The 72,089-nt window shown below is 46.0% G+C and overlaps 1 protein-coding gene across 1 annotated transcript; it reads left to right on the top strand.

The window, feature by feature from the left end:
- Positions 1 to 32,994: 32,994 nt before the first annotated feature.
- CRYBA2 (crystallin beta A2) lies at positions 32,995 to 68,126 on the top strand. Its single transcript, XM_069227125.1, has 5 exons — positions 32,995 to 33,158; positions 42,644 to 42,821; positions 56,219 to 56,360; positions 66,942 to 67,084; positions 67,876 to 68,126. The coding sequence occupies exons 2-5, from the start codon at positions 42,664 to 42,666 to the stop codon at positions 68,021 to 68,023; spliced, it is 591 nt and encodes a 196-aa protein (XP_069083226.1). The 5' UTR covers positions 32,995 to 33,158; positions 42,644 to 42,663; the 3' UTR covers positions 68,024 to 68,126.
- The last annotated feature ends 3,963 nt before the right edge of the window (positions 68,127 to 72,089 follow it).

Genomic DNA, 72,089 nt, shown 5'->3' with positions numbered 1-72,089 from the left:
CTTTCGCAGAATCTTTTCTCTCAATTTAAACTTCACCACATTTGAAAATTAGCAAAAAGTTTTTAAAACAGCTATTGGAGGAAAAATAATGTATCTTTGTTTATGCCTCGTAAAAAGCATTAGTATTATACAAACATTCAAATTATATAAACAACTTCAATAAATACAATGTAATTTGAATAGTATTTTATGGTGGTGAATAATTACTTATGTGTAACTAGTTACTCTGCAGTGAGAAAGGTGATACCTTAAAAACTACTAAGCTCAGTCACTGAGGTCTCTTTTTATAAGGTGTGATCTGATACATGTGCGTGACGCCTCATGTTAAGGGAGATGTCAACTGTGTTTAAAGATATAGACCTGTTTCTTTAAAGCCTCGGTGGTATACAGGAGCAGAGACGGATTAAGGAAAGGGCTTCTGTGGCATGCTAGGCAGAAAGGTAATCAGGGTGGGGGCAGTTTAACAAATTCCACCCCAAGAAGAAATTTGAGGTGCTCCAGCTAAATAAGTTTCTTAATGCCGGTATTTTTCCATGAACCTCAGTTGTCGGTGTAATACTGTAATGATTCAACCGCCAGAGGATGGAGGGTTTGTCTGCTTTTACATGACCTGTACAACTATGATAGCGGATGCTGCTTACCATACTGAAGCCCTGGGATAGTTGGAGATGACACTCAGGGATGTGCTCCGCCATGACACACGCATACACACACACACACACACACACGGACGTGCATGCAGATACACACACACACATTGATGTATGTGAACCAGCAGTGAGTGAAGGTATGTCCTGACAAAAGCAGCGATATTTCCATAGCTCGGGGTAAGCAATGAGTTTGCCTTAAGCCAGGACACCTGCTGAGCCCAGCCTTCCAGGCACTGTTTCCTCCTTCCACTGAATGACCCTTCAGATGGTCAGTCAAGGGACGAAGTAGCGGGGATTGGCCATGGATTGGATTGCATTCTGCTCACCTTTACTAGTAGTTGGGTTAAAGGAAACACACACTGATTTTGTCTGAAGCTAGACAGACACCCCAAGTTTTGATTGACTTGGTGAAACTTCATCATGTGGTCCACTATCAAGAGCTGCTCTGCACCACTGCCCCAACGACTGCATGTGGTACTCTTGAAATCATATGTCTGCATAGGTAGTACAGGGACCCTGCAAATGACTATGCCCCTGCAGCCTTACGAGGAATGAAAGCTCCTCCTGGCCGTGTCCATCTTTGTCACGACCAGCAAGAACATCTGCACCAGCGATAGACTGGACGATGAATCGTGGTGTACAAATCTCTTTCTCCTGAAATGGGGAGAATGAAGAGTCCACCAGCCAAGCCACTGTAGCCTTCTGATGATCCTGACATAACAGACTGGTTCCTTTCAGGTACCCATTCAGCAGGTGCACCTGACCACAGGGGACTTATGTCTAGAAGGTGCTCTGAGTGGTAGCCTCCATCTTTTGGTTTGCAATCATTGTGTATCTCATAAACATTAACTGCTTCATCTGAAGGAACCTGAACCACTTCACCTCTTTTGTATTCATCTCATTCTTTGAAAGATGTAAGTCCTTGTAGGAGGTTGGCTCTCTATGTAGTGTGCAAAGCTAGGCACACTGTGCATAGAGTCCAGGCAACCACATGTTGGTTTCCAGAGATAGGAACTAGGCCACCTAATGCATTAATTTTATGGTAGCTTTGTCGAGCAGTTAGGCTAATATTGGGGAAGTGCAAAGCATTTGTTGTACTCACAGTACCAATATATGAGACCACACACTCAAATGAATAACTTAGGATCAATATACAAAAATACTTCAGATTTTAATAAAATTTTAAGACCAAGATCATCAAAATCAGGTAAGTACTTTTTAAGTTATGAGTGTTTTAAGTTTAAAAAATAGTATTTTTGTGCGTAATTACACACCAGATTCATCAATGGAGAAAATACTTTAAAAATGCACATAAAATCAGGCACTGCATTTACCAATGTCTTCTTTCGCAGGTATGTCGAGGTCTTTGGTGGGCACTTTGGACCAACTGGGGAAGTTTGGGCAGCTCCCGGTTTCGGCAGGAGCAGCTGCAGAAGGTCGTTGGAGCTGGTGCAAGGCCACTGGGCGGCTGGGTGCAGAGCGAATCAGTGAGCCAGGAGCCCTTTGAGGCAGGAGGTAGGTCACTTTAAGGGTTGTTTGCAGGTCAGCAGGGGCACTCTAGTGGGAGGTCCTGGTGGTTTCTGAAGTCCCTTGACTGGGGCTCCTCCTGGTCCCTTTTCACTCCAGAGTGGACTGTCCTTCTTGGTGTCTGTTGTGAGGTGACCAATACATATCACTATTGCACGGTTTGGCCACTGGAGGGTACAGTGCCACCAAACTTAGCAACCTTGCAGGGTTTGTCCTCACGGTCCATTGGATGGAGTTTGGTCTGGCTGCAATGTCTGGTTCCTTGGTCAGCAGCAACTGTGGCTCTGCTGTCAATGGCTGCAACAACATTAGGACACACACATACACACACAGGCAGCCTATTTGGAGTTCTTTTTCTATTCGTGCCTGATGCCATCATACTTCAGACGACTGCTGTAATGGCAATCTCTAGCCCCATTTTCACCTTTGTGCTGAGACTAACCCGCACATCTCAGCTTCTATTGCACACCTACAGTGTCACTGACTTGTGTTTTTCACCTTCCACTGCAGTGTCTTTTTCCTACGAATGAGGGGTTGGCTTGGCTCCATCGCCTCCATTATTGATACTCCCTTCAATATCTGTGCACTCAGCTGGCCCTCTGAGCAGTATGTTTCTTTGTGAGATGGGCTTTACACTGCCTCTCTGCCAAGTGTCATCAGACCAATGGGTGCTTTAACTGCTAAGCTGCGGCCTACCTCTCCTCTCACTCCCTCCTCCTCTGCCGCCTACTTCCCAGAAACTGTCGGAGGTACATAGATGTGCTACTTAATTGTTAACATCTTTTTTCACTCCTGGCTCCATAATCATTAATTAAGCTTTAGGGTAATCATTGTTCCTTCAGATTGTTTGAATTGCATTTTGAATGAGTCCTACGTGAACCATCGTCTTTTTGCATTTACGTAGCAGGTTACCCTGTTTATAAAAAACAGAAGTGGTGTCTATGGTTTGAGGATGAGAGGCTGGTATGCCCTGTTTGTTGCCTTACTCAATAAATTCCAGGAAAAGTAGCATTAGTGGTCTTTCATAAGCCAGCCGTCTTCCTAGCACTGCTATCGATGCCTGTAACTGTGAGATTTGTGTGAGCTCCTGAGTTTCCACCCTGCCTCTTCATGTAGAGTCTGTCGTAAGGTATAACTGAGACTCCACCTATGAGAATTGGGATTGAAAAATTAAGTGAAGCAATGCTGTGTGCATTTAGAAAACGACGTGACACTGCATAACTAGATATGGAAAAAATGTCTAGTATACTTGGAGCCCTTCAGTTAATCCTTAGAAAATATACTGGAAAGGTTACTGGTTGCCATCATTGTTTTCACAGATATTTCGGGAGGAGGGTGAGTCTGAACACCTTTGTGGAGAGTATGGTTTGCCTGGCACAGCACAAAAGTATTGGAATCTTACATTAGTGTCCTATCAGAACCCTGGAGTTTAGTCAATTAATGTGGCCAAAGTATGCAAAGGTACAATTTTACCCTTTCTTCGAAATGTATTCGGAGGGGGATCTATGTCGAATTTACCTAATATTGCAAGGTCGTTAGCTTGAGTGATCTAGGGAAAGGATGTCTGCACATCTGCACCATCAGACTCCGCCGTAACCCGAGCTCTCAGGTGTCCCAGGACCACGCGCGAGCACATCATCGAGCCTAGGATTTTGCTTTGCATGCCGGGACTTGCAGTCTTGTTTACTCCGTCACAAATCGGAACTACCATTCTCCTGGTAAGCAAACAGCTGGATCAGATGAGGTGCTGACTCGGGAAGCTATGAAACTTCCGAGCTCTAGTATCAGCCCATATGAAATGGACAAAAGAGCAAGGCTGCGAGCCCTCCCTTCCTTATCCTATGTAAGGGATGTGGCCCATCATCGCGCAATAGGTGTTGTAAGTAATGTCTTTCTTGGCGAGAGAGATTCTGAGATTACAAGATAACATGCAATGTGAGTGACATCAGCTGGGGTAAGAGACACTATCTCAGTTTGTTTATACGTAAACAGGAATCTGAGTTCGGTGCCCAGAGGTCTTTTAGAAATAGCAGCATTTCTATACTAGAAACAAAACAGAAACTCAGAGTCCAAAAAGTAAAAAAATAAAATAACCCACGCATTAACCACATTAAAAGAGAAAGAAATGCACAAGCGTAAAGGCAGGCTTTACACAACGAAGGAGCACTGATTGGCCCTCTGTGCTGCCCCTTCATCTCCTCTGCTGATTCTGCTGGCGCTCCAGCTTTCTCCCTGAGCTCCTCGCGCCTGTCTTTTTATGACCTTTGTTACCTTTCTTGCCCTTCTCTCCCTCTGGTGGTGAATGTGTGTTACTGCAGGTCTTGCTAGCTTTGGTAGCGAAGGAACGTCTTGACGTCATTAAAGAGACAGTGCATTCTCGGATCTTGCTTGTTCGTTCACAGCATCCTCTTGAAAAGCTTCATTCAGTGATCCCTGTGGTTGTCCACGAATCAGGGCGAACCAATCATATCCGCCCATAACTCATAGTAGTTTCTATAAAATCATCCACATCCTCTTTTCTTGATGCAGAATACAAATTAAAATCCATGCAGAAAATGGAATAGAATTACTAATAATAACAGAAAACCCGACAGGCTGGAAAGAACCACATCACCGTCATCTTCCCTAGCTCATTACCAAAAGTGAATCACTTAATGAATCATCTGGGAAGGCTGCGGTTCATCCCCTGTGATATCCTGAGGTGGCACTTGGAGTCACAGAAACAAGCACTAGAAGAAACAAAATAAAAGATTCACTAATGTACTCAATTATAGGCGGGGAAAGCAAGGTAACTTATAAAGTCAGATAGAGCAGGGTTAATATTTACCTTTGTGTTTTTTAAAAAAAGCAGGACTTTTCTACATTACCTTATCTAGGAAAATCTGCATTTCATGGCAAGACCAGAGGCACGATTATGCTTGTTTTAACGCCCATCAATAACTACTAATGAAGTTTGAGTTAAAGGTTTGCAATAAAACATTCTGAATTTTGAATCCTTGGGTCAGTCAACCCATCTAAAAAAATTATTTAAACCGTGACCAGCCGTAAAGGCTTTAGACATCATCGTAGCCCTGATGGGACAAGCCTCAGAGTCATTAGCATCAATCTCAGTTTCCTACCCCGCATCCCCTGCCTGGACACCCTCCCTCTCCACATCAGACAAACCACCTCCCTCCTCAGCTTCCCGAAGGAACTGAAGACATGGCTTTTTTAAGAACCACCTCACTGGTAAACGCTACACCTCCCCCCCACCCAGCACCTTGAGACCTAAATGGGTGAGTAGTAGTGCAATGCAAGCACTGATTGATTGATTGAGAACACCGCCCACTTAAATTACACAGCTAATACCAGGGAGGTGACCAGAGCGAATATGAGTTGGAACCACGAAAGCTGGAACCACGCATGTCTAAACAACGCGGTCGTTGTTACCACGAATGCCTTTACCATGAATGCCTTAACAACGATTTTTTGTTGTAAAGGCATTCCTGGTAAAGGCATGCATGGAACGGCATGCGTTGTTTCAGCATGTGACCCCCGCCCACCCTGACCCCTAAAACGATCGTACCCCAACCCCCACCCCTAAAAACAATTCTACCCGTACCCCACTACCCCCACCCCACCCCTAAATTTAAACTACCCCACCTGTAAAAATACTGTGACCCTCCACCCCTAAAAACTAAAAATACCCCAACACCCCCACCTATGCCCCTAAAACTACCCCGAACCTCACCCCGCCCCTAAAAAATAAACACACTCCTACCCCCCTACCCTGCCCCTAAAATTACCGCGACCCTCACCCCTCCCCTAAAAACAAAAAATATGCCGCCCCCCACCCCTACCCCTAAAACTACCGCAACCCTCCACTCCCCTAAAGCCTAAACTACCCGACCCCCCACCCCTGCCCCTAAAAACTAAAAATACCACCACCCCAAAACTACTGCAGCCCCCCTGCCCCCCTAAAACCTAAACTACCCGACCCCCTACCCCGCCCCTAAAAACTAAAAATACCCCAACCCTCCCACCCGCCCCTAAAACTACTGCAAGCCCCCCACCCCCTAAAACTTAAACTACCTGACTGCCCCACCCCGCCCCTAAAAACCAAAAATACCTCGACCCCCCCACCCCTGCCCCTAAATCTACAGCAACCCTCCACCCCACCTCTAAAACTACTGTGACCACTAAACTACCCCGACCCCACCACTCCCACCCCTAAAAACGAAAAATGCCCAGACTCCCCGCCCCTAAAACGACCGCGACTTCCCACCCCCTATAAAACCTAAACTTCCCCTACCCCCCACCCCTGCCCCTACAACGGCTCTAGCCCTACTTACCTGACAGTGTCCTCCACAGAAGCCGACTCCCTTCTGTGCCTTAACCACTCATGTGCGTTCTTCAGCACAAGCGTGGTTAAGGCACAGGAGAACGAAGTTGTGGTTAACAAAAGCGTTCCGCTTTCATTGTTCACGACTTCGTTGTTCCGGAGTAGTGGTTGGGGATGTTTCCCGACCAGAGCAAAAGGCTTCCTAAAAGATAGCAAAAGTTGGGGGAAGTTTAGATTTGCTGTTTTAATTTCATATGTTTCAAGACAACGGATGGCCCATAGTTTCAGATTGCACACAAACTATGTCTCCTCAATCCTGGTGCCGTAAATCTTTGTACGCCTTGCAACAGGGAAGAGAGCATATCTCCAGAGAAAAGGAACTTATTATCTGGTCATGTTTAGAATAAATGGAGTACCAAGTAGGGGTGAGGTAAAAATTCCACTCCACCAGAGGTGTTTTCGGAGTTTTGCCGGAGTTCCGGCAAAACTCCATCAACCACCATGTGGCGGATCTTATTGTCGTGCGTGGCTTGCCAAAATTAAGTTTGTGAGCACGAGCAAGAATTTGTGCCCCCTTGTGTGATTTTTAGGAAGTAGAATGCCTCCCAGTGAGAATTTTCAACATGGGTGGTTGCGGCAGGTCACGACCGTTCATGTTGAGAAAATTGACGCTCAAGTAGAAAATCTACTCGAGTGGCAAAAAGAAGTAGCACCCCCTGGCGCAACGCATGGTGCCCTTCACACTGATTTTACCGTGCGGAGCAAGCTCCCGATGTTAAAAATCAGCGAGAGCAGTGGGACATGCCTGAATTCTGCCCGCTCGCAGAACTCTGTGGAATCTCAGAGTTCTTATATAGCTCTGCCAAATTTTGCAGAGTGAAACTCCGTGAGTTCCACCCCCCTTAGTACCAAGTTAATGTCCCAAAATGAGCAATATGTTGGTTTGGGGCGATTAGAATATATAATATGCTTTAACACCTTGCACTAAATGCTGTTCTCCAGTAAGTTTGCTGTCAGTGAGTGCAGACCCTGTCGCAATTGTGGGCCCAAAACCGTTAAAGGTTCAAATGGCTTCATTCTGAGAAGCCAGAGAAGCTAGGATGAAAGAATTGCACTGACATCAGTTGAAGCACAATGAAGATGTCTCCCCATGCACTAGATTAACTCCCCAAGCTGACTTGTAAACTTTGGAAGTTCCTTTAGCTCATGATGACTGAATGAGCTCCGCACTATGAACCCCGACTACCAAATCCCCAGGAGTAACCATCCTGTCCTGCAAGGCTCTAAGACAACAGGTCAATATTTCCAGCCAGAATCAGCTCGTGGCTGCCTCTCCCCTAAAAGATTGATCAATAATCTCCAGTGAACAGGAAGCAGCAGGACAGGGATGTCCAAGATAGTTCCAAAAGAGACAATTCCTTAAAATGGAAGCCTTGGTCTTCCGGCCTAAGTTCAGAGCTCACGAGATCACCCAGCTGCAGCTCATTTTTCTAATTTATAAATAAGGCTCCCTGTTTTCCGTTTTTACTGATTTTTGCAGATTAATACAGACAGAAAGCAAAGTGTTTCCAGTCTGTATTTATTTTTTTAATGGAAAAATACCGAAAATGTTGTCTTCTTTTGAGTGACTTTCCATACTGTTTTCATCAGTTCCAAGCCAACCGCTGGGCAGATAGATGGCATGGAGAGTTAAAAACAAGATGGGATTTCCTTACATAACAACATTTGTCAACATGCATTTGTAGTATAATGCTAATATTTGCCTGCGAGTGTATTGTTATGTTTAAATTTGGTTGCTTAATTTGCTAAAACACAACAGGCGTCAAAGTTAACGGTATAAGCGCACATTTATTACTTTAATAAATGTGGAAATATATCATTTTACCCCTTCATTTATTCACAGAACACAAAATAAATATGGATAAATACTGATAAGATGGCCAAAAAATAAATATGGACAAATACAGAAAGAAAGAAATACCATAAAACCGGGAGCCCTATTTATAAACTACTTTTCTCTCTAAAGGAATGGCAGTTCTGGCATTTATAAGAAAGCAAAACTCCATTTGCACCCCACTGGTAAGTGTGTCTGAGACATTTTCTGTGTAAACCAGTTTCGTATCTCACAAGACTTTTTTTAAGCAAGATGCATTTGCTTAAAAACGTTTTTGCGGATTTTAAAAGCTTTACAAAAATGTTACCCGTGTCCTAAAGCAGCCGTGTTGTCAATAGGGACAGGCTCAGGGACCGATCCTCGCAGGTCTCGCGCTCTTCCTCTCATTGGCTGAGACTTAGCCAATGGCAGGAGAAGCATCTCATGGCAAAGCTCTTGCTGTCTGTGCTGCACTAAACACCCTGGCACACAGCATGTGCGTGTGTACCCTGGTGAGGTGCATGTCTAGTGCCATAACAGCCAGTGGCATTGCAGCGTGGCAGCCTGATGGCTTCTTTCGCTGATGTGACCCAGAAGCCCCACGAGTATTTTACTATTAGAGCTTAATACTGCATAATTTTCAATTGTAGTTGCAAAATTTCTCCCATTTCGCATAATGTGATTATTTTTTTCTCCGAGGGAGATGGATGTCTCAAAGCGAGGGAATTTCTTCTTGAGTAGGTCCTCGACTAACATTACTATACGAGGTATCCCTCGGTCTACAAAATCACGTTACATATTAGCCCCAACTTTTTATGCACCTCACATAAATATGTACAGTATTCCTCAAGTTTCAGAGAAGAAATAAACCGATTACCTACAGACGCAGACACCACCCCATATCCCGAGCTGGTGAAACCTCATGGTGCACGTGCAGAGCTCTTTCACCGAGACAGCAGCTGAATAAAGAAGCAGCTGACGCCATTCCAAAGATGTGCATTAAAAGGAATCATTTCCATTCTGTTGACCCGATGCTGACTGTAGAGCACAACCAGCATCTCGAGTTAGATCAGCAATATCCAAGCTACCGCCAGAGGGCGCTCCTGCAGCAGTTATTCACAGAGTGTTTCCCACCTGGCGAAAACCGACCAATTTCTTTAATTCTAATAAGAAGACGTCTCAGCGGAAACTATAACATTACAATGGTCCTGTAGCTCTTTACACACACCAGAACTATTGGTTTGAAGAGAAATTAACTAAAATAAACAGGCCAGTGTGGTGCTGGTTCGACAAATGTAATGCAACAAACATTGACAACGCAAATAGCTCTGCGTTATTTATAGTGAAAAGTTGTTATATTTAGTTCATAAAATCATATAGTATTATTGTTCACAGTTGTATAGAGTTTATACTCTATCAGTATTATAATCTATCCATTGTAAGGCAATAACCTTGTATATCTGTAAGTACACTATTTTTCATGTAAGAGTGGTAGGTTCCAAAGCTCTCCTTCAGAATGTTAGAGAATGGAACAACCGGGAGTGCACCTTGGAATTTTGATGAAGAGAGCTAAGCAGAGAAGAGTTGAGATGTGAGCAGTTGAGGTGTTATGCAAGAGTCTGTACAATAAACCAGTATCTACCATATGAGAGTTGTGCGTTATTACAAGAATGTTCAGCTTCACTATCTGAAGCAGAACAGGTACCGCATGGGCAGGCGCTGTGCAGGCTTCCGTAGCACACAACATAGACCGAGTAAAGGCAAAATTACTCAAAATAAGTAAAATAGAGGCTGCAACTGCAACCTTCTGTCTCTTGAAACCAGTGCTTAATTTGTGCTTGTTGTTTCAGGTGCTGAGCACCTGCACTTATTTTTGAGGGCCGGGGCTTATTCTTCTGCCTCAAGCATTTGCTGCGAGCAAAAGACATATATGGGAAAAACGGAGGAAGGGAAAAACAAAAAAGCGTCACACAGGGAGAAATTAGAAAGCTGCAAGAGTGATCTGAAGGGGCAGGGAGTGGCTGTAAATGGATTGAAGGGGCCCGAGATGGCTTCAGGATTCCCCTGCCTTAGTATTCCGTATTCCTACATTTAATTGCAGCAGCCGCGGGTTTGAGAGGAGGGCTTTGGGAGTCCGCTTTCTGCCCTTCCACTCCAACACTACCAAGATCACCTGCGGAGTCCCCCAAGGGTCCTCCCTCAGCCCCACACTCTTCAACATCTACATGATCCCCCTAGCCAACATCCTCCGAGCACACGGAATCACTATCCTCTCCTATGCAGATGACACCCAACTCATCCTCTCCCTCACCCGCAACCCCACCAACGCCAAAACCAACCTACATGCCGCTCTCCTCGACACCGCCAACTGGATGACCACTAACCACCTCAAGCTCAACTCAAACAAAACCGAGATCATCATCTTCGGCCCCAACAAAACCACATGGGACGACTCCTGGTGGCCCACCGCCCTAGGCCCTGTGCCCACCCCTGCAAACCATGCACGCAACCTCAGCATTATCCTCGACCCCTCCCTCTCCATGGCACAGCAAATCAATGCTCTAACCTCCTCCTGCTTCCACATACTCCGCACTCTAAAAAAATCCTTCAAATGGTTTCCCCCAGAAACCAGAAAGACAGTCACCCACGCACTCATCAGCAGCAGACTGGACTATGGTAACGCCCTCTACGCCGGCACCACACTCAAACTCAAACGCAAACTCCAGAGAATCCAGAACACAGCCGCACGCCTCGTCCTTGGCCACCCCCGCCACGAACGAATCTCACCACACCCCAAATCCCTTCACTGTCTCCCCATAGACAAGAGAATCACATTCAAGATCCTCATCCACGCACACAAATCCCTCCACAACACCGGCCCAACCTACCTCAATGAAAGAGTTAACTTCCACACTCCCACACGCAACCTCCGATCAGCCGACCCCGCCCTAGCCACAGTCCCCCGTATCCAACGCACCACCACAGGAGGCAGGTCTTTCTCTTACCTCGCCCCCAAAAGCTGGAACTCCCTCCCTACTAACCTTCGCAAAACCAAAGACCTACTGGTCTTCAGAAAGAACCTCATGACATGGTTGTTCGATCAGTGACCCACCCTGCCCCCGTCTCCCCTCCCCCAGCGCCTTGAGACCCTCACTGGTGAGTAGCGCGCTCTACAAATTCTTTTTGATTGAATGATTGATTTGGGCACCGGCACCTTTTTATTTACAAATTAAGCACTGCTTGAAACACAACGGCAGCAGGAGTTCAAGCTTCCCTCATACACATGTACAGCTGGGACAGCAAGAGTTCAAGCTTCCCTCACACACGTGCACAGCTAGGGCAGCAGAAGTTCAAGCTTTTCTCACATATCAAACAAGTACAGCAAGGGCAATAGATGTTCATGCTTCCCTCACACACAGAACAGGTATAGCAAGTGCAGTAGAAGTTTAAGCTTCCCTCACACACAGAAAATGTACAGCAAGGGCAGCAGGAGTTCAAGCTTCCCTCACAAACATATACAGCTAGGGCAGCAGGAGTTCAAGCTTCCCTCACACATGTGTACAGCTAGGGCTGCAGGAGTTCAAGCTTCCCTCACAAACATGTACAGCTAGGGCAGCAGGAGTTCAAGGTTCACACACACACATGTACAGCTAGGGCAGCAGGAGTTCAAGCTTCCCTCACACACAGAACAGGTACAGAAAGGGCCGTAGGAGTTCAAGCTTCCCTCACACACATGTACAGCTAGGGAACCAGGAGTTCAAGCCTTTCTCACACAAAGGTGCAGCAAGGGCAGAAGAAGTTCAAGCTTCCTGCACACACATGTACAGTTAGGGCAGAAAGAGTTAAAGCCTCCCTCACGCACAGGTACAGCAAGGGGAGCAGGAGTTCAAATTTTTCTCACATATCAAACTAGCACAGCAAGGGCAATAGATGTTCATGCTTCCCTCACACACAGAACAGGTACAGCAAGGGCAGTAGGAGTTCAAGCTTCCCTCACACACATGTACAGCTAGGAAACCAGGAGTTCAAGCCTCCCTCACACACAGGTGCAGCAAGGGCAGCAGAAGTTCAAGCTTCCCTCATACGCAGAAAAGGTACGGAAAGGGCAGCAGGGGCTCAAGCTTCTATGACATACTGAATAAGTACAGCAAGAGCAGAAGATGTTCACGCTTCCTTCACATGCAGAACAGGTACAGCTAGGGCAGCAGAAGTTCAAGCTTCTCTCACACTCCAAACAAGTTGGGCAAGGGCAGCAGGAATTCAAGCTTCCCTCACACACAGAACAGGTACAGCAAGGGCAGCAGGAGCTCGGGCTTCCCTCACACACAGGTACACAAGGGCAGCAGGAGTTCAAGCTCCCCTCACACACATGTACAGCTAGGGCAGCAGGAGTTCAAGCCTCCCTCACACACAGAACAGGTACAGTAAGAGCAGCAGGGGTTCAAGCTTCCCTCACACATGTATGGCAGGAGCAGCCAGCAGGAGTTCAAGATTCCCTCACACACACATGTACAGCTAGGAAAACAGTAGTTCAAGCTTCCCTCACACACATGTACAGCTAGGGCAGAAAGAGTTCAAGCTTCCCTCACACACATGTACAATTAGGGCAGCAGGAGTTCAAGCTTTTCTCACATACCAAACAGGTACAGCAAGGGCAATAGATGTTCATGCTTCCCTCACACACAGAACAGGTATAGCAAGTGCAGTAGAAGTTTAAGCTTCCCTCGTGCACAGAAAATGTACAGCAAGGGCAGCAGGAGTTCAAGCTTCCCTCACAAACATGTTCAGCTAGGGCAGCAGGAGTTCAAGGTTCCTGCACACACATGTACAGATAGGGCAGCAGTAGTTCAAGGTTCCTGCACACACATGTACAGCTAGGGCAGCAGGAGTTCAAGATTCCCTCACAAACATGTACAGCTAGGGCAGCAGGAGTTCAAGGATCCTGCACACACATGTACAGCTAGGGCAGCAGGAGTTCAAGGTTCCTGCACACACATGTACAGCTAGGGCAGCAGGAGTTTTAGCTTCCCTCACACACAGAACAGGAACAGCAAAGGCAGCAGGAGTTCAAGCTTCCCTTGCACAGAAAACAGGTACAGCAAGGGCAGCAGGAGTTCAAGCTTCTCTCACATATGGTACAAGTACAGTAAGAGCAGCAGAAGTTCAAGCTTCCCTCGCACACAGAACATGTACAGCAAGGGCAGCAGGAATTCATGCTTCCCTCTCACACCGAAATGGTACAGCAAGGGCAGGAGGAGTTCAAGCTTCTCTCAAACACAGAACACGTACAGCGAGGGCAGCAGGAGTTCAATCTTCCCTCACACACAGAAAAAGTACAACAAGGAAGCAGAAGTTCAAGCTTCCCTGACACACAGAACAGGTGCAGCAAGAGCTGCAGACTTTCAAGCTTCCCTCACATACCAAACAAGTACAGCAAGAGCAGCAGTTCAAGCTTCCCTCACATAACAAACAGGTACAGAAAAGGCAGCAGGAGTTCAAGCTTCCCTCACACACAGAAAAAGTACAACAAGGAAGCAGAAGTTCTAGCTTCCCTGACACACAGAACAGGTGCAGCAAGAGCTGCAGACTTTCAAGCTTCCCTCACATAACAAACAAGTACAGCAAGAGCAGCAGGAGTTCAAGCTTCCCTCACATACCGAACAGGTACTGCAAGGGTAGCAGGAGTTCACGCTTCCCTCACAAAATATACAGGTACAGTAAAGGCAGCAGGAGTTTAAGCTTCCCTCGCACACAGGAAAGGTACAGCAAGGGCAGCAGGAGTTCAAGTGTCCCTCACATACCAAACAGGTACAGCAAAAGATGATGAGTTCAAGCTCCTCTCGCACACAGACCAGGTACAGCAAGAGCTGCAGAAGTGTAAGCTTCCCTCTCATACTGAACAAGTACAGCAAGAGCAGCAGTTCAAGCTTCCCTCACATAACAAACAGGTACAGAAAAGGCAGCAGGAGTTCAAGCTTCCTTTGTACACAGAAGAGGTACAGCAAGGGCAGCAGGAGTTGAAGCGCCCGCCACACATAGAACAGGTACACGAAGGAAGCCGAAGTTCAAGCTTCTCTCACACACCGAAAAAGTACAGCAGAAGCAGCAGGAGTTTAAGCTTCCCTCACACACAGAACATGTACAGCAAGGGCAGCAGGACTTCAAGCTTCCCTTGCACAGAAAACAGGTACAGCAAGGGCAGCAGGAGGTCAAGCTTCTCTCACATACGGTACAAGTACAGTAAGAGCAGCAGAAGTTCAAGCTTCCCTCGCACACAGAAGAGGTACAGCAAGAAAGCAGAAGTTCAAGCTTCCCTAACTCGCAACACAGGTAGACCAAGGGCAGAACAGGTACAGCAGCAGCAGCGGCATGGGCAGCGCCAGCTTCATATCATGCAGAATAAGACTAATAGCCCACCAAGGTGACAGAAAGGCTGATGATGGTTTTGGAATGCCTTGAAATGAAGCTCTTTGATGGTGTCCCTGGTTGATGTGTTCAAAGGTGGTGACATAATAGGAGAGACTTTGGGTCTGATTTAGAACTTGGCAGACAGGTTACTCTATCACACTGGTGACGGAAATCCCGTCAGCCGACATCTAAATCCCACAGGACATAATGTGATTTTAATTTCAGCGGACCGAATATCTGTCACTGTTGTGACAGAGTAACCTGTGCGCCGAGTTCTACATCAGGCCCTTGGTCTTTCCACTGTGATGAATCAATTCCTGGCAGTACAGGATACCCAGACACCCACTTTCCCTGTATTCTGTTTCTCACTTTCATTTATTGTTTATTATATGTTATATTCTCACAGAAAATTTAGCTCATACAACACACTACAAATTCACCAAGGAGCTGGGTAAGTCGGCCATTTTGCGACAGAGACTGCCTAATGCGCATACCTCGATCGCAAAGGGTGCATAGGCTGGGTGTGGTTGAGAGTGAAGAATGACTAGGATAGTAACTGCAATTTATTAACTCTCATATTTGTGATTATGATGTTAATGATGAACGTGATGTAATTTACACCGCATGGCTGAAGCCTTGGTGTCCTCTTGCTACACTGTAGAATAAAATGCAGATAGATTTATTTTAATGAAATCCAGGTATTTTTTAGAATACTTTTTAAATGTGGGTCAGTAGAAGGCATAGAAACAAAACATGTCCATTTATTACACAGTTTAAAAAAGAATAAGGAAATGTTGTAGTCTATATGTTGACACATATGTTGATGTATGTGGTGTTATAGGCGTATGTTTACTATGTACAATTGTACTGTGTTCGGTATGTTCATGGCCACTGGAATTATCCAGCAGAAGAGCACCAAATTATGTGGCAGGGTTGACTCAATTAAGTGGCAAGAAAAGAGAAATTATGTGGCATAAGGTGACACAGGTTCTGATAGTATTACTTAATTATTTTATCATTTTTACACCTGGTAATACTGTGTGGGCAACAATTTCACCTTATTAATACTAGTGTAACAACCAAATTCATAAATATACAACTGAAAGATGACCTTCCACTGCATACGAACATAGCACAATGCTTTTAGTAACTTTTGATCCATTTGAGCTAGAAAGAAAATGTTGTGTTAGCTAAAACCTGCAGATTATGCAGAAGACAATGGATTATGTGGCAAATATGGCAAATCAATAACTATGCAAAAAAACACAGAATTACATAATTCCAGTGGCCCTGGGTATGCCTTGTAGATTGTATAAGGAGTAGAGTGTGTAAGGCTGTATGTGTTGTTGTGTGTGTATGGGTAGCTGATGCTGAGTGTAGGTAGTCAATAGGTGCAGTATGGCATGGGTAGTCTAAAGGTTAGGTTGTGGTGTACATATTGGACATATGTGGTGTACATATAGCCTATAGCTGGTGTAGACTGTAAGGGGTGCACTGTGTAGGGCATAGATGCTTGAGGTGTGGGTGGTAGGTGTTGCCTCATCTACTGCATTGATGGAATTCCATGTTGGTGTTGTAAGGAGTAGGCCATTGTTGGTGATATAGAGCCAAGTAGTGATGTAGGGTTTAGGATGCAGGTGGTTTAAATAAAGGGGTGAATGGTGGTGGTGTAGGATGAGGGTAAAGGGCGGTGGTATATATGTCTCATCTTCTGATAGAATTACTTCATTATTTAGTTTTTTAACACATGTTAACATTGGGCAAAAATGTTCAACTCATTTGCACCAGGTTGACACCCAAATACACTAATAAGAAACTGAACCTTGACAAGTCAACACAGGCCCGGTTCTAGCCCGTGGGCCAGGTGGGCAAATCCCTCCCAAGGTAGAGCTCCCAAAGCCCGTCACAAGTAGAAAACAATCTGTTGTTCTTTTCCTTAACCCTATCCATGCATGTGTCAGCCAATGGCCGACGCACGCACACCCTCCCCGGTGCGGGCCACAGCCACTGACCGACAACAAGGAGGGGTTTTAAAAATACCCTTGGGACATGCAGAAGAGCTTCTGTGTCTCCCCCCGCCCATCTGTGACGCAGTGCGCCGCAAGGCATGCTGACATCACAAACCCCCACCGGAGCACTGGGAGGAAGCAGGTAAGGTCTGCTTCTGCCTCCGGTGGGGTTTTGGGGGCATTTTAGATGCCCTGCATGTTTGTGGGAGGCATCGCTGGAAAGGGGAGAGCCTCCCCTTTCCAGCAATGCCTCCCACAATCAGATTCCTGATCATGGATCGCAGTGTGCTGCGATCCATGATTAGGAATCACAGTAGGCCCCACGAGGCCACCAGGGACATATAAGGGGGGGTTGGCCCACATGGTAGGGCCATTCCCCCGCACAGGGACATATTTTAAAAAAATATATATCTTTGTTAATAAATAGGAATGAAAAAATGAATAAATAAGCAAAAAAAAAATGCCTGTCACAGTAAAGTAGGGGGGTCAGCCCACGTGGTAATGGGCCGGCCCTCCACTCGGGGGTATATTATTGGACAATTAAATGTTTGTTTATCACTGGGGGGGTGCAATCGCCCTCTCAGGGGTTAAAAATAATAAAAAATGTAAAAAAATAAAGACATTTACAGGGGGCTCACCTGTGAGCAGTGTGGGCTAATTGTGTTTTTTTTCTAGATGTGTGGTTTCCCTGGGGGCCATTATCGCCCTACAGGAAAAAAAAAAAGAAATCTCTCTCTCTCTATATATATATAGAGAGAGAGAAAGAGAGAGAGAGAGAGAGAGATAGACTCTCTGTAGAGGGATAAATATCTCTCTCATATACATATTTAATCTGCAAATATATCTATATATATATATATATGAACAGCATTTAAACTAAATGATGGTACAATTATGAAAATCAAAGAGAGGATAAGCTGTGACACCTCATATGTGGTCTATATATTAGAATGTGCATGTAACCAAAAATATATAGGTAGCACTGTGAACAAACTGAAACTTCAGATATTACAGTGTCTTAGAGTAATCAGTAACAGTGACCTCACATATTCAATGGCAAAACACATCTGGGAACAACATCATGGTGATCAAACAGTATTAAAATATTATGGCATTCAACACATCAATCCTAGTCCCAGAGGTGGAGATTGAGAACTCAGGTTACGAAGAAAGGAATAAAAATGGATCATTTTAGTAGGACCTGAGACTCCATGGGGTTTAATGTGGATGCAGAATTATATATACACTTATGAAAAAACATGTATGAATAAAGCAACTCAGATCAAGTGACCGGAGTTAGAACCTTGAGAAATGCAATATAGAAGAATAGAATGAGATGATAATAATTCATTGAACAAGGAAATGAGCATGATGGATAGGAAATAATCGGAGAAGAAGTCCAATCAATATGTAGTTAAAAACTAAAAATTAAAAAGAAGGATTTCTTCATTTTTGTCAATTGGTGTTACCTTATGAACACATGATATATTGGCATTCAAGATGGATATTCAATGAACTAACATGATCTCATAGCAAAAAATCTCCTTTGAACAAAGCACTTGCACTATCTACAGTCTATGGGTAGCTTAAGAATATGTAATGCATTTGCACTTTATATGACTAGGAGAAATCCCATAAACCTGTTACTTTTTTCACAACATGTAATCAGTAATTTAAGATGGATATTCAATGAATCAATATGATCTTAGAGGAACAAATCTCCTTTGAACAATGCACTTGCACTTATTATAGCCTATGGGTATCTCAAAACCCTGTGATGCATTTGCACTTTATGGGCCTAGGAGGAACCCCATAAACATGATTTATTTAACAGAATCCAATTGAATTAGTGTAATAAGAACTTAGATCCCATGGGATCCGAAAACAAATGCTGAATACTTGTGATAATCTGTTGGCACTTTATGAACTTAGGACACATTGGCACTTAAGATAGACATTTAAAGAACTGATATGATCTAAGAAAAAGCTTTCCTTTTGAACAATGCACTTGCACTTTTTACATTCTCTGGGTGTCTCATAGATACATGATACATTTGCACTTTATGTAATCAATAGGGACTCCAAGAATCTATTATGTTTATCCATTTCCTGTAACTAGCTAGAACTCAATACATTTGTGATAGTTAAAAAAATAATAATTATTAAAAATATTTTTATAACTTAATAGGAATAAGAGGAAAAAGGAAACCTAATGAATTCAAATGATTAAGGTAAAATGTCTTCAGGAAATTGTGCATATGTACCTAAAAGGATTCTAGGAACCTATGGTGTCTATGTGTTTCCTATCAAGCTTACAGAAGGCAGCAGTGTAAGAATTGCTCAATGCAGGGGGAATTTGAAAGTAATTAGGTATTTCACCAGGATAGAGAATGAGAAGCAGGAAACTCTGATAGTCAAACTGCCAGTATAGTCACCCTTCAGACTCAAAACATGTGGAGTCAGTTGGAAGGTTCAGTGAATGGAGAGAGAGCAGTAAGCTGTAATGCATGCAATAATCTGTTATACACTCTGTTATACAGTGGATGTAAAGTACTTTACAGTTTAAGTTCTGATAGTTTATATTAAATATCATACACACATATTATAAATCAGAAAAGGAAGTTATGTGTTAACAAATTTTATATAAAGATAAGTCATGTTCGAAATATATGACAAGGGTCTAGACATGTATCAAAAATGAGACAAGAAAAACTGTCTCAGCGTCACTGAAGAGAGACTGTTGAGCACCCACACAGAAAAACAGTTAGCAGCCTAGTAGAAGTCACATTTTAATTGGTAGAGAGGGGTGTTACACGTGTTAAATACACTCAGTAGAAGGCTTAAGACAAATGCTCCGTCGCCATTTTCCCTGAATAGCACCTAGCACTTTGCAGTTTATGGAATGGAATAAATGAAATCTTCAAACCTCTGACCAGGTGGTACCGACATTGTTTTTGTGAGTTGACCCAGGGAAGACTGGGTGGCAGTCGTGGAATGACATTACAGAATATATATATATATATACATATATATATATATATATATACACACACACATCACTTTTGCCATTGCATGTGTGGTTTCCCTGTGGGCTGCGATCGGCCCCCAGAGAAACCCCACTCATATAATAATGATCTCTTTACATATACATATGGAGAGAGACACACTCTCTGCCTATATATATGTATATATAAATAGAGAGGTCTATATATTTGTATATATATAAATATATATTTATGTATATACATATAGCTTTTAGGCAGCAATACAAATGTCAAGATACCTCTGGTGATTATATTCCTGCTGGAGAAAGAGATCAGACTTTTGTCTGATGGCAGTTTTAATGCCATAAAGTAGCGCAGAAGGTTTATATGCCTGCTGCAGAGAACAGATCTGTATTTTATGTAAATAGCTGAGTGGATTAGTAAAGACAGTCATTACCTGTGCTTTCCAACGAATGAAATGTATGTGTGGGGAGCCTATGGAGAGATGAAGGGCAATTTTGCTGGGTGGTAGTGAGAGAATCCAAGGAGGAGGTCATAGGAAGGGGGGTGGCAATAAAGTTTGTCGCACTGGGCGCCACCAATGCTAAAGACTGTGATGATGGTTATGCGGCAAGGTGAAGTAATCTTGTGTCTTTTTTGTATTTTTCAGTGTCTTCAGAGAACCTGCTGACTGAGGGAAGAGGCAAAGGTGAGTAGCAGAGTTGGTGTCTCATTGGATGACTGCTATTGAAGCCGTAAGTCAGGTTATGGCAGACACCTCTGAGGCAGGATCAGAGACTGAGACAGAAGATACTGAGACAGCATCTGAGGGAAAGGACAATGGAGCAGAATCTGGGAGTGGTTTTTAAGTCGGCGGAGTCCCATCTGACGACACCTCTTCCAGTGATTCTGAGGGAGACGATGAGGACTGTCTTGAAATCCCATCGCAAGCACAGTCTGCGCAGCGGGACAACAGCGGGTTAGCCCAACCCAGAGAGCAGGTGTGTGTGGTGGCAAACACAGACAGAGTGCTCTTTTGAAAGCTCCCCAATTTAGGTTATCCCCAAATTCCACCTTTTACTGATGATGCTGGATGTAAAGTGGATACGGCCAACTTTTTGCCAGTCTACAACATCCATCTCTTTTTGGATGTTGATTTCCTTAAGCAAATTGTGCAGCAAATTTGCATGCAGAACAATCTATTTCTGAGAGAGCATGGAGGCACTATAGGGCCCGTTCTAGGGCACGCCAGTGGACTTCCACTTCGCTGGCGGAGCTGAAGATATCCTTACGCTCAAAATAGGGTTAGTGCAGAAACCCACCTTGCAGTCCTACTGGACAATTTGGGTAACCTCCAGCTTTGCACCATACATGAGCAGAGATCGTTTTTTGCTATTGCAGTACATGCTGCCTTTCAATGACAATTCTGCTGCATTGCCCAGGGACCATCCAGACCATGACAGGTTGTTCAAAATTCAGTCTGTTGTGGAAAATTTGTCTGCCAGGTTTCCAGAGAGCTATACTCCTGGAAAGAATATAGCAGTTGATGAGTCCTTGACCTTGTGCAAAGGGCTGCTGCTGTTCAGGCAGTACATTGCGAGCAAAAGAGCTCGCTATGGTATCAAGCTGTACATGCTGGGTTAGAGCTCTTCTGGCTATGTGCACAGCTTGAGAGAGTATACAGGAAAGGACTCCATGCTAAACCCTGTAGGTTGCCCTCCCACGTTAAGGGTCACTGGGAAGATTGTATGGGAGCTTGTCCAGCCACTACTTCACCAAGGTTATAAACTTCATGTGGACAATTTCTATACAGGAGTAGAGCTGTTCAGTGAGCTCTACAAAACTGGCACTGTGGCCTGCGGTACAGTTGATTGTAACCGCAAAGGATTCCCGTAGGAGCTTATTTGCAAGAAGCTCCAGAAATCCCAGAGTACTGCGTTGCATTCTCAGATAGACGTGATGTATATGTGCTCACTTCAATTCATGATGAGAGCACTTCCCCCACTACGGTTTGGGGCCAGATGGCCCAAGTCCACAAGACCACCTGTATGCTTGATTACAATATGTACTTTTCTGGCGTGGACAAGAACCAAGAATGGCCAGGTTTTTCAACCATACAATGCATGTCGTAAAACTCACACTTGGTACAAGAAACTGTTTACCACCTGATCCAGATGGCAACATACAATGCATATGTTGTTTATAGTCAGACAACCACAGGAAGACTAATGACTTTCCTTGACTTCCATTTGTCTGCAATTGAAAGCCTCACTGCTGCTACAGAAGCAGCAGCCTCCACTTTATATGTTCTGGAGGATGTGGCCAGGGTGCAGGAGCGACACTTTGCTGATCGCATTCCTAAAACACCCAAAAAGGATCACCCATGTCTTCCCTGTAAAGTGTGCTCGAAGAATGGAAAGCAGCAGGAGAGTCGGTATTACTGTCCCCAGTGCCCATCTCATACAGGCCTCTGTTTTCCTAGTTGTTTTGTGTTGTATCATACTAAAGAAAAGTTCTGGGAAATCAACTCAGGTGGAGCTGCCGTGGGGTAAACCTTTCAGTGGCTGTGCATGGATACCGAACGTCCATGGGGTACTGCTTCATTAGGCAAGAAGCCACAGAATTTTAGTTAATCTACTTCAGGAAATCATTGACTTCCTTATGGCCTGCTCGACACCTTTATCCACTATCAGAGCTTGGTAGGTGTTCTGTTTGATTAACGTGCATTATAGTCCCCACACTGCACATACAAGTGGACATATGCCACATTGTCATGGAGTACCCTGTGTGTCAAACTATTAAAGGCATGACTGAACTTTGAAGTGCTTGTTAGGGAACTTGTGTATGCTACAAAGGACCACAGTGATTGCCAACGAGAACCAGAGTAAGTGTAATAAGTCAAACAAATGTTCTGTGGGACATATTCACCAATATTTCTACTTATTTGAAAGAGTGCAAAATCAATTTGTAGCTTCACTTTCAAAGCAAAAGTAGAAGTGTTGGTGAATGAGTCCCACAGAATATTTGTTTGGCTTTTTACTTTAGAGACATTAGGTAATATTCACCATCTTGTCTGCTTTAGTTTCAACAGTAGATATGCTCACTCATTTCATGGGATAGGTCATCAAAGGCATACTTGGACACCCCCAACCTGCATCCACAAACTGGAAGGAGTTGGATTTAGTACAGTAAGTGCGCTGATGATGCATGAAAGACATGTTTTCTGAGCTTCAAGCAGCTAATGGTAGAAGGCATTAGTATAGGTTCATTTGGCAATAATACATGATTAGTCAGGACTCTGATGAGGCCAGAGACATGAACGGGTAAGAAAAGCTTACTGTAGGTGAGTTTTCCCAGGGATATTGCACAGGTAGAAGGCAGATAGTAAAGGTAGTACAGATGTACATCATCTACACCTATGGATTCAAACCCATTGGCGCCACTCTGGCACTGAAGGACAATGACAAGTAAGGGTCAATGTTTGACCTGCTAGCCATGTTGAGCCTTCGTTAAAACTTAGTAGATGTTTAATTTGCTTTATGATAAGTGCATTACAGTCACAGCACTGCACATATAGGTGGTTGGGACATATGCTACGTTCTCAGACTACCCTGTGTGCCAAACACTACCCTTCTTCATAGTTTATGACATACTTTTTAGGGAACTTTGCAAGAATTCCCCAGCATGGATGCCTTAGTTTCAAAGGTAGATATGCGTGCTCAGTTCAAAGGCATAGGACTCACAAGGCATACTCTGAAACCCCCAACTTGCATCCACAAACTGGAAAAAGTTGGATTTAGCAGAGTGAGTGTGCCAAAGGCACATGAAAAACATGTCTTCCTGAGCCTCATGTGGCTGTCATGGGAGCCATTAGTAAAGGTTCCTTATGGATGCCTTCAATAATGTTGAGGAAGGAGCCAGTTACCTAACAGGTGGTAAAATGTAGTCAAACATATTCCGTCCTGTGGTGTATGAATGTGATGGGCCCTTGTCTAGCGGCGGTAAGTTGATGTGAGTGCAGTGATTGAATGGATTGGGCCTGTGGCCGGCAGTATGAAAGTGTTGTGTGTTGTGCGTGAATGGATTGTGAATGGACCATAAAATGGTTAGTGCTGTGAAGTGGCTTTATGGCTCACCTTCAGAAGGCTTGGATCAATATTCAGATACTTTGCTAAGTATTTATACTTTGGAACCATAATTAACGGAGGTGCTAAAACAAACCAGCATGAGTTGTGGATTCACTTTAACATTCTAGCACCGGGGAGTCCAAGGGTGCAGGACTTTCCTGGGTCTCACCAGTTTTCCTTCACCCAGAAGAATCCCCTTGAAATCACAAACTTTGCGTAAAAAACACATTTCTGTGCATTTCTATGAGGGAAAAGTCCTGCAATCTGCAGGCAGCCACACATTTCCTACCACCCACTGTTCCCCTAAGTCTCCAGGGAAAAGGTTGCCTCACTTGTATTGGTGGGCAAGTGACCGCGACAGGGAAGGGCCCAAACCGTATTGTGGAAACATCAAATTACCTATCATAAAACAGCCTGGTTTTGTAAGACGGTCACCTGTGTCTTTGGTCCTGGTCTCAGCGGCCATATAGGGAAACCTACCAAACACAGACATTTATGAAAACTAAACACCCAGGGCAGTCTATGGAGACGTGCTGTGTGTGGATTGCACAAATGTTTCTTGCACAAAATACCCTGCAAAGATGAAACATTGAGTAAAAACACTATTTTTCCTTGCTTTTCTGTTACGTAAACTTCAGGAATGTGTAGTGATCCATAAATTTCCTTCCACCCAGTGTTTCCCTACTTTTCCTGATAAAAACACAACACCACCTGTTTTCCTGTGCCTAGTGCCCGCGTACGGAATGGATCACTCGAGGGTCAACAGTAGTCCTCACGCAAGGACTACCATTGAGCCTTGAGTGATCCATTTCTGTCACAGGCACTAGGCCCAAGCACACCAGTGGGGTAGTGTTTTTATCGGGACAAGTTGGGGAACGATAGGTGGCAAGATGTTTGAGGATCAATGCAGATTTGTGTAGATTGCTTCACAGAAATGCTAGGTAAAACAGTGTTTTGTTCAATGTTTTATTTTTCCGGGTATTCTGGGTAAAAAAAAACTTTGGGGAATCCACACAACCCACACCTCTGTGGACTCCCCTTGGTGTCTATTTTTTTAGAAATGTCTGGGTTTGGGTCTGGCTAAATGGTTCCATATCCCTTGACTAGTTAGTTCACACACCTCAGTTATCATTATCGTCACTTTGCGTTTTGGGCATTTCCTGTTGCGGGCACTAGGCCTACCCACAAAAGTGAGGTACATTTTTATTGGGAGACTTAGTGAAATGCAGGGTGGTATGAAGTTTGTGACTCCCCTCAAATTCCAGAACTTTGCATCGCTAAAATGTGAGCAAAATGTGTTTTTTTAAACATCTTGAGGTTTGCAAAGGATTCTGTGTGACAGACCCTGGTGAGCTCCCCACAAGTCACCCCATTCTGGATTCCCCTAGGTATCTAGTATTCATAAATGTATCGATTTGCTAGGTTCCTCTAGGTGCTGGCTGAGCTAGAGGCCAAAAGTCACAGCTAAGCACTTTGCAAAAAACTTGTCCGTTTTCATTGGAAAAATGTGATGTGTTCATGTTGTGTTTTGGGGCATTTCCTGTCACGGGCGCTAGGCCTACCCACACAAGTGAGGTACCATTTTTATTGGGAGACCTGGGGAAATGCTGGGTGGAAGAATATTTGTGGCTCCCCTCAGATTCCAGAACTTTGCACCGCTGAAATGTGAGGAAATTGTGTTTTGTTACACATATTTTGAGGTTTGCTAAGGATTCTGGGTGACTGAACCTGGTGAGAGCCCCACAAGTCACCCCATTTTAGATTTCTCTAGGTATCTAGTTTTAAAAAATGTATGGGTATGCTAGGTTTCCATAGGTGTCGGCTGAGCTAGAGGCCAAAATTCAAAGCTAGGCACTTTACAAAAAACTTGTCCATTTTCATTGGAAAAATGTGATGTGTCCCTGTTGTGTTTTGGGGCGTTTCCTTGCGCTAGAACTAGGCCTACCAACACAAGTGAGGTACCATTTTTATTAGGAAACTTGGGGAAATGCTGGGTGGAAGGAACTTTGTGGCTTCCTTCAGATTCAAGAACTTTGCTTTGCTGAAATGTGAGGAAAATGTGTTTTTGTAGACATATTTTGAGGTTTGCAAAGGATTCTGGGTGACAGAACCCGATGAGAGCCCCACAAGTCACCCTATTCTGGATTTCCCTTGGCGTCTAGTTTTTCAAAATGTATAGATTTGCTAGTTTTCTCTAAGCGCCAACTGAGCTAGAGGCCAAAATCCACAGCTAGGCTCTTTGTCAAAAACAAGTTAGTTTTCAGTGGAAAAATGTTATGTGTCCATGTTATGTTTTGGAGCATTTCCTGTCGCAGACACTAGGCCTACCTATACAAGTGAGGTACCATTTTTATCGGGAGACTTGGAGGAACACAGAATAGACAAACAAGTGTTATTGCCAATGGTCTTTCTCTACATTTGTGCCTTCCAAATGTAAGATAGTGTGTAAGAGAGAAGTCATTTTGGGAAATGCCCTGTAATTTACATGCTAGAGAGATGTGCAAATAACCTCTGCTTCTAAACTCCATATCTTGTGCTCATTTCAGAAATACATAGGTTTACTTGATACCTATTTTTCACTCTTTATATTTTACCAAATGAATTGGTGTATACCCGGTATACATTTAAAAATACATTGCAAGGTGCAGCTCATTTTTTGGCTCTGGCTCCTTGGGTTCTTAATGAACCTACAAGCCCTATGTATCCCCACACCCAAAAGGTTCCAGCAGACATAACTGTATGTTGCTTTTAACAATCTGCCATAGCTGGAAAAATTTACAGAAGAAAACGTAGAGAGAAATTGATGTTTTTTTTCCAACTCAATTTCAATAGTTTTTATTTTTAATTGGTATTTTATATAGAAAAACCTTGAGGGATCTACACAAATCACCCCTTGCTGAATTTAGAATTTTGTCTACTTTTTAGAAATGTTTAGCTGTCTGGGATCCACCATTGGTTCTATACCCATTTCTGTCACTAACTGGAAGGAGTCTGAAAGCACAATAGTAAAAATGGGGCATGTCCCAGTAAAATGCCAAAACTGTGTTGAAAATGTTGGTTTTCTTATTCAAAACCTTAGCTTGAAAGCTGGGAAGATGAGGATTTTAGCACCACAAATCCTTGTTTATCTATTTTGCAGGGGGAAAAAACAGATACTTTCTTCTGCAGCACTTTTTTCCCATTTTTCCAAACAAAAAACACATTTTAGCTGTATTTTGGCTAACCTCTCAGTCTCCTCCAGGGGAACCCACAAACTTTCCTTAAGAATCCCCTGGATGTTGGAAAAAAGGACGCAAATTTGTCATGGATAGCTTATGTGGACAAAAAGTTATGGGGGTCAGCGCAAAGTACCCCAACTAGCCAAAAAAGGACTCAGAACTGGGGGTGGGGATCAGCAGCTCAGGGGTTAATGATGCATGTGGGCCTGCAGTTTTGTTCCTCATCCTACTTGTTTAACTTTCACGAAAAACACTAATGCCTTGGGTACCTGGAGTACTTGTGGACAGGCGTGCAGCCAGTGGAGATGGCAGTTTTTAAACATGTGAAAATCTGCAGCCATGATTTATATCTTAGTAGTGGCTTGTTTTGTTTTCATCTTCTTTTGATGCTCTTCTTAACTTGGGGCACTATAGGAAAAAAAACACCCTGTGCCACGTTTTAACTTTTCAGAACTGAAAACTTTTGTCGAGTTTCAGTATCACAAATTAGACACAGCATAGGCAGGAGTAGTACGAGGTCTCAATCTACAAAGAACAACACTAGTGGCTCTCCTGTGGCAGAAACTGGCAACACCTGGTGTGGCTGCCTTCCCTAATCCCAGTCTTCTGAGGAACTTACTGAAGACTGAGTCTACTCATCTAAGGACTCAAGACACCACTGTCACTCTCTAGACTGCAGTGACTGTGTATTTATTGTGTCCCAAACAATGCTCTTTTTATGCCAGCTGAGTAGATAGAAATGAATCCCAGTGCTGCTGAAACCCTCCAGATCCTACACATATAGGACAATCTAAGGGGTTAATGTACTTGCTGACAAGATGTTCCTATCATATGTAGCTACATACATTCAAATCATGCTTCTCTGCCTTTCACTTCTGACACAAGGGTGTGACAACCAGCGCTGTAAGCAAACTTGTATATTCTTTCCCTCAATATAACAGGTCTGAGCTGATTGGTGGCCTCTTTCTGGATAATCAACGCTGTTGTTTATCATCAAATAGATGTGATATTGTTGGGCATTTTGAAAGGCAGAGAGCATAACTGAGTTAGACAACTAATGCTATTAGCTATCCATTAACTTACAGCCAGGGCGTAGCTTCAGGGGGTGTTGAGGGTGTTACACCCCACAGTAAATGTATTTTCTGATCAATAGTTGGGTACAGATGCTTTCAGTAGGTGTGGTCATGTTCCTGCCGGACTTCACCAGAAATGTTTGCATACCCACAGAAAAAACACACAATCTCATCTCTGTTTTGAAAGTCCTCAAAAATGTTGGGTAGTTTACAAATATTGTGTTTCTCTCACTTAGTACCCCTACCTATCTGCACCCCCCCTTTCCACTGACCCTCTCCTCTCGCGTCCTGCTTGTCGTACAGTGTATTGTAACCATATGTGCCAGCCTGATTGTTGGGAAATCTGAATTACCCCCCCCAATCTTACTGACCAAGCTACGCCCCTGCTTACCACTGGGGGTGTGGGGGTGCTTTCCTCAGACGTCCTGAAAATCCAGGAGTCACAGGATTCACAACTGAGCTTCATCAGGCAGCAAACACTATCAACAGCTCTTGAATCTCGGCAAGAGGAACTGGTGATGGGGTGCAGAAATGAGAAATGGAGGCTGATCGAGGAGAGAGTAAGGATGCAGAAGAGGATAAGGAAAAAAGAGAGCGAAGGGAAGGTAAAGAAAGAGGTGGATGAAATAAAAGTCACAGAGTAATCCGAAAGGACTACAAACAATACTGCGACAGGGATTGTTGAGAAGAGTAGGCGGGTGATGCCTATCATGAAGTAGAGGAGGCAATAAAGATGCTGTGAGAGGTTTGTGAAGGGCGACGGATGGCGAGTGTGAAGATGAAGGAGGAAGAGAATGATGAACAGCTGGTGATGGGGACATGGTGATGGGTGATGGGTGGGCATGTACTCAGAGGGGGAGATAAAAGGGGAGTAGACCGGTAGAGAATGGTGAGAGTGGAAGATGCGACTAACAAAGGATGTAGATGATGAGGAGGAAGGTGATCGGAAAGGAGGTTGAAGAGCAAATGATAAGTTGTAGGGGAGGGGAGGAGTGTAAGAGGAGAACTGTGGAATAAAAGGGAGAGGAGAAAGGTATAAATAGAGGATGGTGAGGTGGTGAAAGAGGAAGATGTGAATAGGAGATGCTAGAGAGAAAAGGGAAGAGATCGTCACAAATTAGAAGAAACAGCTTCGCTTGGAGGCGTTCAGTGAGCTGTACTAGCCATCAAATAAAAAATGCAAGCCCCCTGAGCTGCCCACTTTTTGTGACGCACTGCCAGCACTTAGTGCAGACCTATATCTACAAGGCCATGCAAAGCCAGTTGTGCGTTTTTTCACAGCCTTGTAGACAGGGTGTAAGGCAGTGCAGGTTGTTGTTTTGCCTTACACTACATCAAGGAGGCGTTCCACAGGCATTGCAGTGGGTTTTTCCATGCAACACCCATGGGTTTTGGTGCGTTCCCAGATTTATAAGGTATTGTTAACCCGGGAATGCGTCAAAATATTACACCTCCCTCCTTGTTTTTTCCTTTTCCAATGTGTGCTGCATTCTTCAGTACACATAGAAAGAGGAAAACACCTTGTTGGATTCTTTTTTGTGCAGGGAGGTGTCCCTTCCTGCACAGAAACAATCCTGTCTATGACACAGGCATTCTTGCACCGTGGTGCAAGGGAGCCTGCATCAGCCCTAAGGAGCAATTTGTGCACCAGCACAGGGGGAGAGGACAGACATTTGCACATTCTGTCCTTTCCATATGGCGCAGGGCAGTGCAGCCAGGTGACTTGCTGTGCTGCCCTGCGCCACGGGGCTTGTTAGTAAGCCCCACAGTTGTCCACTTTTGAAGCTGACACTGTTAGAATAGTCGGCAGGTTAGCTTCATATTTGATTTTTGGTCAGTATTGCTCAAGTTATCAAATTTGACTGCTCTTCTGGTTGTTATTGTGCTTATATGGGGTACACATATCATTACTATCTCTTTAAAATATGAACGTCTAGCGCCAAAGTTTTGAAGTTAAAGTCATTTTTTGCTAGCGGGAAACTACCTTGCGTCAATGAGATGCAAGGTAGGCGTTCCCGGGCAAAAAATGACTCAAAGCCCAGGCGCCTTATTTATCGCCCGTGCAAAAAACATGCACAGGAGGGAGACGGGCCTAAATAATGGTGGTAAGCCTGCTTAGCGCCATTATTTAATGCCTGAGTCAGCCCAGGCATTAGGGGAGCTGTGGCCCCATCTCCATGGTGAAACACCATGGAATAAGTCCACAGGTGCCCTCCCCAGGACCCAGGGACGCCCCTACACACACCAGAGTGACAGTGGAGGATGGGGGACCCCATCCCAGGTAAGTATAGGTAAGTAGAGCTAAGTATTTTATCTTTTTTTTTAAAGTGCCATTGGAGGCCCTGAAATGGGCCCCCTTACATGGCACTGGGTGCAATGGCCATGCCCAGGCGACCTGTGTCCCCTGTGCTGGCCATTGGGGTGATGGGCATGACTCCTGTCTTTTATAAGACAGGAGTCCTGTGGAATGGTAGGTTTAGCATCCAGAAATGACGCTAGGCTGATTAGAGTCATCTTTTTTTACTCTAACCAGCCTAACGTCATTTTTGGTGCAAAACCTGCTTCCCCGATACCGCCACCCTAACCCGGCTAACATCATTTTCCATGGCGATAGACCACCCTTTGCACCGGATTCCGCCATTCCATAAATAAGACACCCGGCCGGCATCTTGGTACGGCTGTAAACTTTTTTATGCAAAACTGCGTTAGTGCAGTTTTGCATCAAAAACATAAATTTGGGCCTAAGTGCTCTGCTGGACCTGGTGATTACGCTCCTGTGTATTTCATTTAAGTACGTGTCTCAAGAATTCCCCCCATGTTTCTTTCCTATTCTTTATTTTTTGGTTCTCTGTCTGTATTGTACTTCTTTATTAAAAATGCCAATAAAATATATTGAAGAAAAGGAACAAACAAATCTGCAGACGATGCAGGAGGTGAAGTGCCAAATCCATGACTATGTAGGAAACTCTGCGGCCGCAGGTCACATGCTTCCAGTAGCCCTAGTGCAGTTGTAAGTTGTTGACGTGGCTCTAGAGTGTAGGCGCAGGGTGTAGAGAGTGGCGTAGGCTGATGGTGTTAGCGATGGAGTAGGCAGTGGTAGTTCTTGAATTTTCAAATGGGTGGGGGTGGGGGGCACAGTGTAAACCATGCCACTGCCAGACAGTACAGAGTGAACTTGTGCAATAAGCAAGTCTGACTCCCTCTCTACTTCTCTCTCTCTCTCAAATTGATCCAGGAGTTTCTCCCATGTTACTTAGTTTAGATAAAGTGACGTCATGTTGAGTATTTTAAGCAAAAAAATGACACAAAGAAATCTGACAGATGTCTTTGCTTCATTTTTTGGGCCCCCCCTAACGGGGGGATGCCCTCTTTGCTTACATTATGCCTGGCGCAGGCATAATGTAGCACAAAGGGTTCCAAGTGGTACAATGCATGCATTGCACCACTTTGTAAATATGGCGTGGTGTTTTTGGCCTTGTAACGCCACATTAACGTAAAAAACAACCCACTAATGTGGAGTTAGAATGACACTAGGGGCTCTTAAATATGCCCCTATATTTTAAGTGCCTCCCTGAGTGGATTAGTAAAGCCAGCCTTTATAAGTACTTTAAAACACATGAATGTATGTGAAAGGGGGGCGATGGAGAGATGAGGGGCACATTTGCGGGTGGTAGTGAGTGAAACCGAGGAGGAGGTCATGGGGTGGGGGGGCCACAATAAACTGTCGCACAGGGCGCCACCAGTCCTAAAGCCGGCCCTGACTTTAAGGTACACTAGGGTGCACCGTCTTGCTTGGGGAAGAGCGCGAGTGTTTTCTCAGGGTAGTCGTGACTGGTCACGGAAAGTGCCTTGTGTCTACCGTGGACTGTGATACTCCCAATAGCAGAGAAGCCCTGCCACAGAGAGGACATGTTCCACCAGAGAGTGCTCAGTGACCCCCGGAGAGAAGAGACGTCCTGCCACAGAGAGGACATGTTCCACCAGAGAGTGCTCAGTGACCCCCGGAGAGAAGAGACGTCCTGCCACAGAGAGGACATGTTCCACCAGAGAGTGCTCAGTGACCCCCGGAGAGAAGAGACGTCCTGCCACAGAGAGGACATGTTCCACCAGAGAGTGCTCAGTGACCCCTGATTCACGGAGACAAGAGACCCCTGCCACACAGAGGGCATATTTCACCAGTGAGTGCCCCGTGGAGAAGAGACCCCTGCCACACAGAGGCCATATTTCACCAGGGAGTGCCCCGTGGAGACTCATACCCCAGAGGCAAGAGACCCCTGCCGCACAGAGGTCATATTTCACCTTGGAGTGCCCTGTGGAGAATCATGCCCGGGGAGAAGAGACCCCTGCCACACAGAGGGCTTATTTCACCAGGGAGTGCTCTGTGGAGACTCATGCCCCGGGGACTAGAGACCCCTGCCACACAGAGGGCATATTTCACCAGTGAGTGCCCCGTGGAGACTCATGCCACAGGGAGAAGAGACTACCTGCCACACAGAGGGCATATTTCACCAGTGAGTGCCCCGTGGAGACTCATTCCACAGGGAGACGAGAACCCTGTCGCACAGAGGGCATATTTCACCAGGAGGTGCCCCTGCTGGGTGAGATCCGTGCAGATGCTGGAGCCGGGCAGGTAGGCCTCCGCTGCTTGTTCGTGGGACGAGGGGGCCCGGGAGGGGCGGCGGTGGGAGGGGTGGCATGGTATGTGGCCTGCAGGCTGCCCGGACAGTGTCGTCAGAGCCAGCCTCACACGCAGAGCCCAGCACTTTCTTTGTGCCTCTGATCCCTCCACAAAGGCCGGTCCTAGGGCACGGGGAGCCCGGGGGGCGCTGGCTCTGTTCAGAGGCCCCTCTGCTGAGCCTGCAGGGTGAAGTGCACACTCGGCAGATCCGGAGGGAGGGCTGTATAAAAGAGGTCCCAGGGACAGCCCCCGCATCAGCGCTGCCTGCATCCTGTGTCCCGTCAGACCATGTGAGTATGGGCCGCTGCGTCCGGGGCGAGGGGCTTCTCTGGGCATAGCGGCTGGAGGGCGGGTCGGGGTGTACGAGTCTGTGAGTGCAGTGTCCATCACTGCCGGCCGTTCAAATCCACTGCATCACTGCACTTCACCACTGCTACCCCGCTGAGTAAACAGCTCTATGACAGCGTCTTTGGCCCTCTGATGCTGCTCATAGACAGATACAGAAGGTGGGAAGGTATTTGACTCTGATCATGCACAACAGTAGGAGGTGGGAGTGTCTTTGACTCTCTGGTGCTGATCATGCACAGCTGCAGAAGATGTGAGGGTCTTTGACTCGCTAATGCTCATCATAGACGAATACAGAATATGTGAGGGTCTTTGACTCACTGATGCTGATCATAGACAGATATAGAAGGTGTGAGGTATTTTGACTCTCAGATGCTACTCATAGGTAGCTGCAGAAGCTGTGAGGGTCTGTGACTCTCTGACCTAATCGTAGACAGCTACAGAAGGTGTGAGGGTCTTTGACTATCTGATGCTGATCATGCACAGCTGCAGAAGGTGTGAGGGTCTTTGACTCTCTAACGCTCATCATAGACAGATACAGAATATGTGGGGGTCCTTGACTCTAATGATGATCATAGACACATATAGAAGGTGTGAGGGTCTTTGACTGATCATAGACAGCTACAGAAGGTGTGAGGGTATTTGACTCTGATGCAGATCATCCATAGCTGAAGAAGGTATGTGTCTTTGAATCTTTGATGGTGATCAAAGACAGCTACAGAAAATGTGAGGGTCTTTGACTCTGTAATGCTGATCATAAACAGCTACAGAAGGTGTGAGGGTCTTTGACTCTCTGATGCTGGTCATAGGCAGATACAGAAGGTGTGAGGGTTTTGACTCTCTGATGCTGGTCATAGACAGATACAGAAGGCGTGAGGGTCTTTGATTCTCTCATGCTGACCATAGAGAGCTACAGAAGGTGTCAGGGTATTTGCCCCAGGTACAGAAGATGTAAAGGCCCCAACCCCTGTGAGGGAGTGATGCACAGGTACAGAAGATGTAAAGGCCCCAACCCCTGTGAGGGAGTGATGCACAGGTACAGAAGATGTAAAGGTCCCAGCCCCTGTGAGGCAGGTCATGCACAGGTACAAAAGATGTGAGGGTCTTTGCCCCTGTGAGGGAGTGATGCTCTGGTACAGAAGGTGTAAAGGTCCCAGCCCCTGTGAGGCAGGTCATGCACAGACATTTCAGCCCTGCCAAGTTTCCAAGGTCCATGTTTGATTCTTTGAATTCTGGGAATTGTAGGCTTGATTATTTTAATATAAAACAGAACTAAAAGTTCCAGAATTAGAAGAACAAAATACTGGACTAGAGCAGCACATCACACAATGACCTGGGACACTTGGCAGCTACGTAGAAGGTGGGCGGTGTTGTTCGCCCCCACCCCCACTTGGGCATAGGCTGCACAAATTACTACCTGTCCCTAGGGCAGGTCCAGCAGGTGTAATGCCGGTCATGGTATGGAAGCTTCCGATTGTCATTTATACATAGCTTGCAAGTTTCCAAGGTCCAGGCACGATGTGCTCTGCTGTTCCTGTCCTGTTTTTTTCCTTTGAATTCTGGGACTTGTAGTCCTCTTTTATACTGGCATAAATAAGACTACAAGTCCCAGAATTCAAAGAAAATCCTGTAGTGGAGCAGCACATCACGCATGGACCTGGGAAACCTGGTTAGACTGGTTATGAGTGAGCTTTGGTGGATGCTCTGTAGCTGTTTGTCATCGGTACTCAGCGTCCTTCATCGGCGCACGGTTAGTGACGTGCACAACGCGTCAGGGGAGGGGAGGCAGACCACCCCATTACCACACCCCTCACTCCTGGCACTTATTTTGACGTATTACTCCCACCACATTGCTAGCAGAGGCTGAAGAAAGCGACAGAGATGAAATGCAACCTTTGTAAGCTTGGTTTGGCAGCACGGAATAAACAGGGACCCCCATAAATAGGTCTTGTTCTTTTCATCGTTTAACAAATGATGACTCTTCCCCGGACATTAAAGTGTTGGTTGCATGATGGAACCACACAAGCGGCAACCACGCATTCCTGAACAACGCAGTCAGCACAACGACCACGTTGTTTCCACGCATGCCTTTACTACGCATGCCTATACAACGACTTTTCATTGTAAAGGCATGCCTAGTAAAGGCATGTGTGGAAACGGCATGTTTGGTTGTCGCATGCCAACCCCCCTAAAAATAGAAGTACCCTGACCCCACCCCTAAAAACTACCCCGATATCCCTACCCACCCTGAGCCCTAAAATCGACCTCCACCCCAAAAATAAAACAACCCAACACCTAAAAACAAGATTACCACGACCCCCCCACCCTCGCCTCTAAAAAAAGAAGTACCCCAACATCCACCTTTAAAAACTACCCCAATACCCCCACCCACCCTGAGCCCTAAAACCAACCCCCATCCCCAAAAATAAAACTACCCAACCACTTAAAAAACAAAATTACCCCGACCTCCCACCCCGCCCCTAAAAAGCCGACCCCCCTCTGCCTGCCCTGAATACACCCCTAAAAATCTGACCACCCCTACCTTCAGGGCAGGTGGGGGTCGGGTTTTTAGGGGCGGGGTGGGGTTAGCTTGGGGTAATTTTGTATTCAGGGCAGGTGGGGGTTCGGGGTCTTAGGGGTGGGGGGGTCGTGGTAATTTTGCATTTAGGTCAGGTGGGAGGTGCGTCATTTGGGGTGGTCATGGTAATTTTGTATTTAGTGCGGGACGGTTTTTAGGGGTGGGGGTTGGGGTAATTTTGTATTTAGGGAGGGTGGGAGGTGGGTTATTAGGGGTGGGGTGGAGGGGTTGTGGTAATTTTGTATTTAGGGCGGGGGCCGGCTTTTAGGGGTTGGGGTAATTTTGCATTTAGTGCCTGCGACTGATGCGCAGAGTGATGTGGAGGGTGGGACGGTACCCAGTCCGCTTCACCACAAGACCTAGATACTGTCCCAGAGTACTGAAATACCACGAGGCGAGGAATCTAAGGAGAAAGGTTCAGTCCCACCGCCGTGTGTTCATCAGGAAGGGTTTATTTCCCATCCTGCGGGTGTCCATTTGCCCCTTTTGGCCTGTCAGTACGTTTTAGTTCATTGATAACAGTACCCTAGTAACAGTACCCTCTTTCTGTCGGATGATTTCATCATTTCCAAGTGCGAGGGAGTCTGTCAGTCTCCTTTCGACACTGAGTTGAAGGTGTTTGGAACAGTTAATTGCCCTTCTGGGGAGGGTTTTGTAAACAATCATGGGTGATAGGTTATACATGGTGTTTGGGTGATTGCTGAAGGTATCGCTCAGAGTTGTCACTGCTTATTGTCTCGGCGTGGTGCAACAGCTGTGACGAGGAAGAGCCACCTTCATCACACTGAGCACGGGCTGTGCAGACCGCTGGCAGAGCCGGCCAGCTAGGGTCAGAGCTCCAGAAATGCCCAGAAAAACCTCCACTCACACTGTCGGGGACACGACTACAGTTCTGCTGATGCAACAGTGAAGCCTTCTGCCCCACAAGCCCTTTCGTGGCACAGAGAGAACATAACAATAAAACAAAGATCAAATCCTTACTTTAAATAAGCTGTTCAGTGTACCAGTGCAGGCCAGGGGGCTCTACCCCTCCCCACATACTCTGGCAGCCTGGTTAAGGTTGATCCCGAGTGGGTCCTCCGGGTCCTATTACCAAGAGGGTAGATATTGGATAACATACTTCAGAAGGTCTGGTGTTCCTCTCACTGCCCAGGAGAGAGGGCTCATCCAAGTTCAACCCCTTCACAGCCAGAAAAGTTACCCCCCAGCTGCCAAAAGTCAGTGGGCACAAACTCCCACAGAGCAGGCACCTCACCCACGGGCCGCTTCTGCCACATGTATGGCAGTGTGGCACTCCTGTGCTGCCAGAGGCAATCTGACAGATCTCTGGTGAGACTGATATTCAGTTTGTGTTTAGTTGATGCTGAGCAGCAATGCTAGAGCTAGTCAAACTTCAAGGTGCCCTTGCTTATGGCCTAGTCAAACTTCAAGGTGCCCTAGCTTATGGCCTAGTCAACTTCAAGGTGCCCTAGCTTATGTTCTAGTCATACTTCAAGGTGCCCTAGCATATGTCCTATTCAGACTTCAAGGTGCCCTAGCTTATGGCCTAGTCAACTTCAAGGTGCCCTAGCTTATGGCCTAGTCAAACTTCAAGGTGCCCTAGCTTACGGCCTAGTCAACTTCAAGGTGCCCTAGCTTATGGCCTAGTCAACTTCAAGGTGCCCTAGCTTATGTTCTAGTCATACTTCAAGGTGCCCTAGCATATGTCCTATTCAGACTTCAAGGTGCCCTAGCTTATGGCCTAGTCAACTTCAAGGTGCCCTAGCTTATGGCCTAGTCAAACTTCAAGGTGCCCTAGCTTATGGCCTAGTCAAGCTTCAAGGTACCCTAGCTTATGTCCTAGTCAAACTTTATAGCCCCTAGCATGTGTCCTAGTCAAACTTCAAGGTGGCTTAGCTTATGTCCTAGTCATACTTCAAGGTGCACTAGCATATGTTCTAGTCATACTTCAAGGTGCCCTAGCATATGTCCTATTCAGACTTCATGGTGCCCTAGCTTATGTCCTATTCAGACTTCAAGGTGCCCTAGCTTATGGCCTAGTTAAGCTTCAAGGTTCCCTAGCTTATGTAATATTTTATGGTGCCTTAGTCACACGTCAGGGTGCCCTAGCATATGTCCTAGTCACACTTCAAGGTGCTCTAGCATATGCCATACTTCAAAGTGCCCTAGCATACAGGGAGTGCAGAATTATTAGGCAAGTTGTATTTTTGAGGATTAATTTTATTATTGAACAACAACCATGTTCTCAATGAACCCAAAAAACTCATTAATATCAAAGCTGAATATTTTTGGAAGTAGTTTTTAGTTTGTTTTTAGTTTTAGCTATGTTAGGGGGATATCTGTGTGTGCAGGTGACTATTACTGTGCATAATTATTAGGCAACTCAACAAAAAAAAATATATACCCATTTCAATTATTTATTATTACCAGTGAAACCAATATAACATCTCAACATTCACAAATATACATTTCTGACATTCAAAAACAAAACAAAAACAAATCAGTGACCAATATAGCCACCTTTCTTTTCAAGGACACTCAAAAGCCTGCCATCCATGGATTCTGTCAGTGTTTTGATCTGTTCACCATCAACATTGCGTGCAGCAGCAACCACAGCCTCCCAGACACTGTTCAGAGAGGTGTACTGTTTTCCCTCCTTGTAAATCTCACATTTGATGATGGACCACAGGTTCTCAATGGGGTTCAGATCAGGTGAACAAGGAGGCCATGTCATTAGATTTCCTTCTTTTATACCCTTTCTTGCCAGCCAGGCTGTGGAGTACTTGGACGCGTGTGATGGAGCATTGTCCTGCATGAAAATCATGTTTTTCTTGAAGGATGCAGACTTCTTCCTGTACCACTGCTTGAAGAAGGTGTCTTCTAGGAACTGGCAGTAGGACTGGGAGTTGAGCTTGACTCCATCCTCAACCCGAAAAGGCCCCACAAGCTCATCTTTGATGATACCAGCCCAAACCAGTACTCCACCTCCACCTTGCTGGCGTCTGAGTCGGACTGGAGCTCTCTGCCCTTTACCAATCCAGCCACGGGCCCATCCATCTGGCCCATCAAGACTCACTCTCATTTCATCAGTCCATAAAACCTTAGAAAAATCAGTCTTGAGATATTTCTTGGCCCAGTCTTGACGTTTCAGCTTGTGTGTCTTGTTCAGTGGTGGTCGTCTTTCAGCCTTTCTTACCTTGGCCATGTCTCTGAGTATTGCACACCTTGTGCTTTTGGGCACTCCAGTGATGTTGCAGCTCTGAAATATGGCCAAACTGGTGGCAAGTGGCATCGTGGCAGCTGCACGCTTGACTTTTCTCAGTTCATGGGCAGTTATTTTGCGCCTTGGTTTTTCCACACGCTTCTTGCGACCCTGTTGACTATTTTGAATGAAACGCTTGATTGTTCGATGATCACGCTTCAGAAGCTTTGCAATTTTAAGAGTGCTGCATCCCTCTGCAAGATATCTCACTATTTTTGACTTTTCTGAGCCTGTCAAGTCCTTCTTTTGACCCATTTTGCCAAAGGAAAGGAAGTTGCCTAATAATTATGCACACCTGATATAGGGTGTTGATGTCATTAGACCACACCCCTTCTCATTACAGAGATGCACATCACCTAATATGCTTAATTGGTAGTAGGCTTTCGAGCCTATACAGCTTGGAGTAAGACAACATGCATAAAGAGGATGATGTGGTCAAAATACTCATTTGCCTAATAATTCTGCACTCCCTGTATGTCTTAGTCAAACTTCAAGGTGCTCGAGCATATGCCCTACTTCAAAGTGCCCTAGCATATGTCTTAGTCAAACTCCAGCGCTGCCAATTACTTTACCAGCACAACTGCTAACCAGCACACGTGCCACACGACAATTCAGACTAGTTAAGGCCCCCAAAGCTGTAAGAATTGTTTGCGTGGCAGGTATTAGTAACTATTAATGTATAAAAAATTAGTAAACAGCTGCTGTTGTGCTCAAACCCAAATCTGGCAGACAGCACCACCATGTTAGAGACAGTCACAAACACCGGTGCTAAGAATTAAGTGCCAGTGCTGAGCACTGCAAACCACCGGCTCAAATTAAGCACAGATCTCTGCCCAGATTACTCTTGAAGGACGTTTTGGTCAAGGGAACCATGGCAACCAAAACCTCAATAACCATGCGTTTGAACCACACCTGTCTTCACACCAGTTCGGAAATGAAGAAAGCTCTCTGAGAAAGCTGGGATTGTGGAAACTCCAGTTCAGTAACAAAGCCATGTCTCGAGCTGTCCTTTAATCCTTGTTTGGAGCTGGATAACTTCTTAAAATACCTGTGGCCTAATAAATACGATGGGTAGCTTACGATTAGCCAGGAACAAGAATATGGCCCGCCTATATGTATTCTAATGTCTATGTATGTAATAGAGCTATCACTGATGGTATCATATCACGTGTCATCCCCGAGCGATCTGATTGGGTCAATGGAGAGATGATCAATTACATCCCGCTAATGACATATGATTTGTGCAATGAAGATACTAGGAAAAAAGGATTCACTCAATTAATCTAATTAGTTCAGTGAAATTGCTAGATATGAAATAACAGTCAATCAATCAATCAGTACTTGTAGAGTGAGGCTTATCAATAGTGGGGTCTCACAGTCAATGAGTCTGATTGTTCAAACAATGGCCACATAAACAGCATTATTCTCAACACCTCTCATTGATCAATATCTCATACAAACTCCAGTACCAATGAAATGTATTCACAGGTTTGTAAGTAACATCCCCTTCTGTTTTATAAATGGCGTTACCTTTGGTTGGGATAATTGTTCTACTAAATATGCTATAAATGATGCCACCCGCAGTACGTCAGATCGGTTATATAGAAATGCTTTACTTGACATAATTTCAGCTCAATTTGATTTAATTGTTTATTACAGCATACAAAAATGACATACGTTTTATTATTCCCACAGAAACATTCTACATACATCGACATATAAAACGAACCATTAGGTATTTTTTTACATTTTCAATCCATTTGGTACAAACATTAAATCACACAACTATTTAGAACAGCAGGAATAGATATTTTAACACGATATATGTTGTACATTTGTTTCATCTGCCAATTTATAGAGTACATTCTTCACAAATGTCTTAAATACACGCAAAGATGACAATTGAAACATCGATAGGTCCTAATATATCTCATCAGTCCATACACTAGTGGGTGATCAAATGTATTGTCACACTCGTTGGTCGTATTTGGTTAATTAGAAATGTTGTGCTTAGTATCCCCCTCAAAGGATCTGAGTAGTTATTAGCAACGATGTGATTGATATCATCGTCATTGAATCTGATTGGTTAAATAAAACTTGAAATCATTGTCAGTGCCTCTGATTGGTCTAGTAGAAATGCCCTATGTGTTACCATTGTCAGTTCCTCTGATTGGCCCACTGATGACACTATCAATGATAATACTCTCAGTGGATTGGACAGTTCTACATGAGACTCTATAAATCACTTCAATTTGTATTGATTAATTAACCTTGTGTTGAGACAAAAAAATATCAATTACCTTTTTGAACCCCATTGGTCCTTTGAAAATGCTATAGTTGATGTTGCACACAATAGTTCTGATTGGTGCACTGGAGATTTTATAAATGACGTCACAGTCAGTAGACTGAATGAGTAGGTTGGGGTCCCTATAGACGATGCAGCAATTAATGGATCTGAATGGTCCACCGGGGCTCTCTTGTTTCACTCGGTAAGTATCCACGACACTGCAGTTGATCAGGACTGCTCAAAAAGTATTCTAAAGTTAACTAACTGGTTTTGTATAGTGCCAGGTTACCAAAGCCTCATAGCGCTTGCAACCGGGGCCTTTGTCACCAAACTCAATGCACCCAATTTATTTGCCTCTGGATAGTAAGAGTGTGATTTGTCCTGCCTGGCCTGCACCCTGTGTTTCCACCTGCAGGATCTCAGCAGGATTCTGAGCACCTTTTTATGTTATGTTACGTTATCTGCTCTTATAAAGCGCTGCAACTCATTTGCGTAGAGTATCTTGGCGCTTGCTACTGAACAATGGCACTGGGAGAGTTAGAATAGCCAGATTTAAAGTAAAAAATAATAATTGGGAAGTTCCGGACAGGAACGGATATGGAGAGGCAGTCTTTTTCAATAAAATGGGGTGAGTTAGGAAAAGGAGCACCCACCATGTCCACCTGTACGAATCCCGGGAATCCTTAGGGATGCTTTATTGGTAGACCTGAGTGAGCGTGAAGGGTAAGAATAATGGCTGCTGCCAGTAATACGTTGCCATAGTCAAGGCAACTTGTAATTAGTGCCTGGACCAGGGTCTTTCAGGACGAGGAGGGAAGCCAGGGGAAAACTCTTTTTAGGAGACGTAGCTTGGCACAGCTAGACCCATAAATAGTGTTAACCTGCTTTTTCATGGAAAGGGTTTGATCATGTTTAAAAATACTTGGATCAAACCAATTAGCACCCAGACCATGGTTGTTATGGCACAGCATCCGTCAGATAATAACATTATGGCTTGCACAGGGTACCAGTGAGCAGGATGTCAAGTTATTCTATTGCATGTAACATTAGCTGCCCCTCCCCTGTGCATCCTCATGATGACTTGTGCCAGGTGGATCTAGGATGAGGATACAGGCCTATGCCAACGTTATCGGCTGTAGAGCCAAGAAAACATCTTCATAATGGTGGTTCCCCCACTCAGCACCCTGGGCCAGCCTGGCAACCACTGCATCTCCGCCCGCCATCTTTCTTACCTGCGAACACTGAGAGCTCATAGGAAAGTTAACTCTAGAGTTAAGATTTTTTTATATCCCTGCCGCTCCAGAACCTTGAACCGAGGAACCAATGAGCAGCCAAGCCATGGAGACCCTGGGCCAGTGGAAGGTGACTGTCTGGGAGGAGGAGAACTTCCAAGGCAAGCGCTGCGAGTTCATGGTCGAGTGTCCAAACATCCTGGAGAGAGGCTTCCGCAAGATCCGCTCCGTCAAGGTGGAAAACGGCCCGTAAGTCAAATCAAATCAAATCATTAGCATTTGTAAAGCGCGCTACTCACCCGTGCGGGTCTCAAGGCGCTAGGGGGGAAAGGGGGGGTTATCGCTGCTCGAACAGCCAAGTCTTTAGGAGTCTCCGGAAAGCGGAGTGGTCCTGGGTGGTCCTGAGGCTGGTGGGGAGGGAGTTCCAGGTCTTGGCCGCCAGGAAGGAGAAAGATCTCCCACCCGCCGTGGAGCGGCGGGTGCGAGGGACGGCAGCAAGTGCGAGGCCAGCGGAGCGGAGGGGGCGGGTGGGGACGTAGAAGCTGAGGCGTCTGTTGAGGTATTCCGGTCCCTTGTTGTGGAGGGCTTTGTGTGCGTGGGTGAGAAGACGGAAGGTGATCCTTTTGCTGACTGGGAGCCAATGCAGGTGTCTCAGGTGTGCGGAGATGTGGCTGTTGCGGGGTACGTCGAGGATGAGGCGGGCCGAGGCGTTTTGGATGCGTTGCAGGCGGTTTTGGAGTTTGGCGGTGGTCCCAGCGTAGAGGGTGTTGCCGTAGTCCAGGCGACTCGTGACAAGGGCGTGGGTCACGGTTTTTCTGGTGTCGGCGGGGATCCAGCGGAAGATCTTGCGGAGCATGCGGAGAGTGAGGAAGCAGGCGGAGGACACGGCGTTGACTTGCTTGGTCATGGTGAGAAGAGGGTCCAAGATGAAGCCGAGGTTGCGGGCGTGGTCTGCGGGGGTCGGTGCGGTGCCGAGGGCCGTGGGCCACCAGGAGTCGTCCCAGGCGGACGGGGTGTTGCCGAGGATGAGGACTTCCGTTTTTTCAGAGTTCAGCTTTAGGCGGCTGAGCCTCATCCAATCTGCGACGTCCTTCATACCCTCTTGTAGGTTGGTCTTGGCGCTGGCGGGGTCCTTGGTGAGGGAGAGTACAAGTTGGGTGTCGTCGGCGTAGGAGGTGATGATGATGTCGTGCTTGCGTACGATGTCGGCGAGGGGGCTCATGTAGACATTGAAGAGTGTCGGGCTGAGCGATGAGCCTTGAGGTACGCCGCAGATGATCTTGGTGGGTTCTGAGCGAAACGGAGGGAGGTAAACTCTTTGGGAGCGGTTAGCGAGGAAGGAGGCGATCCAGTCCAGGGCCTGGCCTTGGATCCCGGTGGAGCGTAGGCGGGTGATTAGGGTGCGGTGACAGACGGTGTCAAAGGCAGCCGAGAGGTCGAGGAGAATGAGGGCGACTGTTTCACCGTTGTCCATCAGGGTTCTGATGTCGTCTGTGACTGAGATGAGGGCGGTTTCCGTGCTGTGGTTGGTTCGGAATCCGGTTTGTGAAGGGTCGAGCAGGTTGTTGTCTTCCAGGAAGGTGGTCAGCTGTTTGTTGACGGTCTTTTCTATTACCTTGGCTGGGAAAGGTAGAAGAGAGATGGGGCGGAAGTTTTTCAGGTCGCTTGGGTCAGCCGTAGGTTTCTTTAGTAGGGCGTTGACTTCAGCGTGCTTCCAGCATTCGGGGAAGGTAGCAGAAGAAAAAGAAGAGTTGATGACGGTCTGGAGGTGCGGGGCGATGATGTCGTCGGCTTTGTTAAAGATGAAGTGCGGGCAGGGGTCCGAAGGGGCGCCGGAGTGGATAGAGTTCATGATGGATTTGGTTTCTTCCGTGTTGATGTGGGTCCAGTTGTTGAGGGTGATGTCCGGGGAAGCGGGTTCAGTGGTGTATGGTTGGGTCTGGTGTCCGAAGCTGTCGTGGAGGTCGCTGATCTTGCGATGGAAGAAAGTGGCGAGGGATTCGCACAAATCCTGTGAGGGCGTGACGGCGTTGGCGCTGGCGCTGGGGTTGGAGAACTCTTTGACGATGCTGAAGAGTTCTCTGCTGTTGTGGCTGTTTTTGTCTAGTCTGTCGGTGAAAAAGTTCCTTTTGGCAGTGCGGATCAGGTGGTGGTGTTCGCGTGTAGCGTTCTTGAGGGCGGTCATGTTGTCAGCGGTGTGGTCCTTGCGCCAGGCCTTCTCAAGGGCACGACAAGTTTTCTTTGATTCTTTGAGGGTGTCAGAGAACCAGAGAGGTTTTTTGGTGTTGGTCTGTCGATGCGTGCGTTTGAGGGGAGCAAGGTTGTCAGCGCAGTTGGAGATCCAGTTTGTGAGGTTGAGAGCTGCGTCGTTGGGGTCGGTGGTGAGGGTGGGTTGGTTGGCGGCGAGAGCGGAGAAGAGTTGCTCTTCAGGGATCTTGTTCCACTGTCGACGAGGGATGGGTTGAGTGCGGAGGTGGGAGGTCTCGCGTCGGAATGTGAAGTGGACGCAGCTGTGGTCGGTCCAGTGCAGGGCAGAGGTGTGGCTGAAGAAGACGTGTTTGCTGGCGGAGAAGATAGGGTCGAGCGTGTGTCCGGCGATGTGGGTGGCGGTGTTCACCAGTTGTTTGAGGCCGAGGTTGGCGAGGTTGTCGAGCAGGGTGGTGGTGTTGGGGTCGTTGTTTTGTTCCAGATGGAAGTTGAGGTCGCCTAGGAGGATGTAGTCCGGTGAGGCGAGGGCGTGCGGGGAGATGAAGTCGGCGATGGCGTCGCTGAAAGAGGCGCGAGGTCCGGGAGGACGGTAGACGAGGGATCCTCTGAGGGTGGTCCTTGGGTCGGTGCGAATCTGAAAATGCAGGTGTTCAGCGGCGAGGGGGGGGTCTTCGGTGGAGGTGGTGACGCTGATGGAGTCTTTGAAGATGATGGCGACACCTCCTCCTACTTGGTTGGTGCGGTCTTTTCTGGAGATCTTGTAGCCTTCGGGGATGGCGGGTAGCGATGTCTGGAGCAGAGGAGGCGTTCATCCATGTCTCCGTGATGAAGGCGACGTCCGGGGCTGTGGAGTCCAGGAGGTCCCAAAGTTCAACGGCGTGCTTGTGGACGGAACGAGCGTTGACCAGGATGCACTTGAGGTGGCTGATGGCGCGTGGGCTTGTGGTCGTGGTAGTTGCGTGGTGGAAGATGCGTTTGCAGGAGTTGCAGGCGAAGGGTCCATGGGTGCGTTTGGGGTGAGCTAGGAAGCAGGTTTTGGAGCGCCCTGGGTTGAGGGCGTGGAGGGTGGTGGGGTCGTAGCGGATCAGCGGGGCTTGGGGGAGCTGGGGACCAGGGGTCGTGGCGCTGGGCGCGGGCCAGGCGCGGACGGGCGCAGACGGGCTTGCCTCTGGCGCGCCTCCGGCACGCCAGCGGCGTGCCCGCTGCGCGCGCCCGCTGCGCAGTCGCGCAGCGGCCGCCATAAGAGGTAGGAGGGGGGGGAGGGGTCAGCTGGGGGCGAATGGGAGCTGGGGGGCGGGGGCGTGCAGGAGGTCGCGGCGGGAAAGCGCGAGGGAGGGGGGGGACAGGTAGAGTGAGAGGAGCTGGGGGAGGGGGTTTAGGGTGGAGGAGGGTGAGTGTTAGGAGGTTTGGAGATTAGGGAGAGAGATAGGAGTAGGGTTGTGAAGATAGGGGAGGGGGGGTTGTAGCGGTGGGTGAGGGAGAGAGGTAGAGTGAGAGGATAGGGAGATAGGTAGTAGAGGGGGTGGCGGGAGGGGGGGAGAGATAGAGAAATAGATAGAGAAAATAGATAGAGAAGTCGATAGATAGGGAAATAGATAGATAGACAGATAGGTAGGTAGGAGGAGGTGGAGAGTGGGGGAGTTAGATAGTGAGATAGGGAGCTAGAGAGATAGGAAGATAGGAGGAGTGAGGGAGGTAGATAGCGAACGGGTTAGCTAGGGGTGAGAGAGGGGGAGGCGAGTGAGGGAGGGGGATGAGGAAGGAGCAGGAGGGCAGGCTCGGGGGAAGAAGACGGAGGAGGTAGAAGAGCCGAAGACAGGAGAACAGAAGACAGGAGAACAGAAGACAGAAGAACAGAAGACAGAAGAGCAGAAGAGCAGAAGACAGAAGAACAGAAGACAGGAAGAGCAGAAGAACAGAGAAGAACAGAGAAGAACACAGAAGAACACAGAAGAACAGAGAAGAACAGAGAAGAACACAGAAGAACACAGAAGAACACAGAAGAACACAGAAGAAGAACACAGAAGCACAGAGAAGAACAGAGAAGAAGAACACAGAAGACCGGAAGAACACAGAAGAACAGAAGGGAAGAACAGAAGAACAGAAGAACACAGAAGAAGATTGCAGAGGGGGAGCGAGGAGGGAGAGACAGAGAGGAGGAAAAGAAGCAGGAGCAGAAGAGAAGGTGAGTGGCGCGGGGCAGGGCGAGGGGCTGGGAGGAGGGGGGTACTTACAGTTAGGTGGGTCTCAGGAACACAGGAACTCGGGAACTTGGAGGAGCTGCAGCGGCAGGGGGAGCGACCTACCCTTGGGTCAAGGGTCGCTACCACTGTCGCGCAGCGGCCGCCATAAGAGGTAGGAGGGGGGGGAGGGGTCAGCTGGGGGCGAATGGGAGCTGGGGGGCGGGGGCGTGCAGGAGGTCGCGGCGGGAAAGCGCGAGGGAGGGGGGGGACAGGTAGAGTGAGAGGAGCTGGGGGAGGGGGTTTAGGGTGGAGGAGGGTGAGTGTTAGGAGGTTTGGAGATTAGGGAGAGAGATAGGAGTAGGGTTGTGAAGATAGGGGAGGGGGGGTTGTAGCGGTGGGTGAGGGAGAGAGGTAGAGTGAGAGGATAGGGAGATAGGTAGTAGAGGGGGTGGCGGGAGGGGGGGAGAGATAGAGAAATAGATAGAGAAAATAGATAGAGAAGTCGATAGATAGGGAAATAGATAGATAGACAGATAGGTAGGTAGGAGGAGGTGGAGAGTGGGGGAGTTAGATAGTGAGATAGGGAGCTAGAGAGATAGGAAGATAGGAGGAGTGAGGGAGGTAGATAGCGAACGGGTTAGCTAGGGGTGAGAGAGGGGGAGGCGAGTGAGGGAGGGGGATGAGGAAGGAGCAGGAGGGCAGGCTCGGGGGAAGAAGACGGAGGAGGTAGAAGAGCCGAAGACAGGAGAACAGAAGACAGGAGAACAGAAGACAGAAGAACAGAAGACAGAAGAGCAGAAGAGCAGAAGACAGAAGAACAGAAGACAGGAAGAGCAGAAGAACAGAGAAGAACAGAGAAGAACACAGAAGAACACAGAAGAACAGAGAAGAACAGAGAAGAACACAGAAGAACACAGAAGAACACAGAAGAACCGAGAAGAAGAACACAGAAGCACAGAGAAGAACAGAGAAGAAGAACACAGAAGACCGGAAGAACACAGAAGAACAGAAGGGAAGAACAGAAGAACAGAAGAACACAGAAGAAGATTGCAGAGGGGGAGCGAGGAGGGAGAGACAGAGAGGAGGAAAAGAAGCAGGAGCAGAAGAGAAGGTGAGTGGCGCGGGGCAGGGCGAGGGGCTGGGAGGAGGGGGGTACTTACAGTTAGGTGGGTCTCAGGAACACAGGAACTCGGGAACTTGGAGGAGCTGCAGCGGCAGGGGGAGCGACCTACCCTTGGGTCCTTATGTGACCTTATGATGTGGTGTGATGGTCACTGAGCATACGTACACATGTGTGCGCATGTGTGTGCGTGGGTGTGTACATAAACATGTTGCATGTTTCAGGAAGTTCAGATCAAACATACCAGTGACTCAGAGGAGATAAAACAGAGGCCCCGATCAAGCCACAAATCAACTCCTCCCACTCCTTTTATCCAAATTGGGGTTCCCTTCAATGCCAGTGGAAAAGTTTGCAACTTGGAAACACTGTTTTATAGTGACCTGTCCTTCATCCCTCAAACAGACGAGTCTACTAAAGAGAGACAGAGAGAGAGAATGTGTGTGTTGGTGATGGAGCCGGTTCTGGCTTTTTCTACACTGCTCCCAAACATCACTGTGGAACTTTCACATTTGGATAATTATAGCAGTTATACCCTGAACTCTCCCAAGGGTGTTTTTCGAAGCTTCACGGAGTTCAGAGTGAGGCCACCCTCCTGTTTGTAGTCTGACTAGGTAAAACCACATCACACCTCCTCATTGGCTCCCGCTAAAAGAAAGAGCGACCGCAGCACTCTTTCTACTTGACACACCACAGCTGGGCAGGAAACCACATCACAAACTGCTCACCCCGTAGCCTCTGACCACAAACTTCAGGGCTCCTAAGAGAGAGCTCTTGTTAACCCGCACGAGCAGATCCAGGAAGCGCCTTGTGTGTGCAGGGACTCAGGTGCAAAGAAAGTCCATGCCGCGCTGGCCAATCAGCGTGCTTTCAAGAGGGCACTCACTGACGACAAAGGGCTTCGAGCTACACCTCTGAAGCGTGATCAGACCAGCATTGCTAGCAGATGAAAATCTGATTTAAGACAGGGACAGAATTTCTAAATCTGTGTTACCTTCAGCGAGCATTTTCTAGTATCATTCCTCCTCATATATTAACAAAACAGAAATGTTCCATCCACTTCAGTCCCTTTTTGGTAGATCAGTAATTCATTCCCAGCCTACAACACGCCAAAGCTCCAACTTCTTCAAGTAATAAAAACGTCAGAAGAGAAACGCAAAAGTACGAGCATTGACAAAACCAATAAGTCCGGATTGTCTTTGAGCCAAGACATTAAACAACATTTACCGTGAAAAAAACGAAAAAAAACTGCTTTCTGAATACAATGGATCCATGAGATGAAACATGTAATTAGTCTCAGATACATATCAATACAAATACTCCATAGGAGTGGAATGCTACACCAAGCAGCAAATAGCATGAGGGTAGAGAAATACTTCTCCGGACGGAGTCAAAACCCACCCGATTATTATTTTAAAGAATTGGCAACAATAGGTAAACAGACAAGCTAGTCCTAAAAAGGAAAACTATTTGCTAGCCTTAGATACAATTTCTTCAGATTTAATTTAAAATGAAGTGCTCTTTAGTTCCTGATGTTTCATTATAGGCAGGTCAGTATCATGTTTATGGAGCTGCTCACATGTTTAATGTGTAATTAGAAACCATGCTTGCATTATAGACTCATTGTCTCAACAAACCACAATTTACTCCCGTATCTGGACCTGTGAATGCAACAACTGAGCAATTTCTGCATGTTTCTCTTGATAATAAGAATCTCTTTTGCTGGGAGAGCGTCCTACTGATCATGCTTTTTAATGTGAGTTTGTCACGTTTCTCTTTTGCTGTGATTCTCTCTTTTTGTGATTCTCTTGTGATTTTCTCTTGGTGTGATTCTCTTGTGATACTTTCTTGGTATGATTCTGTTGTGATTCACCCGGTGTGATTTTCTCTTGGTGTGAATCTCTGTTGTTGTGATTCTCTCTTGGTGTGAGTCTCTTGTAATTCTCTCTTGGCGTGTTTCTCTTGTGATTCTCTCTTGGTCCGATTCTTTCTTGGTGTGAATCTCTCTTGTTGTGATTCACTCTTGGTTTGATTCTCTTGTGATTCTCTTAGTGTGACTCTCTTGTGATTCTCGTGGTGTGATTATCTTGTGATTCTCTCTTGGTGTGATTCTCTTGTGATTCTCACAGTGTGATTCTCTTGTACTTCTCTCTTGGTGTGATTCTCTTGTAATTCATCGTTGGGGTGTTTCTCTTGTGACTCTCTCTTGGGGTGATTCTCTCTTGGTGTGAATCTCTCTTGCTGTGATTCACTCTTGGTGTCAATATCTTGTGATTCTCTCTTGATGTGACTCTCTTGTGATTCTCTTGGTGTGACTATGTTGTGATTCTCTCTTGGTTTGATTCTCTTGTGATTCTCACGGTGTGATTCTCTTGTACTTCTCTCTTGGTGTGATTCTCTTGTAATTCATCGTTGGGGTGTTTCTCTTGTGATTCTCTCTTGGTGTGATTCTCTCTTTGTGTGAATCTCTCTTGCTGTGATTCACTCTTGGTGTGAATATCTTGTGATTCTCTCTTGGTGTGACTCTCTTGCGATTCTCTTGGTGTGACTATGCTGTGATTCTCTCTTGGTGTGATTCTCTTGTGATTCTCTCTTGGTGTGATTCTCTTGTGATTCTCTCTTGGTGTGATTCTCTTGTGATTCTCTCGGTGTGATTCTCTTGTGATTCTCTCTTGGTGTGATTCTCTTGTGATTCTCTCTTGGTGTGATTCTCTTGTGATTCTCTCGGTGTGATTCTCTTGTGATTCTCTCAGTCTCTTGGTGTGATTCTCTTGTTATTAAACCTTGGTGTGTTTCTCTTGTGATTCTCTCGGTGTGATTCTCTTGTACTTCTCTCTTGGTGTGGTTCTCTTGTTATTAACCCTGGGTGTGAATCTCTCTTGTGATTCACTCTTGATGTGATTATCTTGTGATTCTCTCTTGGTGTGATTCTCTTGTACTTCTCTCTTGCTATGAGTCTCTTGTAATTCTCTCTTGGTGTGATTCTCTTGTAATTCACTTTGGTGTGATTCTCTTGTGATTCTCTCGGTGTTATTATCTTGTAATTCACTCTTGGTGTGATTCTCTTGTAATTCACTCTTGGTGTGATTCTCTTGTGATTCTCTCGGTGTGATTATCTTGTGATTCTCTCTTGGTCTGATTCTCTTGGTGTGATTCTCTTGTAATTCTCTCTTGGTGTGATACTCTGGTATGATTCTTTCCTGCTGTGGTTCCCTCTTGCTGGGGATCTCTTCCGCCAAGATTCCCTCTTGCTGCAAGTCTCTCTTGCTGTCATACTTCGCTTGTCTGTTTCTCTTTTTCTGGGACTCTCTTTGCTGAGATTCTCTCTTGCTGCTAATCTCTCGCTGTGATTTTTTGCTGATCTGGTTCTCTCTTGCTCCACTTCTCCCTTGGTGCAATGAGTCTTTCTTCATATGAACCTAACTCATTGCACGCCCCCCTGCTGCGATTCTTGGTTGCTGCAGTCTTCCTTCCAGCCAGTAATGTTTCTGTAATGAGTCTTTCTCACTGCGACTTTCTGCAATTTCGTCTGGCCGCGAGCCTCCCTTGCTGTAAGTCTCTTGCTGTGTGTCTCTTGCCGTGAGCCTCCCTTGTTGTAAGTCTCTTGCTGTGTGTCTCTTGCCGCGAGCCTCCCTTGCTGTAAGTCTCTTGCTGTGAGTCTCTTGCTATGAGCCTCTTGCTGTGAGTCTCTTGCTGTGAGTCTCTTGCCGCGAGCCTCCCTTGCTGTAAGTCTCTTGCTGTGTGTCTCTTGCCGTGAGCCTCCCTTGTAAGTCTCTTGCTGTGTGTCTCTTGCCGTGAGCCTCCCTTGTTGTAAGTCTCTTGCTGTGTGTCTCTTGCCGTGAGCCTCCCTTGTTGTAAGTCTCTTGCTGTGTGTCTCTTGCCGCGAGCCTCCCTTGCTGTAAGTCTCTTGCTGTGAGTCTCTTGCTATGAGTCTCTTGCTGTGAGTCTCTTGCTGTGAGTCTCTTGCCGCGAGCCTCCCTTGCTGTAAGTCTCTCTTGCTGTGTGTCTCTTGCCGCGAGCCTCCCTTGCTGTAAGTCTCTTGCTGTGAGTCTCTTGCTATGAGTCTCTTGCTGTGAGTCTCTTGCTATAAGTCTCGCTGTAAGTCTCTCATGCTATGAGTCTCTTGCTATGAGTCTCTTGCTGTGAGTCTCTTGCTATGAGCCTCGCTGTAAGTCTCTCTTGCTATGAGTCTCTTGCGATGAGTCTCTTGCTGCGAGTCTCTTGCTGTGAGTCTCTTGCTATAGGTCTCTTGCTGTAAGTCTCTCTCGCTATGAGTCTCTTGCTATGAATCTCTTGCTATGAGTCTTGCTATGAGTCTCTTGCTACGAGTCCCTCTTGCTATGACTCTCTTGCTTTGAGTCTCTTGCTATGATTCTTGCTATGAGTTTCTCATGCTATGCGTCTCTGGCTATGAGTCTCTTGCTACGATTCTCTCCTGCTATGAGTCTCTCTTGCTGTGAGTCTCTCTTGTTATGAGCCTCTTGCTGTAAGTCTGTCTTGCTATGAGTTTCTATAACCTTCAAGTCCCTCTTAGCAAAGCTGGCAGTAGGGTGGGGCCCCCTTCTTGTACTTTTCATGGGGGGGTCGCTCAAGTTTCGTTACGGCACTGATGAGTCTCAAATTATTATGACTCTCTCTTTCTATGTATCTCTTGGTATGGGTCTCTTTTGATGAGTCTCTCTTGTTATGAGTCTCTCTGCTATGAGTCTCTTGCCATGAGCCTCTCTTGCTATAACTCCCTCATGCTATGAATTTCTTGCTATGACTCTCTCTTACAAAGAGTCTCTTTTGTTATGAATCTCTCTTACTAGGAGTATCTCTTTCTATGACTTTCTCCTGCTACGAGCCTCTCTTGCTATGAATCTCTTGCTATGACTCTTGCTATGAGTCTCTTGCTATGACTCTCTCCTGCTATGAGTCTCAATTGCTATGAATCTCTTGCTATGAGTGTCTCTTGCTACGAGTCTCTTGCTATGACTCTTGCTATGAGTCCCTTGCTATGACTCTTGGTATGAGTCTCTCTTGCTATGACTCTTGCTGAGTCTCTCTTGCTATGACTCTTGCTATGATTCTCTCTTGCTATGAGTCTCTTACTATGAGTCTCTTGCTATGACTCTTGCTATGAGTATCTCTTGCTATGAGCCTCTTGCTATGAAGTCTTTTGCTATGACTCTTGCTATGAGTCCCTTGCTATGACTCTTGCTATGAGACTCTCTTGCTATGACTCTTGCTATGAGTCTCTCTTGCTATGAGTCTTGCTATGATTCTCTCTTGCTATGAGTCTCTTACTATGAGTCTCTTGCTATGACTCTTGCTATGAGTCTCTCTTGCTATGAGCCTCTTGCTATGACTCTTGCTATGAGTCCCATGCTCTGACTCTTGCTATGAGCCTCTCTTGCTATGACTCTTGCTATGAGTCTCTCTTGCTATGAGTCTCTTGGTATGAGTCTCTTGCTATGGTTCTCTCTTGCTATGAGTCTCTTACTATGAGTCTCTTGCTATGACTCTTGCTATGAGTCTCTCATGTTATGAGCCTCTTGCTATGACTCTTGCTATGCGTCCCTTGCTTTGACTCTTGCTATGAGTCTCTCTTGCTATGAGTCTCTTGCTATGATTCTCTCTTGCTATGAGTCTCTTGCTATGAGTCTCTCTTGCTGTAAGTCTCTTGCTATGACTCTTGTTATGAGTCTCTCTTGCTATGATTCTCTTGCTGTTAGTCTCTTGCTATGACTCTTGCTATGATTCTCTCTTGCTATGAGTCTCTTACTATGAGTCTCTTGCTATGACTCTTGCTATGAGTATCTCTTGCTATGAGCCTCTTGCTATGAAGTCTTTTGCTATGACTCTTGCTATGAGTCCCTTGCTATGACTCTTGCTATGAGTCTCTCTTGCTATGAATCTTGCTATGAGTCTCTCTTGCTATGCCTCTTGCTATGATTCTCTCTTGCTATGAGTCTCTTACTACGAGTCTCTTGCTATGACTCTTGCTATGAGTCTCTCTTGCTATGAGCCTCTTGCTATGACTCTTGCTATGAGTCCCTTGCTATGACTCTTGCTATGAGCCTCTCTTGCTATGACTCTTGCTATGAGTCTCTCTTGCTATGAGTCTCTTGGTATGAGTCTCTTGCTATGGTTCTCTCTTGCTATGAGTCTCTTACTATGAGTCTCTTGCTATGAGTCTCTCTTGCTGTAAGTCTCTTGCTATGACTCTTGTTATGAGTCTCTCTTGCTATGATTCTCTTGCTATGAGTCTCTTGCTATGATTCTCTCTTGCTATGACTTGCTGTGAGTCTCTTGCTATGACTCTTGCTATGAGAAGATATCCACAGTAAGATACATAGGCAGGGTCAGGTGAGAGGCCCTGCAGGGGAGGGGCAGATAATATCCACAGAAGGATGCACAGGCAGGGTCAGGGGAGAGGTCCTGCAGGGGAGGGGCAGATAATATCCACAGAGGGATGCACAAGCAGGGTCAGGTGAGAGGCCCTGCAGGGGCGGGGCAGATAATATCCACGGTAGGATGCACAGGCAGGGTCAGATGAGAGGCCCTGCAGGGGAGGGGCAGATAATGTCCACAGTAGGATGCACAGGCAGGGTCAGGTGAGAGGCCCTGCAGGGGAGGGGCAGATAATATCCACGGTAGGATGCACAGGCAGGGTCAGATGAGAGGCCCTGCAGGGGAGGGGCAGATAATGTCCACAGTAGGATGCACAGGCAGGGTCAGGTGAGAGGCCCTGCAGGGGAGGGGCAGAAGATATTTTTAAGAGGAGACATAGGCTGGGTCAGGTGAGCTCCAGCCACGAAAATATGATGAAGTGTTAACCGTGAAAGATGAAAACCCTACATGGGTGTTTGTACTGGGAAACCCTCAGTTGAACTAATCCCCCAAAAATGTGCAACCACACACCTCCCGCCTCCCATCCACATTTTGTAATGTGGCAAATGTCCTGAGAGCGACCAGGGCGGCACCTATCTGCAAGGAGTTCTGCAGGCAAAGACCACTGTGAGGAAGGGGCCGTGAGACCCTGTGGGGGCTCTGGAGAAGGGAGAAGCGGAGGTGCTGGAACAGGTTTCAGAGTGGGGGTGCTGCCACCGGTGTTGCATTACTGAAGACATAGGGATTGTGAAAGATCCAAGCATCACACAAAGTACAAGGGTGGCAAACGAGTCAGAGTGGTAAGTGGTCAGGGTGCGCTATGTAGCCTTTCGGAGCACACTGTTGCCAATATATTTCTACACATTGTGTGGTAGTGCGTCTCATTTACAGAACGCACATTTCCATTTAAATCGCTACTGACTTTGCACAGAGATGCAGTTTTTCTGCTGAAGTGTAGAGGACACACACCATAGATTAGGTGAGGGGTGACAGTGAATATTATTCTTTTGCACATCACCAAGTAAATTGCCTTGATTCATTTTGATCGTATTAAAACCTGTGTTTCCATCACATTTTAGAATTACAGAAAAGCTGTGCTTCATTGGTGCTTTCTTAACTGCTGCTTAAAGTTTGTTGTGTGTTAGAATAAAATAGACATCCTACATCCTTTCCCTTTCCACTCTGTGTGCAGCAGGGAGACTGGCTCATAGTTCCCTTTACAAAGTTCTCCATTTAGTAGTAAGAGAAAGAAAAGTAAACACTAATCTCCATGTTAAACAAATAAACAGGAATTCGTCAGAAGACAGAGCTTGGCATTCGACCTTTGTGTGTGAACCACAGCAAAAGTGACAAAATAGCTTCAAAATTTAAATACATCTTTATTACTCATTCGCCTTCTGAACTCTTGCATGGTTATTATGCTGCAGCACCCCCAGCACCCCTACGTCGAGCACCTATGGGGAGAAGATGAGCTCTCTCAATGTACCTGTGTTCAGACAGAGTTACGGACGATGGGTCTAATTTAGACATTACTCCGGAGGAGTTACTCTGTAATAATGGTGACGGATGTCTTGTCCGCTGAAATCCAAATCCCATTATGTCCTATGGGATTTAGATTTCGGCGGACGGGATACCCGTCACCGTTGTGACGGAGTAAATTGTCTGCGAATATCTATATCAGGCCCTATGTCAGTGCTCAAATAAACAGAAAAGACCGTGCCCTAGGTTACCTCTCTAACAAATCTTACGTCTTCTTCCAATAGATGGCTTGGGTTTGAGTACCCAGAATTCCAGGGGCAACAGTTTATCCTAGAGAAGGGGGACTACCCACGGTGGGAGGCCTGGAGTGGCAACAGCGGATACAGGACCGAGCACCTCCTTTCCTTCCGGCCTGTCAGATGTGCGGTAAGTGTCCGTCTGCCTTTGAGCAATCGTCCATGTTGTGTCGTTTGTGGAAGCCTAGCCCAGGCTAGCCCAACCAAAGCACACGTCAGCCATAACCAGCCTAGAGCGCCCACCGTCAGCTGTCACGTCATGTTACATCTAACCTAACATTCAGAGCGCCTACTGCAGATACTCAGGGCTTAAAGCCTTCCCATAAGACGTTGAGCAAGCATCACCAACAGCCAACCCAACCACATCGTAGGCACAGACTGCGTACTACTCCATGCCATATCTCACACTGCGAACAGTCACCGGGGCATGCAATAGCCTAATAAGCCTAATACACACTTACGCCCATATTTAAACTTTTTTAGCGCCTCATTTGCGTCAATTGTATTTTGTAAGTTTGCGCCAATTTTGCATCAAGAAACGACACAAATGCGGCGCTAAAAAAGTTTAAATATGAGCCTTAGAACCATCGCCACATTTCACCAAGGCATAGGACGCACTCGTCACCACCTTTTATTCAAAATTTACATGTGCACAAATCTTATTTGTCTTATATCCTTCTCCTCACATTTGTATAACAATTGTGACAATTTATGTTAAAAATTGTAAAATGTACAGAAAAAGTCAGCATACATTATTTTCCATCTTAGCTATCTTTGATTAGATTGAACTAATTATGCAGTGGAAATGATCGCCCAACGTACAGAAAAACACTGGAAGGAGGCAGGTGAACCAAAACCATCAGAATTTGTGAATGACAAAAACCACAAACTTCGCAAAACCTGGCAGGTAGAGAAAATAAAACCTGCACATCCCTACCCATAACACACACTTCTAACAGATTCTACCAGCTGTCTGCCCTAATAGCCATTCAAACAATCATCATGAACCACCATCACATAGTACCACATCATCACCAGCTGACCTTCTCATACACATACTGAATTCATCACTAACCATCATGCATATTGCAAATCAAAACAGTCATCAGCACCTGACAGTGAAAAACCAACCCATTGTGAAATGCTACTATCAACGGTGCTGTCTTTGTACTCATACCACGCTCCATATCATATCACCATTCAATAACACTCAGAGCAGTCTGTAGCGCTGCTATCCCATAATATCTCCAACCATTACCAACTTCCATCCCCTATCAGAAACTACCTCTATAGAATACCACAAGGCTTTCCATTCATAAAGAGCTCTTCCCGCCACACACGTCACTAACCACCTCAGCAAACTTTTAAAAATCAATGCAAGGTCTGTAAACCCAATTTTCACAGACTTGACAGCAACTGAATCCCAACTGTTCTTTTCTTCATCTGGTACATGAAATACTTCTCATATTGTACACAGTGGAACAATATCGCCCCAAGCGGAGAACCTCCATCTTGTGTCACTATGTGGTCTTTGGGGAGACCAACCTTACCCCACAAAAACAGCATACTGTGGAGGGGATTGAAGGCCCTAGGAGGTGTGGGCTTATTGGACTTACAATATGAGAATCCATAAACCCCTCTTACAGAAATACAAATAAAAAGTCAGTCTCCATAGCCACCACCAACCATCGGGGCAGTAACCACCTTCCACTGTTGGTAGGGCTACATAATTTGTGAAGTCCAGCCCACCAAAGTCAGAAGTCTGCTGATGCAGAAAGAAAAAGTAGCAGTGGGCGATGTATTCTGCTTTGCCAGCAGAGTTGGCGGAGTTTTGGCCACTCCGCGTTATGCTTGTCATGCGGAGTTCTGGCCAAATTCCTCCAGCCACTGTATGGCAAGTGTTTTCTTGCACATGGATCTGCACCGGTAAGTAGGCAAGCGCAAGCAAGATTTGGCGTCCCCTAGTGCAATTTTCTTGTCATTAGGAGGGCACCCCGTGAGATTTCTCCAACGCAAGCAGTAACAGGAGGTAGTGACTATTCACCATCAGGAAGCTGTCCCTGGATTAGAAAATCTACTGGAGCAGCAGCAAAATCTACTCCAGAAGCTTCACCCGCTGGCAGGCTATGTGATGCCATTGGCGCTGATTTTTCAGTGTGGAATGAGCTTCCAGCACTAAATTACAAAGGGAACAGTGCGACATGCCTACTTCCACCTGTTTGCAGAATTCTGCAGAATCTTGTGGAGTTCTTCTGCAACTCTGCAGAATTCCATTGAGTTAAACTCTGTGATGTCTGCTCAGGCCTAAGAAAAAGTATGTTGAACAACTACCCCCTTTGTGTTTCGAGGATGTTGAGGCCTTTGGGGGGAAAATTAAAAATCAATAAAGTACAGGTTTACAAAGCTACCCACACAGCAAGGGGAATTCAGTTCTTGTGCCCACAGTATGCCAGATCTTGAAAAATTGTTGAGTCCCAACTCCATGCTGACCTTGACACCAGCTGCATCTTTATTCACTAGCTTGGAGATTTCCACCAGGATAGAGAGAAGAAATCTGAGGCAACACTCAAATCTTTCTCAGAAGACACATAGGCCCATATTTATACTTTTTTAGCGCCGCATTTGCGTCAGTTTTTGACGCGAAAGCGGCGCAAACTCACAAAATACAATTGTATTTTGTAAGTTTGCGCCGTTTTTGCGTCAAAAAGTGGCACAAATGCGGTGCTAAAAAAGTATAAATATAGGCCATACTATCTATTGAAGCTCTGTCGCTCATAAACGGCAGTCAGTCACTCCCAGAAGCAAAGCTGTAAGCCTAGAAGCCAATCCTCTTTAGAATAATGACACAATTCCTTGATTCCTTTCACCCTTCAGAGCAGCATCCAAAAGTAGAAGGGGAAAGTGCGCATCGCCAGAGAAATCCGGAGGGGGCAGGAGCCCTGAGCCCAGAGCCCAGTGTCCAATCAGAAGGGCAGGAGCCCTTTAAATTTTCATCGCGCTCCCGCCGTCGCGGGAAAGCGCGCATCGCCAGAGAAATCCGGAGGGGGCAGGAGCCCTGAGCCCAGAGCCCAGTGTCCAATCAGAAGGGCAGGAGCCCTTTAAATTTTCATCGCGCTCCCGCCGTCGCGGGAAAGCGCGCATCGCCAGAGAAATCCGGAGGGGGCAGGAGCCCTGAGCCCAGAGCCCAGTGTCCAATCAGAAGGGCAGGAGCCCTTTAAATTTTCATCGCGCTCCCGCCGTCGCGGGAAAGCGCGCATCGCCAGAGAAATCCGGAGGGGGCAGGAGCCCTGAGCCCAGAGCCCAGTGTCCAATCAGAAGGGCAGGAGCCCTTTAAATTTTCATCACGCTCCCGCCGCGCGGGACGCGCGCGCGTGGCGCCCGGGCGAAGCCCGGGCCAAGGGCGGGCCCGTCCTTGCCCGTCATTGCCAGGAAGAGCCAGGGCAGGGCCACCCCCTGACATTTTTTAATAGGTAAAGGCTGCCTGAAGGAAGCACCATATGGTGCTGTGGGTGGAGTGAGGCACCCAGAAAGATCTTCAACAGTTCGGAACTCCAACGCCCTAAACAGGTTCCACAGATGCAGGACTTGGGCAGTGGCTGACAACTATCTACCTACCCGGACACCTTTTCAAACAGAGGTGATCAGCCCTTCATGCCTCTTAGATATCTCAGCACTCCCTAACACAAACCTCAGCAGAGCTAGACAGGGTGAGGAAAAGAGAGGGAGAGTGCTCACAGGAAATAGATTGCTAAACTTTTGCACAGGATCTGAGTGTCCTACCAAAACAAGATGGGTAGACGGAAGGGAGGGATACCTTTGGAAGAAGCAGGCAATAACAAGACCTTAGACGGCTTCCTCCAAAAAGCGGTAGGGGCACTAGAAAAAGAAATTGAACTGGTCGAGCGCCGTCTAACTGCTCCCCCATCCTTCTTTTCACCAGCTTCCCAGCCCCCCTCTGCAGAACCACCAGCACCAACCACCCTCACAATTCAAACACTCAACGCAGAACCCTTGGACAGAACCATACATTCTTCGGGATCTACCCAGCCTACGCCAATCAGGCCTACACCCTCCCCAAATCATGGCACAAAGGGCAAAAGGAAACGGGGGGAGACGAATCTAAAGAACAAACGGGCCCGTGTCCTGGACCCCTCTGTCCATACCGTATCTACCAGACCTAAGGATCATATACCTGCCCAAACTACCAACTATGGCAACCTGGATATTACTTCTATTACAGACTTTATTAAAGATGAGTTTCTAAAACAACTACATCCTATAACAATCCGTCTATTAGCCATCGAGGAGAAACTCGATGCCCTCATTAAACCCAGCCAGCCAATCCCCCCTTCCCCATCGGGTTTGCACTGCCTGCGACAACACCCTATCCTTGGCCCCCCTGTCAATGATGCCAGTAGTCCCCTTCTCCCACCACCTATGGTTCACAAGCCAAAACCACCTTGCTCTGACACACTACATCAACTACCGAAGCTCTCTACACCTAGTCTGGCTAATCTCCCTAAAAAGTGGTACACAAAGAGCGATTCCTCTTACCTAAGGCGGACTGGTGAAATTGCCCCTTCCACAAACACGGGCGCCAAACCCCATAGAACCCACCCAAATATCCCAGTAGATCAGATGCGCAGGGACTCAGGAACTAACATGGGAACTTTACATCTACCACCAGAAGCCTGCCCCTACGTGCTGGTTATTACGAACGTCCCTAAGCTCAAGTCCATCATCCCAGAATCATTCACAGAACTGAAAAACAAGGTTATTCATTGGTTGCATAAACATGCTAGATTCGCATTCCATATGATACCCTCAATATTAATGGTGAGGAGGGTGGGTTGGGTGGGTCCACTCAAAAACCCTGGTACTGGGGACTGTATTGTTATTAACTTTAATGCGCCCTCCCTTGTCGAACAGCTTTCCCTAAATGCATGCCATCTCAACCCCCTAGGGGGGGCCACTTCACTTTGCAGGCTTCAGGCCTTTTACCCCCATAAAACTGCACCAGGCTTCAAGGGGGTGACAATGACATCCAGAGATTTTCCTAGGGCTCAGATGCCAACTGATTTCCAGCCAAGTTGCAATCCTGCCTCGCCCACACTCTCCGAAAACGATTGACTATTACACATGACTTTTCCTAATTCCCGAGGTTCAAGCAACTGGAACAAAAACTATCCTATAGCTGGGAAAAATGAAACTTATAAAACAGGGCAAATCAACTGTGGGGCCGAATATACTCCCATTAGCAACACTAGTGAGTCTACTCTAACTCCCGCTCTCGCCCAGTCAGACTATCTTAAATGTTCTGAAATCCACTTCGGGGGAACAGATAAGGAGCGCAGGGTGATTGAGATTAATTTAGCTGCAGTCCCACTAGATCACAGCAAACCCGCAGACCCACCTCTACTCCAGGTATTTGATTGGCTTAGGCCACCCCCTGTCCTAGATGGGGCTGGAAGCACCCTAGACACGACTGAGAAGGGCATAATGCTTCCCCACGGTACCCTAGTCCCGAGAGAGAATCCCGTGGCTGAAGCTCCCCATAACAAACCAGATGGCTTAGATACCATCCTCAGTTGGAACATTGCCGGGTTGGAGAGTAAAATGAACAACCCTGAATGGGGAAAATTTATAGACAAACATAAAATATGTCTCTTCCAAGAAACATGGGCGCTGGAGCCTAAATACAGAATCGGTTACAAAAGCTACTGGGTTCCAGCAAATAAGGTGAATTCAGGGAGACCCTCAGGTGGCCTGCTAATATGGCTCAGCTGTTCCCTCAAATGCCAAATTGAACCAATTGATTTGGGCTGCCCTGATCTAATGGGTCTATCAATACCATCTCTTAGAGAGAAACCACTTTTAATAATTAACATCTATAATAGGAGCCTGGGCAATAAATATGAGTCCAACGCACTGTCTATTTTAGACAATTTTCTCACCGATAAATCACCCTCTCATTTTATTCTCATTGCCGGAGATTTTAACACCACTTTTGAACCCTACTCGCTGGCCCAGGAACTATATAAAGATGAAGATGCTCATTGGGGCATCCCCCAGCTGGTGTCAAGCAAAAGACCTAAAATCAACAGACTATCATACCAGCTCATGGACATTACACTGGCACACGGCCTCCGGGCTTGCAATGGCCGTTCCCGCTCGGATCTTAACCTTCACCCCACATTTAAACGTGGGTTGCAGAAGAGCCAGATTGATTACATCTTGCTCGACATCCGCCCTTGGGGTCACATGGTCGATATGAACATCACAGAACATGAGGAAAGCGACCATGAACCACTGATTTTATCACTCAGGAACCTACTACCCCTACTTGAAGTCTCCTGCCCCAAGTCCTATAGACAGCAGCTCGCACTGACCAACAACAGGCGAAATGTTAGATGGAAATCCCTGAACACTGACATAACCACTTTGGCAAAAGTGTACAGGCAGCTGGCGGACCATATGGAATATATACTTCAACCCACGAAAGATAGTGGTGGGCTTATAGCAGCCCACACACTGTTTTTTAACTCTTTAAAAACTCTACTTACTAAAGAGTCGGCAACAGAGCCTAAACAGAACTCTAACGCAAGATGGTTCAACACTGCATGCAGAGAAGCACAGCATAAGTTGCTGAGAGCCCTAAGAGGTGGCCAGATGGATTATATAAGGGAAGCTAGAAAAGACTACAAAAAGGAACAAGGTAGAGCCCGTAGGAAATGGGATGAATCAAGATGGGTCCTCCTCCTGGAATCTGCTAAAACAAACGACACCACGAAATTTTGGAAATTGGTAGCTGATGCCAGCAATGAACCACACCGTTCGCCTGGTGCCTCAATACTCCCTGCAGAATGGTCCGACCATTTTTCCCAATTATACCTGGGGACCACCGATGCTGCTTCCCGGGATCTGATCCATATCATGACCTCCGAGACCCCCAAAATTGAATTCACTTTGGCAGATACCAAGGCTGCGATTGCCTCAATGAAATGGGGAAAGGCCCCCGGCCTTGATAAAATACCAGGAGACCTTTACAAGACGAATCCAGATGTATGGGCCCCATACTTAAACCTCATTTCCAATGAGATAGCTGCTGGAGCACCTGTTCCGAGCTCCTGGTTGGGAGCAGAGATAGTCCCCATTTTTAAGAAAGGCGACCCCTCTAACCCTGCCAACTATCGCCCAATCTCCTTACTCGACAACTTCCAAAAAATCTTTGCAAAGCAAATTTTGTCCTGTCTAGAAGACTGGATTTTAGAAACAAACGCCATCTCTGATCTACAAGCAGGGTTCAGACCAGCAGTCAGTACTATAGATCAGGTGCTAAGATTTTTAACAATAAAATGGAAAACTGTAGAAATAGGAAGGGGTAACCTTTACGTAGTTTTTATTGATCTCAGAGCCGCGTTCGACCTAGTCCCCAGAAACCAGTTATGGCTGACGCTAGCCAATATGGGTGTCCCGCATGGCCTTCTGAAACTTATTACCCGCCTACATGAAAATACCTATGCCCAAATCAGGAACGGCAAGAAGGGTGATCTCACAGAACCAGTGGCTATTGAGAGGGGAGTTAGACAGGGGTGCGTTCTGGCCCCAACTCTTTTCCTATTATACATAAACAACTGTATCAAGTACTTAGCAAACTGCACAAATGATTCTCCCAAGCAGGCTGGAACCAAAGTCCCCTGCCTACTCTACGCAGATGACACTATTCTTTTGTCTAAATCACCCATGGGAATTCAAAACTTGGTAAATCAGTTTGGTGTATACTGCAGAAACTATGGATTAGACATAAACCATAAGAAAACTAAACTTATGATATACAGCGCCCCGAACAAGAAGCTCAGCGCAAACATAAAGATGGATTTAACTCCCCTGGAGAGAGTAATGGAATATGACTACTTGGGCATTAGACTATCTGACAAGGGCAGCTGGGAGCCAGCCATAAGGAAAGGGGCACTAACAATTAGCCAAAGATGTGGAGTAATAGGACGCAAAGCTAGCACTGCCACAAGCCCCCTTCTGATCCTTATCTCTGAAATATATAAAGCACAAATCCGTGCTGCGGCTCTATATGGAGCAGAACTTTGGGGATTACACAGACAGATGGATACTCTCCAAACCAAAGAAAATAACTTCCTCAGACACATATCTAGACTGGGGAGGGGCACGCCAATGCTCCCCCTCAGACTGGACCTGGGCTTAAATAGTATCAAAGACATAGCATATCTAAGACCACTCCTGTATTGGGTCAGACTATGGAAAACAGACGAACTTGAACCCTACAGGGCAGCAGTTAAAGAACTATTACCACCTCATCACGGATGGGAAAAGGTACGGTGGCTCAGGGAGATGAAAGCGGCATGGACCAAACTGAGTCTATCCCAGTACTGGGAGAACCCCGAGATGATTCCTGGCAGTGCTAAACGCCTGATCAAAGAACATTATTGGGCAAAAATCAACGAGGAATCTCTCGGTTCAAATGGGTCAGGTCGGCTGACAGCAGAATTCCTGCTGGTCAAACACGTTCCCTTCCCTGAAAGCTCCCTGGATCTACCCATACCAGCCCGTGCTCGCTCTCTACTACTCCAGCTCAGGTACGGGACATTGGCGGTCAATAGCTACACGGCTGGTTGGTCGACTAACAGTTCCCCATCGGACAAATGCATAAATTGTCATTTATGCAAGGAAACAGCTGAACACATCCTATTTTTTTGCCCTCTGTACAAAGGTCCCCGAGGGAAGTGGATTATTCCCCTGTGCAGAACACTCCATCCACTATCCCGCAACAGTCTATTCAGAATATGTAAATACGACACTTCCATACTGATAATCAGCGCTGTTTCTAAATATCTGGCAGCAGCATGGAAAATTCGTAATAGGACTATTCTAGATTTTAACTCACTGTTTGAAGAGCTGTTTAGAAAACAGTAAATCAGCATCCTGTTATATCAGCCTTGGGCTCTAATTGTAAACCGCGACTTATTGAGCACAAAAGACCGTATTTCTAAATAAGTGCTACATCGAGTTATTTTAACTAAAGTGTTTTATAAATTTAAAATTATATTTAACTTTATAATTGTCAAGATGCAATTTATTGGATTAATTAACCCAAAAGAACTAATTAACCTAGAGCATCATCTACCTCTGTCTGACTTCTTAAATTTTTAATCAGTTTTACTGCCTGGAGTTTCAATGCCTGATTTTATATAGAGATGTGCCACACAACAGCTTTTACGTTATTATTATTTTATTGTTCAGGGTTATGTACAGGGTAAGATCCAGAGACTATTCCGAGCACCTCTTTCACCCCACCTATTTATGTAATCTTTCTCAGGCAGCTACTGGACCCCTACTTTTTTTTATTATTGTTCCTTTTATTGTGTACTGGTTTATGGTTTTTATCTTTCTGTACGTATGTATATATTTTTAAACCTTTTAAATGGCCCAAATTTGGACCGAATAAACTATTGATTGATTGAAGTAGAAGGTATTACCATCAATTTCAGTTTCAGCTACCTCATTCGCTCCACTTCGGCCTGAAAACATTCTTGTCCCCTTTGTTCTTGGGGTTAATAATATCACAATCAGCTCATGAGCCAGAAAGATCCCCTAGACCCTGATGTCCCAGATATGGTAAGCATTACACCTGCTCCCTGCTGGATGCCCAAACCACCATCAGAGACACTTCCCTCCTACACAAAGTTCCCAGGAAAAGAACACTAAGGGCCTGATTAAAGAAAAGTGTCACTGCATCGAATGCAGCGCCACTTTTCTTGCGCTCCTTACCATGGCGGTAATTAGGGAACTAGAATCAACATTTTTGATGCTAATTTGGTGCTTTGCAGGATTAGCGTAATTTTTTTTTACACTAATCCTGCAAAGCCAATTAAGGGCCGTTGAAAACAACGGTGTGCCTCCTTTTAATGCCTGCTCTGCGCAGGCATTAAAAATGCCGCAAGTAAATCTTTTAGATTTCTTTGCACCATTTTTTTAGCCCCCTTAAAAGGGGAACGCCTCCCTTGCATATATTATGCCTTGAGCAGGCTTAATGTGGCGCAAGGGGTTACAAAGTGGCGCAATGCATGCACTGCGCCACTTCTTACATTTGGTGCGGCTATTTTGGCCTTGTTGGGCCACTTTAGCATTAAAAAAATTACGCTAATGTGGCACAAGGAGGCGCTAGGCCCTCTTAAATCAGGGCCATAATGCAGCAACCATAAGGTAAATGTTACAAAGCTTGCAAATTTCTCAAATGAAATACTAGAAGAAAAATTCACCTAAAAGAAAGTTTGCAGGAGGAATAACTCCCCAACCCCCACTTTTAGTAGGAGAAATATCTTGAAAAAAAATTTTTGTGATAAAATTCCCCTCTGTCAACATAGCTGTAAACTTCGATGACTATGAAAAGTATGAAGCTTGAAAATATTACCTACGCCCGAGGGCCAAGTTAAAAACCTACCTATCCACAAGCTTATTCAACAAAGGCAACACACAATGTCAACTAACCAACACAATGAACACACCCACCAGGATCAAGGAATAAAGCATGTACTCAGCAATCGGCCTTGAACTAGCCTACCATCCAACTTTTTATTGTATGTACCTTGAGCAGATGTGAGGTGCACATCTGTTGCTGGAGAGGCAGAAGTCCCACCACCTGGAGTTTCTGTGACCTTCTCTTTTTATTTTGGAACAGAACCACAGTGACAGCAAGGTGACCCTCCATGAAGGCGAGAACTTCCAGGGCCGCAAGTTTGAGCTCTGCGATGACTACCCATCACTGCAGGCCATGGGCTGGTGCAACAAGGAGGTGGCTTCTGTCAAAGTGAATTCTGGGAGGTAAGCAATGCCAGATGGTTGAGGGGGCAGGCAGGGACGTGGCTTGAAAAGAACCAAATCAATAAATTGACAGTCTTAGGGAGTATTGTAAATATTTTTAAAACACTTGAAAGACTAGATCCATTGCTCTTTGTGTTCTATGATTTGGTTTATCCTATAGTTCTAAGGCTCCATATTCGTATCCAAGGACTCAGAAACTTCCATTTAAACTAGATATAGTGTGGGACAAATATCCAGAATGGACAGAATTACCATATCGACATAAGAATTTGTGATACTAAACTCAGGAAGTAAAACAACATTTGTGGCAAGTGGTAAGTTGCCTAGATCAATATAAACACACCTGGCATCTCACCATCAGTGTGACAAAATGTCTCCATAGACTTTAATGGGGTGACCTCCTTATCACACATACATCACCTTCAAAAAAAGTGGTCATTCTCTATTCACCTTAATGGGATTTCCATAAAACACCTGACTTCTTCCGCATTTTTGAGTCAAGAAGTTGAGGATATTTATAAATGCAGAAAGTGATAAAAGGTCTCCGGGGAGGTGATTACCTAGATCACGATTCCTATAGGATATAATGGGATTGCAATACGGCAGAGGGGATATCCGTCATGTTTGTGATGGAGTAACGCAAGCCAAACTCTAAATCAGGCCCTAAATGAGGTACAGGAAGCAGTATTTAAAGGCAGCGCTAATGGCAGAATGTGATGGCATGTTTTTACAATACATATATGCAGACTGATTTGCTGTTTGCTCTTTTTGCCCAATTCCTATGTTTGCAGCTGGGTGGCCTATCAGTACCCTGGCTATCGAGGGTACCAGTATGTGCTGGAGCGAGACAAGCACAATGGAGAGTACCGGAACTACAGTGAGTACAGCACCCAGGCCCACACCAACCAGATCCAGTCCATCCGCAGGATCCAGCATTAAGATCTGCTCCTCGTCACCAGTCCACAGATATCTGCCTGACCCTTGCAGTGAGACACTGACGTGTAACTAATAGTAACTAATAAAGGATTTATTTGAAAAAACATAGGCTCTCTCGCTCCACTTCTTGTGTCATCCTACAAGATATCACAGTTTACCCACGTCTCAACTGGGTCTACGGGTTCCCCTGTAGTTTGTTTTATTATTATCCTATAAGGTGAAGCAGCTTTTCACAAACCCCACCTCCACTTTTCTATGTATGGAGAACCTGGCTTAGACATTGGTGGGTTTCAATACAGGCTTTGTGACTTTGGGGACTTCAGTTTGGGGATGTACCACATGGTATTGTGCAGGTACAGCCTGGTATCAGGAGTGGACAGGACTAGGAAAAATGTGGGGAGTTTTGAAGGGCCCTCAGTCATTGACCATGGTAATCCTGTCACGTCACTGTAGCCTGTGCAAAGAGTGCAAGCCTAAAGTTACAGATGATGAGAGGTGGGGGTGATGTTTCCTCATGAGTTGGTGGTAAATTAATCTAGCAGCCTGATTGTGAACCAATTGTAATTTCTGAATAGTGCATTCAGGGAGACCTACATTGAGTGAATTAGCGTAGTCAATCCGTGAGATAATGATGCAAGAATGACCTGGATAAGAGCTTCGGGGTTTAAAAATGTGCAGATTTTCTTAGTTTTCTGAAGTTGCAGGAAACAAGACAAAGTCACTGCCTCTACTAAAAGATTTTTATCAACAAGGACTCCAAAACTCTTTACTGAGTTCTTAGGTTAGGGGGGAGCACTCATTCTCTCTGGCCAAAAAGTAGACTGCCAGGGATCATATGTGTTACAGGTTAAGACAATCTCCGTCTTATCAAAGTTTAATTTAAGTTGATTGCTATCCATCCCATCTCAGATGAATAGCATTGTGCTTTGAAACATTGTTTTAGAAGCCGGAGCATTGTCAATAACAAAGAGTAATTGCATGTGGTAGGCATAATTGTAAATTCTCACCTTAATTTTTTTTAAGGAATAGACCAAAGGGCTTTTATACAAATTAAAAAGGTGGGGGGGTAAAATCACCTTCGGGGTACTTCACAAGAAAGTTGGACCTTAGGAGCAACAAAAGGGGATAAACGAACCAACTGAAAGTGGCCTTTTAAAAAAGAGGCAAACCAGGGTAAACTCGCGGCCTCGACCCGCTCCATTAGCAACTCATGGTCAACCACGTCAAATGCTGCAGAAAGATCCAATAGCACCAGCCCCTGGGTGATGCCCCTGTCAACCTCTTCCCTCATGTTGTCTACTACAGAGAGGATCACCACTTGCTTGCTTCAATTGTATGTGATGAAGGGTGGATGTTGGAGGTGGCAGCACGTTCTGGTTGACTGAGGTGAGGCCCTAGCCAGGCAGAATCTACCACTCCCGTCAAGGGTGGGTGATTACACGCACTGTATAACCTGCGCTCACTGTTGGGTAGCTTGGCACTGAGCAGTCAGGGTTATCACAGGGGAAATGTGTATAGCACTGGCACAGCACTCTTACACAATAAATACACTGAGCCTCACAAAAGAGACTTCACCCGTTGTTTATGTAAAGAAGATTTCTTTTCAACACACATATTAACTAACACAACATGTAAATCATGTTCTTCTGGGCATAAATCACATTCAGAAATATCGCTAGCACTACTAGGCCCAACCGTGTTAAAAAGACATCTGCAATAGCAATGGCATTTCCAGGCATCCTGGTCTGCTGGCCTGCGCCTTACCTCTTTGGTCCAGATTAACAAACATTTTGCGCTGGGTTTGCATCACAAAACTGACTCAAACCTGCACAAAATGTCTTTTTTTACTTCACTTTCAAGCTCAAAACCTGTTTGTTATGCTGGTGAGTTCCCTCTAAGTAACAAAGCAGCGCTTAGCTGTGCCAGAGACGTTCTAAGACAGACCTGGCTCTATCAGAGGGGCCCAGCCTTTCAGGGAGGCCCTTTGATAAAGCCAGGTCTGTCCTGCAGAGTCTTGCCCTGATGACCTTTAATAATTGTTTTAAATATCGCTTCCCTTTAATTTATTTTTAATGTGGGTGATGTGTGAGGGTCCATTATAGACATTTGGCAGAGAAATGTTGTGTTTATATTTCATGCAACATCCATAAAGATGTTCATTTTAGATCAAAACATGATCCCACATATTAGAAATGAGAGGGTGTCACAGATATTATTTGTAGTTATATTAGTGAGTTGCTGCTGTGTTACAAAATTGAAAACACACGTCAGTGTCCCTGAATTTGAGATGTAAACACATTTAGAATTTTGACGTGCATCTGTCACTGTCATTGACCTGGCCAAGAAGGCATGAAAGAGCTGAAACTGGATCATAAATTCAAACCTACTCTGAAAAGGAACCCCCAAAATACATTTGACCAACTCCCCAAATCCTTAAGATGCCCCTGTGCTGTGCTTTGCATTACTTTGCTAGGTCAATGGGGGGCATTCAATTGGTGGGGCATGGGCGTTCCGTGCTCCCACCCATGGTTTTTGACACAAACCTCTAACAATAGTAGACCAGGCTTTGATTTAAAAAGTAACACCACTTTGAAGTAAGTGTTAAAAAGGAGAAAATGCTTTTATTTTTCCTACCTTTTCCCACATGCACACATCCAAATTGGGAAACGTTTTCAAATCAGTCTAAATACAGTATTTTTTGCTGGAGGGTACCCTTCCAGTACAAAACCTATGCAAGACTCACACGGACATCCTTGCACTATGGTGTGGTTGTTGTGCTTGGCTGCCTGACTGCGCCCGCGCTAAGGAGTGAGCAGGACAGTGCCATATGTAGGTCTAGCGCTTTCCTGCTCTCTCCTTGTCACGCAGCGCTGCATCTTTGGTTGCTGCGCTTCATTCCGCGATACTTTTGATAATCTGGGTCTACATGTGGGGCGCGATGTGTGGAAGGGGTGTTCTGCTACCGCTGCGTAAGGCTGATAATTGCAGATATGCCGCTTGGATTAGCATATGTTGTTAGTTCTGTCAGATTCATATGGCTCTTTAGGAACCAACTATTATACCTGGAAACCTGTCCATATTACTGTTCTATATAGAATGTTACGTAACAAGAGCCGGGCCAGTTCTGGATTGCTCAGATCTTGTGTCAGCAGTGCCTGTCAGGACAGTGGTACACATCATGCACAAGCAATGCCTATCAAGATAGAGGTGCACATCTTGTGCCAGCAGTGCCTATCAGTGTAGAGGTGCACATCATGCACGAGTGGTACCTATCAGGTTAGAGGTGCCCATAGTGTGTCAGCAGTGCCCATCAGGATAATGGGTGACATCAAGCACCAGCAGTGCCTATCAGGATAAATGTGGACATCATGTGCCAACAGTGCCTGTCAGGATAGAGATGGCTATTGATTAGGTGATCAGTGTGAGAAGCTAGGGTAGGGATTAGCTATAGCCCATTATAAGAAATCTATGCCTTTGATTGCCTTCCCACTCCTTTTTTTCAGACTCATCCCACCAAAAACACACCAAGTTGAAACACGTCAACATGCCCCCGGAGCATAGGAGGATGGCAACCTTATTGACTCTAATATGTTATGTTTCAATTTGTCAGTAATATCAATTTGTATAGCGCACTAATCACGTGAGAGAATATCAAGGCACTTGTGCAGCTGTGTAGGTGTGTGGTCCCCAAGGTGCTTATAAGAAGAGCCAAGTCTTCAGCTTCTTGCAGAGCTCAAGAAGTGAGAAGGGGGCTCTGATGTGTTGAGGCAGATTGTTCCTTGTCTTGGGTGTGATATAGCAGAATAAGCGACCTCCTATTTTAGTTTTGCAGATTCAGGGAGTGTGTGCGAGTGAAGCAGGGAGTAAGAGTCTGGTGGGCTGTTGAAAGTGTATGCAGCTGTTGAACTAGTTACTTACCTTAGATAATGCATTATCTGGTAGAGACAATACCTAGATGCAGATTCCTTATCTTAGAATTTCCCCAAGCGTTAGACTGGATACGGAAGATTTTTCTGGAGCAGTAATCCTGCGCATCATCCGGTGGCTTCATTTCATTCTGCGTGTCATC

Source organism: Pleurodeles waltl, chromosome 3_2 (genome assembly GCF_031143425.1).
Source record: "Pleurodeles waltl isolate 20211129_DDA chromosome 3_2, aPleWal1.hap1.20221129, whole genome shotgun sequence".
In the NCBI taxonomy this organism is placed as follows: Eukaryota; Metazoa; Chordata; class Amphibia; order Caudata; family Salamandridae; genus Pleurodeles; species Pleurodeles waltl.
Note: the sequence above shows the minus strand (reverse complement) of the source record. Positions and strands in the feature narration are given on the sequence as shown.

Excerpts from the sequence above, each read along its gene's own strand:
- CRYBA2 (XM_069227125.1), top strand. The coding sequence starts at position 42,664 with ATGAGCAGCCAAGCCATGGAGACCCTGGGCCAGTGGAAGGTGACTGTC. Across the intron at positions 56,361-66,941 it reads TCCGGCCTGTCAGATGTGCG|AACCACAGTGACAGCAAGGT; the intron begins GTAAGTGTCCGT and ends ATTTTGGAACAG. Across the intron at positions 67,085-67,875 it reads GTCAAAGTGAATTCTGGGAG|CTGGGTGGCCTATCAGTACC; the intron begins GTAAGCAATGCC and ends CTATGTTTGCAG.